General features: G+C 39.5%; 2 protein-coding genes, 1 long non-coding RNA gene and 1 pseudogene across 4 annotated transcripts; 1 reads left to right on the top strand and 3 right to left on the bottom strand.

The window, feature by feature from the left end:
* Positions 1-3,590: 3,590 nt before the first annotated feature.
* Positions 3,591-12,394, bottom strand: LOC311594027. The gene is made up of 3 exons (XR_014777910.1): positions 11,966-12,394; positions 8,875-9,076; positions 3,591-4,149 (listed from the first exon to the last, which is right to left on the bottom strand). It is a non-coding gene; the product is annotated as an uncharacterized lncRNA (long non-coding RNA).
* A 124-nt stretch (positions 12,395-12,518) lies between these two features.
* Positions 12,519-29,171, top strand: LOC311595023 (uncharacterized protein). Its single transcript, XM_084777346.1, has 4 exons — positions 12,519-12,644; positions 23,616-23,742; positions 23,945-24,005; positions 25,099-29,171. The coding sequence occupies exons 1-4, from the start codon at positions 12,642-12,644 to the stop codon at positions 26,747-26,749; spliced, it is 1,842 nt and encodes a 613-aa protein (XP_084633472.1). The 5' UTR covers positions 12,519-12,641; the 3' UTR covers positions 26,750-29,171.
* LOC311593216 (large ribosomal subunit protein uL4-like) lies at positions 15,015-20,727 on the bottom strand (annotated as a pseudogene). The gene is made up of 3 exons: positions 20,715-20,727; positions 19,508-19,568; positions 15,015-16,166 (listed from the first exon to the last, which is right to left on the bottom strand). The product of its transcript is annotated as a large ribosomal subunit protein uL4-like (transcript).
* Positions 29,172-47,362: 18,191 nt separating the features above from the next.
* On the bottom strand, positions 47,363-48,313 carry LOC311593780 (olfactory receptor 4A15-like; the record flags this gene model as incomplete). Its single annotated transcript, XM_084775201.1, has 1 exon — positions 47,363-48,313. The coding sequence occupies one exon, from the start codon at positions 48,311-48,313 to the stop codon at positions 47,363-47,365; it is 951 nt and encodes a 316-aa protein (XP_084631327.1).
* Between the last annotated feature and the right edge of the window lie 14,102 nt (positions 48,314-62,415).

Raw genomic sequence — 62,415 nt, 5'->3', positions numbered from 1 at the left:
TGTACACATACTCTTCCTGGTGAGCACAAACTCACCAACTCCTGGCACTCCCACCCCGCCCTGGGCCTCTCCAGCAGGAAGTAGCCAGATCTGAGCCTTATACCCAAAGAGACAGGAATGTTAGGCTGGAACTCCAGCTCATCCCAGCATAAGCTTGGAAGTCTCATCTGCCCTCTTCCCTCAACCTGGCTGGCACAGAAAAAACCAAACCAAACCAAACCAAACCAAATCAAACCAAACCAAACCAAAACCAAAACCAAACCACCACCACCAAACCCAAAAAACAACCTCCCCCACCTGCTTGGAGCTAATGTGTCATCACTCCTTGTTTCTGCATTTCCAGCAAGCCACTCAAGAGTGCCTGCCCAGGGGCTCAGTTTCCGACGATGATGTATGGACACAATCCCAGCTCCTAGCTGACACATCATCACTTCTCACCTAAGTGAGTTCACTGACCTCCACCTGTTCACTAGAGAGCTGCCTCCTAATAAACCTGTCTGTGTCTACTTTTGATCTGGTTTTATATGGCCTAAATCTGCATCACCCAGGAAGAGAAGATAAAAAGCCTATCATAGACAGCAAGATTAGATAATTAGATAGACAATTAAAAAAAACTCTAATGAAAAAGAAAAATTCATTACAAGACTCCCAACTTAAAAAACAAACAAACAAACAATAAAAAACAAACAACCAAAAAACAACAACCCAGGGCTGGGTGGTTTTAGTGCAGAATTCAACCAGACTTTCAAAGAAGACTTAACACCAATACTGCTCAAATTATGGTACAAAATAGAAATGGAAGGAACATTATCCAGTTTATTTTAGGAAGCCACAGTTAACCAGATACCCAAATCACCTAAAGGCTGAACAATGAAAGATAACTACAGACCAATTTCCCTTATGAGCACAGATGCAAAATCACTCTATATAATACTTGCAAACTGAATCAAGGAACAGATCAAAAAAGTCAACCACAATGTTCAAGGAGGCTTCATCCCAGAGATGCAGAGATGGTTCAACATATGAAAATCAGTAAATGGGACCCAGCATATAAATGAACTGGAAGAACAAAAGGAAAACTCACAGGATCATCTCATTAGGGACCTACCAAGCCTTTGACGAAATCTAACAACTATGAATGATAAAAGTCTTGGAGATATTAGGAATACAAGGCACGCACAGAAACTTAGAAAAGGAAATGTACAACAAGCCTACAGCCAACACCAAATTAAGTGCAGGGAAACTCAAAACAGTTTCACTAAAATCAGGACCAAGCCACGGCTGCCCACTCCCACCGTATCTATTTAGCATAGTACTTGAAGTTCTATCTAGAGCAAAAAGACAACTAAAGGAGATCAAGGGGATACAGAATGAAGAGTGAGAACTCCAGGTATCCTGAGTGGCGGATGATACAATAGCACACATAGTGGTCCCCAACAAGTCCACTACCAAACTCCTACAGCTCATAAATACTTTCAGGAAAATGGCTCGATTCAAGATTAACTCAAAAAGAAAAAAAAATCATTAGCCCTCCAATACATCGCTCATATAGAAATGACAAATGGACTGAGAAAGAAATCGGGGAAACAACAACATTCACAAAACCCTCAAATAATATGAAATATGCTGGTCTTGTATGAGAACTTCAAGTCCTTGAAGAAAGAAATTGAAGAATATGTCAGAAGATGTAAAAATCTCTCATGTTCATATATCGGTAGGATTAGTACAGTAAAAATGGCTGTCCTACCAAAACCAATCTACAGATTCAACATAGTCACCATCAGAATTTCAACAAAATTGCTTACAGATATTGAAAGAACAAATCCCAGTCTATATGGAATAACAAAAATGCAGGATAACAAAAACAATATGGAACAACAACAAAACAGCAAAACAAGCAAAAAAACCCTGCATGACATTGGCATAAAAACAGACCGGTTGATCAATGGAATTGAATTGGAGACCATGGAAATCAATATTGTGGTTCCTCAGAAAACAGAATCAGTTTATCTCAAGACCCAGGCATACATTCTACGGCACATATCCAAAAGACACTCCATCCTATCACAAGGACACTTGCTCAAGTACCTTCATACCGGCTTTACTAATACTGGACAAAAACTGGAAACAAGCTCAGATAAAGGAAATGTGGAATATTACTCAGCTGTTAAAAATGACAACATGAAGCTTACAGGAAAATAGAGGCAACTAGCAAAAACTCACCATAAGGGAGGTAACCAAGACCTTGTTGATGCATGACTCTCCCTGGAAAGGGATCTGTGGGTAGACTAGGGGTGACCGGAGACAGGAGCAGAAGGGATCAGTTGTGGGTGGGTGGGGAGGGAGAGAGTGCAGTGCAGGGAGGAACAGCTAGAATTAGGGGGCACTTGGGGTTAGGGTAGAAACCTAGTGTGCTCATAACTTCCTGGAATCTACGAGGAAGACCTTAGTGATTCTCCCAGTAATGGAGAGTCTGAGATGGCCGTCCTTCATTGACAGGCGGGGCTCCTGTGGTGGAACCGGGTTATATTCGGTTGAGTTGCTGGCCAAGGAGGTCCCATGTAGATTCCTAAACAATCCAGGCTGATGCTAGGACAGACGGTTGCTCTCTAAAACCTGACAGCAGGGCCACATTGTGTGGGGGAAACTTCCACACAGCTTCATGAATGTAGAGAGGGTGAGCAGGTGCAGGCTTGGAGGCTTCACCCCTGCGTTCTAGTCTCTTTGGGGGAGAAGGTACTTTGCGTGCTACAGGAAGAGAATCCTGGACACCAACCAAACTAAAATCCTGGCTCTGCCAAGCATGTTCCTGGGATCGAGGAGGAGCTATTTCATTCTCCGTCCAGGAGGGCCTCAGGGAAAAGCCTCTCATCAGGCAGCCCTTCAACATGGCTGTGTTTTTCCCTTTCAAAGAGCTGTCACCTGGTGTAGTCTTGCCCCTGTGGCAAAACTATGCTTTTTCTCAAGAAGAAAGCTGGCCCTTTATGGCACACCAGGCCTTGGTGTTGGTTGTGACCCTGTAATGCCCCCTTGAGCAGCATGTTAAAGAGCTGCTCTTTGATATGGGGATGGTTCTAGCGGCTGGTTGTAAATCAGGGATGTCTCGTTTGTGATGGTTTGGAGCCACGTTTCTGGACAATCCTGGTGAAGAAACACGTCCTAGCATCTTATATTGGGATCTGGTGCCCTCTTCTGGCATTCAGGCACACATGCAGGCAGAGCATCTATCTATCTATCTATCTATCTATCTATCTATCTATCTATCTATCTATCATTCAATAAAATGTTTTAGGAAACAAGATTTTTGTTTTGTGCCCTCATGCTGGGTTCAGGTAAACCGCAGCTACTTTTCACCAGAGAGGGTTGAGACAAGCCTGGGAGAAAAGCAGGAAACGGATGACAAACACGGTGGAGAGGCTGTTGTTAGCCAGCACATCTGCCTCAGTGGGGATGTGACAAACAAACAAACACACACAGCTGCATTGGTAAAGGATCTCACATGAGCAGACGTGATTGAACGAATCTCTCGGTGCTTGTAGAAAGCAGATTTATCAGGCTGTCTCACAGGCTGTGGTCCAACCAGCCCAGCAATGGCTGATTTCCAACGGAAAGTTAAAGAACCCAGTAGTGGTTCAGTCCATGTGGCTGGACGTCTCAGCTGGTCTTCAGTACACACCAGAATTCCAAAAAAGTAGACTCTGATGCAATTAAAAAAATGAACTTGCTAGCCAGAGTAAGGCAAGCGGGCAAAGCTACCACCTTCAGTGTCCTTTATGCATGTAGGCTGCCACCAGAAGCTGTGGCCTAGATTAAAGCTGGATCTTATCACCTCAACAGATCCAGATCAGGAAGGGTTTTCTTGCATGAAAATCTATAATTAAGGAAAAAAAATCCCCCACAGTATTGAGGTGGTTGGGTTTTAGATAACTCCAGATGTAGTCAGTGTGACTACCAAGAGTAGCCATACAGCAGCCAAGACAGAAGATCTGAGGATTTCTTTCCTGGGGCAGGCAAGGAGAGCAAGGCAGTCCTTTCTAAAGCAATGATTTCCTTCGACAAAGGAAGCACTGCCGTTTCACTCAGGAAGTCTGGAGATATTCACGTATACTCTTAAGCATGTTCAGTTACATCCTCTTCTGAACGTGGTCACTGTGATACAGAGACATACAAGGGCGTTCTTAGCTCAGAGTCATGCAGAAACAGATGTAACTTATAAATATGATGCACAGAAATGCCTCTGGAATATTCATCCCACGCCAAAAGGCCTTAGCTGAAAGTCAAGTAAATGACACTGTGAAAGTAGATTGCTCAGGAGCCAATGCTACCTGTCAATCATGATGTGTCATGTGACAGATAGATGTATCAGTGCCGCAGTTCTCACACACACAGCAGACAGAGGACACAAATTCAGAAACATCAAGGGAACGAAGCTTCTCAGCTCATGGAGTCCCATTTGTTAGCTGTTGATTTTAGTGCCTGCACTGTTGAAGGTTGTCTCCTGTGTCAGTACATTTAGGGCTGCTCCCCACTTTCTCTTCTATCAGTGTAGTGTGTCTGGTTTTTATTTTGAGGTCTTTGATCCACTTGGACTTGAGTTTTGTGCAGGGTGATGAATGTGGATCTACTTGCAATTCTTTTTTTTTAAAGATTTATTTATTATTTATATAGTGTTCTGCTTGTATGTACACCTGCTCACCAGAAAAGGGCACCAGATCTCATTATAGATGGCTGTGAGCCACCATGTGGTTGCTGGGAATTGAACTCGGGACCTTTGGAAGAGCAGACAGTGCCCTTAACCTCTGAGCCATCTCTCCAGCCCCTATTTGCAGTTCTTCTACATGCAGCCAGCCTGTCTAACCAGCACCGCTTGTTGAAGGGACTGTCTGTTTTCCATTGTGCGTTTCTGGACTCCCTGTTAAAAATCAGGTGTCCATATGAGGGTAGACTGACATCTGGGTATTCAATCTCGTTCCAGTGATCAATGTGTGTGCTTTTATACCAATACCATGCAGCACTTTTACTGTTCAGGCTTGTTTAGTTACCCTGAGTTTATCATATGAGGTGGGAATTTTCTTGCATGACGTGTAAACAATTTTGTTGAACTGTGATAGGGACTAAATTGAATCTGTAGATTGGTTTTGGTAGGATGGCTGTTTTTACTGTGTTAATCCTACTGATCCATGAACATGAGAGATTTTTACATTTTCTGATATATTCTTCAGGTTTTTTTTTTCCTTCAAAGACTTGAAGTTTTCATCACACAAGTCTTTTACTTGATTTTTCAAGAGTTACTCCAGCATGGTTTATATTATTTGAGTGTACTCTGAAGGGTGCTGTCTGCCTGACTTCTTTCTCAGTCCATTTGTCATTTTTTAAACAGGAGGGTTACAGAGTTTTTGTTTTTTAGTTAATCTTGTATCCAGCCACTTTCCTGGAAGTGTTTATCACCTGTAGGAGTTTGATAGTGGAAGTTTCGGAGTCATGTATGTATGCCAGCATGGCATTGGCCAATTAGCATATGGTGAGTTGTTTCTTTCCAAATTACATCTGCCTGATCTCTTCCCATTGTCTTATTGCTCTAGCTAGAGCTCCGAATACAGTATTCAGTAGCTATGGAGAGAGTGGACAGGCTTGTCTTGTTCCTGGTTTTAGTGGAATTGTTTTGAGTTTTTCTCCATTTACTCTGATGTTGGCTATTGGTTTGCGGTAAATTTCCTTTATTATGTTTAGGTATGTCCCTTGTATCCCTAATCTCTCTAAGACTTTTTATCATGAATTGGTGTTGGATTTTGTTAAAGGTGTCTAATGAGATGATTCTCTGTGTGTGTGTGTGTGTGGGGGGTTCTGTCAGTTTATTTATATGGTGAATTACATTTACTTATTTTTGTATGTTGAACCATCCCTGCATTTCTGGGATGAAGCCTGCTTGAACATTGTGTGTGATCTTTTTTAAAAATCTGTTTTTAATTAAGTTTGCAAATATTTTATTGAGTACTTTAACATCTACGTTCATGAGGGAAATTGGTCTGTAATATTCTTTGTTTGTTGAGTATTTAAGTGCTTTGGGTATCATAGATGTGGCTTCATAAAATGAATTGTGTAATGTTCCTTCTGTTTCTATTTTATAGAACACTTTGAGAAGTATTGGTGGTAACGTCATCTTTGAAATTCTGATTGAACTCTGCACTAAAATCATCCAGCTCTGGATTTTGTTTTTTTGTTTTTTTGTTTTGTTTGAGAATCTTGTAATGAGTTCTTCTACTTCACTAAGGGTTATAGGTTTACTTAAATTGTCTGATCTTGATTTAACTTTGTTAAGTGACAGCTCTCAATTAAATTGTCTATTTCTTTTAGATTTTTCTATTTGGTATGTCCTTATGATTCTTGGGATTTCCCCATTGTCTGTTTTTAGGTCCCTTTTTTTTTTCTGATTTAAAAAATTGGCATATTCTTTGTTTTTTAGTTTGGATAAGAGTTTGCCTATTTTGTTGATTTTTGCAAAGAATCAACCCTGTTTCATATTATTCTCTTTTGTTATCTATTTTAGATTTTTGACACTCAGTTCAATAGTTTCTTGCTGTCTACTCCTTTTAGATATGCTTACTTTTTTTTTTTTAACTTATTATAGAATATTCAGCTTGCATGTAAGCCAACAGGCCAGAAGAGGGCACCAGAGCTCACTATAGATGGCTGCTGGGGCTTGAACTCAGGACCTTTGGAAGAACAGCCTCTGAGTCATCTCTCTACCTCAGAGGTGCTTACTTCTTTTTGCTCTAGAGCTTCCAGGTGTTCTGTTAAGCTGCTAGTAAGAGGTTTCTCAATTTTTTTTTTTCCGTGCATGCACTTGGTGCTATCAACTGTCCTCTTATCACCACTTTCATTGTGTCCCATAAGTTCTGATAAGGTTGTATACAGTGAAATGGAGGAAGTCCTTAATTATTTTTCTTTATTTCAGTATTGACCATTGTTTAGTTAGTAGAGAGTTTTTCAGTTTCCATCAGATTTTTTCTTTTTCATTTTAAAAATTAATTTATTCACATTGCATCTCAATTGTTAGCCCTTCCCCTGTTTCCTCCCATTCTTCCCTCCCTCCCACTTCCCCCCTTCTCCCCTCCCCTATGTCTGTGATTGAGGGAGACCTCCTCCCCCTATATGTGCTCTTAGAATATCGATTCTCTTCTTGGTAACTTGCTATCCCTACTCTGAGTGCCGTCAGGCCTCCCCATCCAGGGGACGTGGTCAGAAAAGGGGCACCAGAGTTCGTATGAGAGTCAGATCTCACTCTCCACTCAACGGTGGAGAATACCATGTTCATCAGCTAGGTCTGGGTAGGGGTTCGAAGTTTACTGCCTATATTCTCCTTGGCTGGTGCCATAGTTTGAGGAGGACCCCAGGACCCAGATCTGCCTGTCATAAAGTTCTTTTTGTAGGTTTCCAGGACCCTGTGGATCCTTCTATTTCCCCATTCTTCCATGCTACTCTCACCTAAAGTCTCAATAGGATGCCCTCTCCTCTGACCCACTTTCCTGGTAAGTAAAGTTTTTCATGGGATGTATCCCTTGGACTAGTGTCTCGATATCAGTGAGTATATACCATTTATCTCTTTTTGCTTCTGGGTGAACTCACTCATTATGATCATTTCTAGTTCAATCTATTTGTCCACAAATTTTGGGAATTCCTTGTTTTTAATAGCTGAGTAGTATTCCATAGTGTAAATGTACCACAGTTTCTTAGTCCATTCTTCTACTGAGGGACACTTAGGCTGTTTCCATGTTCTGGCTATTATGAATAAAGCAGCTATGAACATGGTTGAGCATATGTTCCTATTGTGTGGTAGGGTATTTTCCGGGTATATTCCAAGGAGTGGGATAGCTGGGTCTTGAGGAAGCCCTATTCCCATTTTTCTGAGAAAGCGCCAGATAGCTTTCCAAAGTGGTTGTACTAGTTTGCATTCCCACCAGCAATGAAGGAGTGTTCCTCTCTCTCCACATCCTCGCCAACATGTAGTGTCACTTGAGTTTTTGATCTTAGCCATTCTGATGGGTGTAAGATGGAATCTCAGTGTCGTTTCGATTTGCATTTCTCTGATGACTAACGAGGACGAGCATTTCTTTAAGTGTTTCTCAGCCATTTGATAATCCTCTGTTGAGAATTCTCTGTTTAGTTCTGAGCCCCATTTCACAATTAGGTTGTTTGGTTTTGTGGTGTTTAATTTCTTGAGTTTCAGTTTCCATCAGTTTTTAAGCTTCTGGTTGATGGGCAGCTTTAATCCATAGGGTCTGACAGGACGCAGAGGATTTCTCAATTTCCTTGTGTCTGTGGAGACTTGCACTGTGTGCGAGCATATTGTCAATTTTGGAGAAAGTTCCATGAGTTGCTGAGAAGAGGGTATAGTGTATTGTGCTTAGGTGGAATGTTCTGTAAATATCAGTTGGCTTCATTTCATTTATTATGTCAGTTAGCTGGAGCATTTCTCCATCTAGTTTTTGTCTGGAGGACCTGTCCATTGGTGAGAGTGAGATACCGACGCCTCTTACTATCTGTGCTTGAGGGTCAAAGTGTGATTTGCTGCAGAAATGTTTCTTTTACAATCGTGAGTACGCTTCTGTTTGGGGCATAGCTGTTAAGAATTGAAATGTTGCCAGAACGGTGGCATACACCTGTACTCCCAGCACTTGGGAGGCAGAGGCAGGTGGATCGTTGTGAGTTCGAGGCCAGCCTGGTCTACAAAGCGAGTCCAGGACAGCCAGGGCTAAACAGAAAAACCTTGTCTTGAAAAACCAAAAAATAAAACAAAAACCTAAACAAAAACCCCCCAAAAACAACAACAACAACAACAAAAAACCCCCCCAATATATAAGATACATTAAGTACCTCATATGTGTATCCAAAGCAGCATTTCCATCAATCTGGTAGAGATATGATGAAGTAGGATAATCAGCAATCAACTGTTTATCTCACAACATAGCTCGAATGGTATGGATATGTATATATTATTTGATGTTCCATGCTTCCTCACGTTCCATTAGTCACCATTTGTCACTTCATCTTGAAGTGTGTCTTCTAAGGGAAGTCTCTAGAGATGCAAGATAATGTAACATCAATGAGATTTATTTTTTAAAAATCCTTCTGTATGTGTACTGTAATTTTGGGCTTTTAGGCCATGACAGATATGTGGAGCCTGAAAGACAATTTTGTGGCACCTACTTTTGGCCATCTTTATATGGTTTGAAGGTCAGGTTGCCATATTTGTACACCACAGACATTTCCTGCTGATCCATCTCACTGATGCTCACATGTGATTAGTTGAAACATTAAATCAGTAAAATATTGTCTTCTTTTCAGATTGTGAACATATTGTCATCTAAGGATGGTGTAAAACAGGACGATTTGAATAATAAACTATATTTGCAAATGAAAATGGTACCCTGCCATCTTTTTTTTCATGTGTTAGTTTATCTGTAGCACTAGAGATTTGATCTTATACTTTCTCACAACCACAGGTGATGCCAGAGAATTGTCTCAGAGGGTGAAGTTGGTCACTGCTGAGCCTGATGACCTGAGTTCCATCTCCGGGAGACCCAGATCACTCCTACACATTTATCTCTAATTTCTACACGTGGGCTGTGGCATATGCACACTCACACACCAGCACATAAATAAAAAGTTTGTAAACCCAAGGAAAGGCCAACGAGGTCACTGGAACCAAACATTCCCTGGAGTTCATCTCTAGAGCTCACATAGGGGAAGTAGATAACAGACAGCAATATAGTGTCCTCTCATTGCCCCCCCCTCCCCCCACGGCACAGGTGTATACATATAAACACACTTCAAACATCTTTAAATGCATGGAATTAACAAATCAAAGAAAATAATTCAATTATGGAGATCATATGAAATGACTTTGCAGTTTAAATTATTGTAGAATTTCAATAAGTATTACTATTCATAAAAAATTGATGGTTCCCTTCTAAATTTTATGTTATTCCTTCATTCTCTGATCCAAAGATAGATCACTTTAAAAACATATCTCAGTTGGAATTTAGGGTGCATCCTTGTAATCCCAGCACCTGGGAGATAACGGTAAGCCAACTTTCTGAGTTTGAGGCCAGCTTGGTCCAACATAGCAAGTTTTTTTTTTTTTTTTTTTTTTGCGTTTGGAGACAGGGTCTCTTTGGGTAGCCTTGGCTGTCCTGGACTCGCTTTGTAGACCAGGCTGGCCTTGAACTCACAGCAATCTGCCTGCCTCTGCTTCCCAAGTGCTGGGATTAAAGGCGTGCGCCACCGCGCCCGGCTGATCACATAGCAAGTTCTAAGATAGCCACGGCTATGTATGTAGAGGTACTCTGTCTCAAAAGACTCCTAAAACAAAAGAGTATATCTCAAATTATGGAGACTTTCCTAATATAATCTGACTGGTTTCAACCAAACCTGTTGTTATTTTTACTCACACTAAGACAACTATGTTAACAATGAAAAATAGGAAGCAATTTGGAGAGTCCATTCACAGAGGGATAGAAATCCAGTGAACCCTTCAACAACCACCTAGCGGGGACTTCATCACCTTCAAGTGATGGGAGACAGGATGAGTAAGGGAGCACCTTCATCCATTTCATTACGATGATGTATTGGGCGCTGGAATGCTTCTCTTGTGTGCCCAAATTTGGTTCCTAGTGTGAACATCAGATGACTCAGAACTACCTCTGTTTCCAGGTTAGGATATCTGATGCATTTTTCCTGCCTCCTGGGACGCCAGATATGCAAATGGTGAAAAGACACATACCTAAGTGATTCCCTATTGTAAAAAGGTTTTCTTCATGTATGTTATTTAATTTTTTCTTTTTTTACTAAAATGGATTTAATTTAGGTGCATAAGCTTTGCCACTGTGTACACCAAGTGCATGGCAGGTATCCGTGGCGACGGGAAGAGAGTGCCTAACCGTGCATGATGTGATTGGAGCTACAGACATTTGTGAGCTGTCTCCTGGGTATTGGGAATCAAAGTTAGTCCTATGGATGAGCAGCCAGCGCTCTTAGGGGCTGAGCCATCCATCCAGCCCCACGAACACCATTAACAGCAGTAAGGTGTGAATGGTTCATCCTAAGTTTATCCTTTCTGTTTGTTTTGAGTTTTTGAGACAGGGTTTCTCTGTGTAGCCTTGGCTGTCCTGCACTCATTTGTAGAGCAGGCTGGCCTCGAACTCACAGCAATCCACCTCCTTCTTCCTTCCTGTGTTGGGATTAAAGGCGTGCGCCACCATGCCCCAGATCTATATTTATCTTTACCTCAGTCCAATGACCCAGAAGAAATATAAAATTGATAGCATCAGAAACTAACTTAGACAAGGTGCTTAAAGAAGTTTCCCAGCCTAAATTTCAACAAAATTAGGGAAGAATAAAAACAAACACACAACAACAACAACAACTGATCGGGAGAGTAACTGACAACAACAACAACAACAACAACAACAACAACAACAACAACAGATCAGGAGAGAAACTGACAATACAAGTCTTGACAAAGTGGTTGAACACTTGACCAAATCTACAAGGCTGAGTTTATCTCCCATGTGGTATATCGGCAGCAATGGGAGCCCACAAGGACACACGTCAGGTATACCCCTGCTGAGGTTTATGCCTACTGTAAGGAGAGAAAAAGAACTTGCAGGCATGAACACTGACTTGTCTGACCTTAACTCTAACCACTACTGGAGTCTTCAACTTTCCATTGGTAGACAGCCATTGCTGGACTAGGTGGACCACAGCCCATGATACATCTTAATAAGTCCTCTTTCTTCAAACACAGAGAGATTTATTCTATCAGGTCTGTTCATCTAGAGAACCTTTACACAGCTCCCCTGCCCCGCCTCTTCCTACGGAGGAAGATGTGCTGGCTACCAACAGTACTCCATAGTGTTTGTCATCTGTTTCCCCCGCTTTTCTCCCAGGGTGGCATCACACTTACCAGGTGAAAAGTAGCTGCAGTTTGCCCGAACCCAGCATGAAGCCACAAAACAAAAATCTTGTTTCCTAAAAATCTCCCTTTAATTGTTAATATCCTGGGCACCGTTCCACTTGTGGGACAGATTGATAACCACTGCAGGTTGCATGCAGGTTGCATGGACTCTAATGGACTATGCAAACTATCCGACTTGATTCTAGCGGGTAGTAGGGGAAGAACCCGCTGAGTGCTGTAAGCAGAGCTCAGACACCCTCCCAAGTCGCTACTTAGTGAGCTCAGGAGCACTGCTCACAAAAGGGAGAGGACGGCTGAGCAGCGGGAGCTGGAGTGGTGGGTCCTTCCTGGGGCTGGGTGGGCAGACAGCAAGGCGGGCTACTGGAGGACAGGACAGGCACAAGTGCCAGTGCAGTGGAAATCTCTGCACATTTGCAAGAGGTCTGGGCATGGACTGGAAGCCTGGGCAAAGAACTCGGTGCTGTGTCCCTTCAGCACACTCTAACGCTATGGGTGGTGTTCATGTCACTCAAGACTCACTGGCCAATCAGGACCTTCAGGCAGACCTGCCAGTCAAAAAAGGAGGCGGGTTCTTCCGGGAGCCAAGTTGCGGGTGCCGTGTAACTGTGCAGTGTGCGGAGCTGGTTTCTGTGAAGGTAGTTCCCGCGAGCTTCGAAGTTGAGACATGGTGAGCACAGGGGTCACTTCGCACTACGGGGAGTAGCAGGCGGTCCACCCTGGAGCTGGGTGGTAAGTGGCGGCCACCTGTGAGGTGTCTTTTAGTCCTAGTCACTCCCTGGATCTCGCAGGGGGCTCTGAATAACTTCATCAAAGTGGCTGCAGCTGTGCAAAGCATTTGCAGTACGGGCTCGTGTGTAGAAACATCCTTTGCAGGATGCCACACTTGTAGAGTGTTGGGATTGTGCAGCGCCGCTATGTGATGGACACACAAGTCACACCATTCTTCAGGCCCATATGAGAGGTTTTACTGGGAAAGGAAGTTACAGAGACTGTCCCTGGGGAGAAGGAAGGAGCGGGGCGGAGGGGACGAGTCCCATTATACCGCGCGACCCCAGCGCATGCACAGAAGAGCGCACCTGGTGTAGGGAACTTTCCAATTTAGGCAGCTGGTGATGGCACCTTCTGCTGTTGCTGAGTCTCTGGGGATGGCCTCTAGATGCCTGTTGCTCCATTGTAAGTCCCTTGCAGTTGGCCACAGAGATGCCTGATGTTAACATTCCTCACTTTGGGTTATTAGTAAAAAACAAAACCCCAAAAACCTCGAGGAGCCAGGCGTGGTGGCGCACACCTTTAATCCCAGCAGTTCAGAGACAGAGGCAGCTGGATCACTGTGAGTTCGAGTCCAGGACATCCAAGGCGACACAGAGAAACTCTGTATCGAAAAACAACAACAGCAACAGCATCTGCAGCAGCAGCAGCAGCAGCAGTAACAGTAACACACACACACAAAAAAAAAAAAAAAGAAAGAAAGAAAAGAGGAACTGGGAAGGGGTGATGGTGAACAGAGGGGACATGGGTGAAGTTCATGCTCATCAGGCTGTTTCCTGCCGTTTAGGGACATTGTCTCTCTCAGGGTGTCGCTCTGTTCACCACGAGGGCATAGTGAATAATTGTTAGCATCTGGTTCTGTGGCCAGGGGCTGATAATCCCACAAAAATAACTGACTAATGGTTTGGTTAAACATCTTTTGGGTTCGGTGTTTTAAGAATGTAGAGAGGAAGTTAATAAAGCAGGGTGCCAATAGTAAAGGGGGGATAAGAAAGTGAGCAGGAGAGGGGTCAGGAGAGGTGGAATCCATTTCCGTAGGAGATTATCAAAGGCCCAGGGTTATAGGGATTGCATAGTTCCCTTCGCTTTGGAGGTCAGCTTGAAGCTGTTGAATCTTATCTTTTACTGTATCTGACTGGGTGACATAAAAGCAGCATTCTTCTTGGAGGAAGAGGCAAAGGCCACCTTTTTTTTTTTTAAGCTGTAAGGGGGTCTAGCTCTTGTTGATTTTGGAGTACCACAGCTGCCAAAGAATCAATTTGCCCCTGAAGAGTTGGTATTGGTTACCATTCGTAACTATAAGGTTAACGAAGTGGCCAGTCCTGCTGTCCCAGTTCCGATACCTACAGTGATTTCTGCAGTAGCCAGAAGAAGCAAGATTTCAATTACCCATAAGATGGGCAGCTGCTGAGTCCACAACTGGGATTGTTAAGGGCTCTTCTGCATGTTTTACCCCCAGCTCGGGGAAGAGAAGCACCAGTGTGCAAACTCCTGACCAACCAGCAGGTAGACGATGGTAACCTGAGCACCACAAAGAATCAAGGCGTTAGAAGCAGTCATGCACTGGGGCTGAGATGAAGTCTCAGGGACTATAGTTTTGTTGCTGTCTAGGGAAAGTAGCGTTCCTACAGAACGTGTCCCAGATGCTTGAAACAGTTTGCCATGCCAAAGATATGAAAATGGTGGGGGGGTTGTACAATGCCAGAGTTAGGGCAGTTGATGAATGGTGAGGTGAGATTAAAAGGCATTGGCCACCATGCCCGACAAGGTCAGAGTTTGAAGCAAGAGACAAAAATGAAGGTTAGTATTGTTTAGAAGGGGGGAATGTTAGAGAGGCAATGACCCTGGAGGAGTGTTTAATCACTTTCTCTGCAGATCTGGAAAAGGTCTGGGACAGGACCCACTATGCTGTGTCCCTTTCAGCACACCCTAATATTCTGGGAGGTGTTCATGTCACTCAAGACTCACTGGCCAATCAGGGCCTCCAGGTGGACCTGTCGGTCATGTGCAGAGGTGGGTTCTTCCTGGTGAGGTGCTGCAGGTTCCCTGTAGCTGAGCCTGCTTGAATGCTTGCTGTGTGGTACTCTAAATGCTGCAGCTGGGTGCTGTGAGGGGAGTTGAGGCAAGCTCTGACGACTCGACATAGTGAGTTCAGGGTCACTGCCCACAACCGGGAGTAGCAGGCAGCCCACCCTGGAGCTGGGTGGTAAGTGGTGGCCACATAAGGCCACCTGTGAGGTCTCATTTAGTCCTTGTCGCTCCGTGGACCCGGCAGTGAGCTCTGAATAACGTCACTGTGGGGCCTGCATCTGTGCTCGTGTGTTGAGTAGCGCTCCAATGTTAAGCTGTGATGTGAAAGAGTAGAACTGATGATGTAAATGACTTACCAATGCTTAGGGAACACGAAGTGACACCAAGTAGACTTTAGCTGAGGGCGGACTGCCTCTAAAATACCCAACAGATAAGCAGCGTGCTAGCCAGGCCTGTTAGAGATTAGGCTTTTATTCAAATAGACTTGACTCTATTTGCCACATGGAATCAAACACACGTTAAGAGCTGATGCAGCTGGCTTTTTCTTTGTGGTCGGCTTCTTCTTTGCTGGGTTCTACTCGGCTGCTGGTTTCATGGAAGGGGCAACCTTCTCTTCTGTAGAGTTTCCAGCTTCATGACATCTCTAGGCCTCTTTTCTTGCTTGCCTACTGCAGGCTGCTTGTCTGCAGTCCCCTTTTCTGCAGAATCTCCTCCGACTTGGCTGCCCGTGCTGCTGCTGCTGCTGGTGCCAGTTTCCCCACGTGGAGTTTGTGGTTTCTGGCCTGGTGAAGAGTGGTATATCCCTGTGTGCAGTCTTTGCCTAAGGGTTCAGCTTCAACGTGACTCTCAGGTTCTCCAGTGGATTCCTCCTCAAGACTCTACGCTGAATCTTCTTGCGTGGTTCTCGGAGAGCTCTTTAGCTCTCTGGACTTTTGAAGGTTCTGCTAAGGTCTCTGCTCATCATCTTGTGCGAGGGAAGGTTAGAGTTACCCTTGAGGGAAGCAGCCTTAGGCCAAGTGCTCTATGACTCATCTAATTTCTGGAAAGCACTTTCAGTCCAAATGCAGAAACGCCCCGCATGCCCACCAGGAGCCATGTTTCAAAATGTTCAGCTTGCTTCCATTAAGCAGAGTAATACCAGGGATGCTCCTGGAGGCCTTGGTGGTACCAGTATCTTCATCATGGGTGATGCAGGGTCCCTGCACTGGATATGCTGTCAGTTTCTCAATTTTCCCTTGCCTGCTCTCATTCGTTGAGCGGCATAGACATTTTTGATGTCATTCTAACTTTTAAGTTTCTTAAGCAGCTGAATGCCTCCTTGATCTTCTTGTAACCTTCAACCCTGTCTTCAATCACCAAAGGCAGCTCCAAACTTCCCCAATAGGATGACCTTTAGACATTACCAAAAACTAGGTGGTGCTGGAGCATGTCTTTAATCCCAGCACTCAGGAGGCAGAGGCAGGCATATCTCTGTGAGTTCAAGGCCAGCCTACTCTACAGAGAGAGTCCAGGACAGCCAAGGCTACAAAGAGAAACAAAACAAAACAAAACAACAAACAAACAAACAAACAAAAACCCCAACAACAACAACAAAAAAAGAAAAATAGACATTACCAAAGCTGGTAAGGCTGAGGCCACCAGAGCAGAACAGATGGCATGTCATTTTTGGGTTGTGTTCATTATGCAGTGCCAATGATGCCAGATTTTAGTTGGTACAAACATGTGGCCCCACGGCACATATTTCCTGGCCAGAATGATGGGTCCCACTACCTTGAATTCGAGCCACGGCTCTGCCAGTACCCGAAGACTCAGCACTGGTCTAATGGCCTGCTAATTCACTGGCAGCATAGGACTGTCTTTTGTTTTTCCTCAAGTTGGTGTGAACAAAGTTCATGAGATCTTGCAGAATAGAGCTTTGAACACAGCTGGCAATGTGACATTCTTGCCAGATGCCTCCCCCTTTCAGAGTACAGCAATATGAGGGGACGGGCACAAGCCATGACAGGGACAGGAGAGCTGTGTTCCTCTCAACCTGGCTGCTCCCACAGGAGAAGGAAAGACTTGAGAATTCTCTATTTAGATCTGTACCCTATTTATAATTCAATTTTTTGTTCCTTATACATTTTGTATATTAGATGTCTATTGGTTGTAGAGTTGGTAAACATCTTTTCCCGTTCCTTAGGCTGTCTCCTTGTGCACTTGACTGTATTTTTTGCCTGACAGAAGCGTTTCAGCTTCATGGAGTCCCATTTGTTAGCTGTTGATTTTAGTGCCTGCACTATTGAAGGTTGTCTCCTGTGTCAGTACATTCAGGGCTGCTCCCCACTTTCTCTTCTATCAGTGTAGTGTGTCTGGTTTTTATTTTGAGGTCTTTGATCCACTTGGACTTGAGTTTTGTGCAGGGTGATGAATGTGGATCTATTTGCAGAGATAGTTTAGCCAGCATCATTTGTTGAAGGCACTGTCTGTTTTCCATCGTGTATTTCTGGACTCCTTATCAAAAATCAGGTGTCCATATGTGGGTGAAATTATGTCTGGGTATAAGTACGATTCCATTGATCAATGTGTGTGTTTTTATACCAACATCATGTAGTTCTTTTATTGGTCAGGGTTGTTTTAGTTAACCTAAGTTTACCTTATGAGGTGGGAATTTTATTTCATGGTGTGTAAACAATTTTGTTGGAATTTTGATGGGGACTATGTTAAATCTATAGATTGGTTTTGGTAGGATGGCTGTTTTTACTGTGTTTCTACTGAGCCATGAGCATAAGAGATTTTACATCTTCTAATATATTTTTCAAGTTTTTCCTTCAAAGATGAGGGTTTTAAAAAAATCTATTTATTTATGTGTATATAAACACTATTGCATGTATGCCTGTATGGCAGAAGAGAGCATCAGATAGAATAGGGCATCAGATTCCATTACAGATGGTTGTGAGCCACAACATGGATGCTGGGAATTGAACTCAGGACCTTTGGATGAGCAGCCTATACTCTTAACCGCTGAGCCATCTCTCCAGCCCCAAGACTTGAAGTCTTTATCATACAAGTCTTTCATTTGCTTCTTTAGACTTAATCCAACATATTTTATATTATTTGAGTATATTGTGAAGGGTTTTGTCTGCCCAGTTGCTTTCTCAGTCTCTTTGTCATTTTTATATAGGAGAGCTACTGATTTTTTTTTTTAAAGTTAATCTTGGATCCAGTGGCCTTCCTGAAAGTGCTTATTAGCTGTAGAAATTTGATAGTGGCATTTTGTATGCTATCATGCCATCTACCAATTAGCACATATTGATTTCATTCTTTCCAAGTTATATCCCCTTGATATTTTTCAGTTGTCTTATTGCTCTAGCTAGAGCTCCGAATACAGTATTGAGTAGATACGGAGAGAGTGGACAGGCTTGTCTTGTTCCTGGTTTTAGTGGAATTGTTTTGAGTTTTTCTCCATTTACTCTGATGTTGGCTATTGGCTTGCTGTAAATTTCCTTTATTATATTTAGGTATGTCCCTTGTATCCCTAATCCTTCCAAGACTTCCATGAATTGGTGTTGGATTTTGTTAAAGGCTTGGTATGTGTCTAATGAGATGATCCTGTGTATTTTCCTTTTTTTTCCTGTCAGTTTATTTATATGGTGAATTACATTTACTGATTTTTGTAAGTTGAACCGTCCATCCCTGCATCTCTGGGATGGTGCCTACTCAAACATTGTGTGTGATATTTTTAATCTGTTCTTTGATTAAGTTTGCAAATATCTTATTGAGTATTTTAACATCTATGTTCATGAGGGAATATTCTTTTTTGTTGAGTATTTATATTCTTTGAGTATCAAGGGAACTGTGGCTTCATTAAATGAACTGGGTTATGTTCTTTCTGTTTCTATTTTGTAGAATACTTTGAGCAGTATTGGTGTTAAGTCTTCTGCATTTCTGCATTAAAACCATCTAGCCCTGGGGTTTTTTGTTTGGGAGTCCTTTAATGACGTCTTCTATTTCACTAGTGATTATAGGTCTACTTAAATTGTTTATCCAATATTGATTTAACTTTGGTAAGTGGTACCTCTCAATTAAATTATCCATTTCTTTTAGATTTTCCAATTTGGTAGAGTACAGGTTTTTATTTTTAATGTAATCATTTTATTTATTTTTTGGTTTTTCGAGACAGAGTTTCTCTGTGTAGCCCTGGCTGTCCTGGAGCTCACTGTGTAATCCAGGCTGGCCTCAAACTCACACAGATCACCTGCCTCTGCTTCCTGAATGCTGGGATTAAAGGCATGCACCACACCTGTCTGGCTTAATTTTTTATTTATTTTTGTCCTGACCATTTTTAGTCAGTAAAGAGTTGTGCAGTTTCCATGAGTTTTAAAGCTTTCTGTTGCTGATGATGTGCAGCTTTAATCCACAGTGGTCTGATTGGATGCAGGGATTATGTCCATTTTCTGTTGAGGCTTGTACTGCGTTCAAGTATGTCATCAATTCTGAAGAAAGTTCCGTGAGTTGTTGAGAAGAGGGCATAGTGTATTGTGCTTGGGTGGAATGTTCTGTAAATATCAGTTGGCTTCATTTCATTTATTATGTCAGTTAGCTGGAACATTTCTCTGTTTAGTTTTTGAAATGTTGCTGGGCGCAGTGGCACACGCCTGTAATCCCAGTCATCTGAGGGCGCCTCAATTGAGGGTGTGCTCTCTTTAGAATGGCTGGTTGCTATGTCTGTTAGAGATTGTGCTGACTGACGGTTGACTTGAGAAGGCTCGTCCACTGAGGGTGGTGATGTCCCTGAGCAAGTGGGCCTGGGCTGGATAAGAGATGAGCATGAGACAGTGACCAAGCAGGAGAGCAAGCCAGGCAACAGTGTTTGTCCATGGGCTTTTCCTCATTTTCTAAGCTCCCAAAATGATGAAACTGTGATCTGACAGAACCATCCAAAACTCCCATTTGCTACCTGAGATGCTCTTGATTGGAGGATTTAACCACAGCAGCACCCAAGCAAGTTAAAACTAAACAAACAAACAAAACATGGTATGCAAAAAGCGATTTTGCTGCTGGACAAAACCTAGGAAGTTCTCTTTTGGAGGAATGTGGAAAATATCAGCAAGTGAGATGGCAGAAGGCACAGAAAGCTGTCCACAGAGCTGAGTCGGCTGTTCAGGCAGGACCTGGAAGGTCATGGTGTTAAGAGTAGGTAGCTTACAAAGGAAGTCAGGGCCACAGGAGTTCAGCAGGAAATAGACTTTGTGGAAAATTTAGTTGGAGGTCATTTGTGTGGTGTTTCCCCAAATCCAAAATCTTTTTTACTCTGCTCATGCCCTGAGAAATTAAGTAAGGCAGAATTAAAAAAAAAAAATAATGGGCTGGTTTCATAGATGGAGTATTGAATCCTTTGAATGGTTATTACAGGCGACTCACTCAGGACTACAGGGAAGAAAAGCAACAACACGGGCAGAAATAAACGCAAAGAGCGTGGTTTGTAGAGAAAAGCAGCAGTAGGTAGTTTCGGATGGCACTCAAATGCTGAAGTAGAGGCAGGGGTTTCTGCCCTCCCCCTGCCAGACAGGGTTTCTTTGTGTAACAGCCCTGCCTGTCCTGGACTCACTCTGTCTCCTAGAGTGCTGGGATTAAAGGCCTGCACTACCAGGCCTAACAAGGGGCCCTAAGGGTAACACTCCCTTCTGCTGAGCCTCACGTTAATGGAAAGAGTATGCAAAGTGATTCCTGGTTCCCAGGAAGGAACTCCATACAAAACCTGCTACAACCATGGCCCAAATGTGGCGGGATCCATCCCAATTTATAAGCCGAACTGACAGGATCACCCATATTGTGGTGATTATGGAAACAAGAAAGATGCAAAATTCAAGGTCACAGGTTCTTCCTCTGAGGTTTCAGTTCAGCACTGGTCCAAGCCATCTATGTTTGGTAGAGTCAGAACTCCAAGTGAGGATACTGTGAGAGTTCATTGCGTCGAAGTTGTGAGGATGAAGCCTGAGTTGCATTTTGAGACTGAAAGATGTTGTGATACCTTTGCATTTTGAGACCGCAAGATGTTGTGATACCTAAGCCATTGAGAAATCTGCCGTGGAGAGATGCGTGCAGGGAGTGGAAGTAACCACACTGAAGGATGTGTGAGAAGTTGCAGGAATGGGGCCATCTAAGCCCTTTGAAACTGAAGCCCCATGTTGTCTGAGGCAGAGCTGCTGCATTTGGTGTTTGCTGTGCTGGGTTTCTTGCCTTGGTCTAAATTTCCCTCACAGTGTACACATTCCTGTTTACTGGAATGAGAAGGGGTATTTTTTTTTTTTTTTTTTTGGTTTTTCGAGACAGGGTTCCTCTGTGTTAGCCTTGGCTATCCTGGACTTGCTTTGTAGACCAGGCTGGCCTTGAACTCACAGCAATCCACCTGCCTCTGCCTCCCAAGTGCTGGGATTAAAGGCGTGCGCCACCACCGCTCTGCTCGAGAAGGGGTATTCTGTGTCACTGTATGTTGGAAAGATATGTTATATTCTGACTTTACAAGATTCTGATTTTACAAGATCTGGCAGTCAAGAGATTGTCTTGAGTGTCAAAAATAGTCTTTGGACATTTGAACAGTGTACGGGCTGTCACAGACTATTAGGGTCATTGATTTTAGAGTAAATAGATTTTCATCATGGGATGACCAGGAACCTATAGTGACCAGAGTCAGAAAATAGTTGATTGAATAAAAAAAGCTCAGCCGGCTGTGGTGGCGCACACCTTTAATCCCAGCACTTGGTAGGCAGAGGCAGGCGGGTCACTGTGAGTTCGAGGCCAGCCTGGTCTACAAAGTGAGTTCAGGACAGCCAAGGCTGCACAGAGGAACTATGTCTTGGAAAACCTAAAAAACCTCCTAGATAGAATGCTGTCTTTGAACACGTGTTTCTCTTTTGTGGCTTTTTAAAAAAGGGAGTTTATGGAAGCTTTTGTGGGAGGAGTCTTTCTAGATTCCTTATTGGGGGATGGGACTTGAGTGTCTATGGACTCAACCTTTTCATGTTCTTTGCGTTTACTGTGTTGTTGCTGAAACTGCTCAGTCAGCTTCCTTCTCAGGTTGTCTTCACCATTATCGATTATCCCTAACTCAAGTGAGATACGGTAGAAGGAATTGCTGTTCGACGCTAAACTCTTTTGGTAGCCCGATGTCTTTATGTTTTTTAATTTTGTTGCTTTTGGTTTGTGTTTTTTAAGACAAAGTTTCTCTGTCTAGCCCTGGCTGTCCTCCAAGTAGGTATGTACACCAGGATGGGTTTGAACTTAGAGATCTACCTGACTCTGGCTCCAGACTGCTGGGATTAGATGTGGGCCAACGTGCCTGGCTTTTTTGTTTTTACATTATTGGCTGATGGGCCTGGAATGTCAGTTTTTGTACATGGCATACATATGCTGTTGTGCTGATCTTCATCCACATCTTCAATTTTGAAATTTTGCAGAGACTATATTCTATTTCTCATGATTTCATGTATTCATAATATTAGTAGCCTCTGAGCCTTCTGGGGCCATAGATTGCAGGGGTGTGACATTCTTCCCACCTGTTGTGTTTGTTTTTAATTATTTGTTGAATGAATATGTGTATTTTGCCTGTATGCAGGCGTATGTTTGTCATGTGTGCATGGTCTTCACAATAGCCAGAAGATGGCCTCAGAACTCCTGAACTTGGAATAATGAATAGTTGTGAGCTCCCATTTAAGTACTGGCAATTGAGCCCAATTACTTGCAAGACTATCAAGAGCTCTTAACTGGTAAGGCATCTCTCCTGCCCTGTGTTGCTTATTTAAGATAGACATTTACATTGCTGATATTTCCATCTGTCCATTTGTAACTGTTTAAACATGCATTCCCCGTAAGTAAGGTCTTATTGATGGGGGCTGGAGGGATGGCTCAGTGGTTAAGAGCATTGTCTGCTCTGCCAGAGCTCCTGTGTTCAATTCCCAGCAACTACATCGTGGCTCACAACCATCAATACTGAGATTTGAAGCCTTCTTCTTGCATCTAAGTGTACATGTAGATAGAGCACCTATACAAAAAATAAATAAGTAAGCCTTAAAAAGAGAAAGATCTTACTGATGTTTCAGTTTAAAATGGGGGCACTTCAGGTTTCTTGAAGATGAATACAGAACTCAGGAATATATAATCCTTTGTAGGAACTTCAGTAAAGACCTCTGAGCTCTTTCTTTTTTGTTTGAGTTACTGATTTTTGCAAGGGAGTCACGGTCTTAATATGTACCTCTGGCTGTCCTGGAACTCACTGTATAGACCAGGCTGGCATCCAGCCCAATGAGGTACACCTGCCTCTGCCTCCTGAGTGCTGGGATTAAAGGCATGAGCCAATACAACCAGCTTGCCATCTTTCTTTCTTTCTTTCTTTCTTTCTTTCTTTCTTTCTGTCTTCCTTCCTTCCTTTCATTCATTTATTCATTCATTCATTCTTTCTTTCTTTCTGTGGTTAGTAATTGTTCATGCAATTTCTCTGAAGTGTACGCAGTACTGTTTATTTCTTTCTCCCTCTCACTCTCATCTCTCTGTCTCTCTGTTTCTATCTCTGTCTCTCTGTCTCTCTGTTTCTATCTCTGTCTCTCTGTCTCTGTATATCTCTGTATGTTGATTCTGTTAACTGGCACTTTACTTGCAAAGCTGTATCCTGTTCAATGGGCTCACAAATGACAGAGGTGAACCTCATTATTCAGTTTCCTAAAATGACTTGGTGATTACATTAGAACTACTGTGACAGTAAATAAGTGGAAGAAACACCAGAATTATATGTCAGTGAAACATACATTTGCACTGTTGTCAGTATCCTGCTTTCTGTTGTACCATGTATGGGATATTTTAGGATGCAGTGACCTATGATGATGTTCATGTGAACTTCACTCGGGAAGAGTGGGCTTTGCTGAATTCTTCCCAGAAGAGTCTCTACAAAGATGTGATGCTGGAGACCTACCGGAACCTCACTGTTGTAGGTAAGACTGAATTTTCTTTCAGTTTTTAAAATAAGGGGACAAATGTTTCTTTGTTATTGATGCTTTTCTGGAATTCCAACTGGGAACAAGGAAGAATGAGGTGAATAAATGAGGCATGGTTCTAAGATTCACTGAAGATAGTAACTTAAGTTTTGCCCAATTTCCAATAATATATCATACATTTTTTGGTACTGTATTTTAGGTTACATTTGGGAAGACCACACTATTGAAGAACATTATCAAAGATGGAGAAGACATAGAAGGTAATTTTCATGTGCAAGCTGATAGGAATATGCCTCTGAAGAAATTTTAATGTGTCCTGGAAGTTTTAAAGAAAAGCAACAGTGTAAGAATAGCACTTCTTTAAGTATCCTGATGATTGATAAATTCTCACAAAACCATGGGCTTCAATGTCAGGTATATGATTTTTTGTTTACAAGGCATTCCTTTAAGAAGACAAGGAAACAATGCCTTGACATATATTACCAATTGAATCATAGCCCCATTAAAACTATGCTGTGGAACCACCTGTTTAGTCTCATACCACTTTGCTATTGCAAAAGGAATACACACTGAATAGGTGATAAGTATGTGTCCAAAGCCTTCTAATACTCAAGTAGTCCATAGTAAAACTGGTAGTAACATTACTAAGTTTAGAGTGGTGTTGTAGAGAAACCTTTCTCTAGACCACATGTCTGTGAGGAACAAAGTATCGAACTGTATGAATGCAAAGTGGAGCCCTTTCATTTGTTATTCTTCTTTTAATAGATATATCATATGCCGCAATGGATACAAGCCATGTGAGCATAGGGATATTGAAAGCAACATACCCGTCTCCCTCTTCCAGAACAATTAGAAGACATGTAGCAATCTCCACTTTGAGTAGACTTTCTGAATGTGACAAAAGCTTACATTTAATTGGTTTTCCAACTTCTTTGGGAACATTCACAAATTCACACTTCTGGAAAGCCCTATGCGTACTAGGAATGTGGAAATTCTTCTGCTTGTCCTGGTTCACTTTGCAAATATAGTATAGTATAACTCACAGTATAGAGAAATTTATGAATGCAATCAGTGTGGTAAAGCTCTGAGTTCTCCCAGTTCTTTTCAAATATGTGAAAAACTTCTTACAGAAAAAGGATGCAGTAAATGTGAACCATGTGATCAATGCTTTTAGCATCACAGGTCTCTTCAGAGATGCAAAACAATCCATAATGAAGATGAATGCAATGAATGTAAATGAAGTGATAATATCTTAAGATCTGATTGCCCTTTGCCATTGGACCAAACTGTAAAATTGATTCATACAGATAAAATGATTCATCAGGGTAATGAATGTGCCAATTATCTTTGCAGGCATGAAACAAGTCATACTGGAGAGAAATCCTCTGAATATACTCAATGTGGTAAAGCCTTCACATATCAGAGCCATCCTCAAAGACTGAAAAGAAGTAATACTGGAGAGAAATCCTCTGAATATACTCAATGTGGTAAAGCCTTCACATATCAGAGGCATCCTCGAAGGCTGGAAAGAAATCATACTGGAGAGAAACCTTATGAAAGTATTCAGTATGGCGAAGCCTTTGCACATCACAGTAGTCACCAAAAATATAAAAGAATAGATACTGGAGAGAAACCCCATGAGTGTCATCAATGTGGTAAAGCTTTTGCATATAACAGTGATCTTCAAAAGCATAAAAGAACACATACTGGAGAAAAACCCTATGAATGTAACCAATGTGGTAAAGCCTTTGCATATAACAGTGATCTTCAAAAGCATAAAAGAATACATACTGGAGAGAAACCCTATGAATGTAACCAATGTGGTAAAGCCTTTGCATATAACAGTGATCTTCAAAAGCATAAAAGAACACATACTGGAGAGAAACCCTATGAATGTAACCAATGTGGTAAAATCTTTTCAAGTCACAATGGTCTCCAATATCATAAAAGAACACATACTGGAGAAAAACCCTATGAGTGTAATCAATGTGGTAAAGCCTTTAGATGCTATGGTCATCTTAATAGTCACAAAAGAAGTCATACAGGAGAGAAACCCTATAAATGTAATCAGTGTGGTAAAGCCTTTGGAAATCACAGTCATCTTTATAGGCATGAAAGAATTCATACAAGTGAGACACCTTATAAATGTAACCTTTGTGTTAAAGCCTTTGCATGTCATACTACTCTGAGAATACATAAAAGAACACATGCTGGAGAGAAACCCTATGAATGTAACCAGTGTGGCAAAGCCTTTGCATGTAATAGGGATCTTCAAAACCATGAAAGAACACATACTGGAGAGAAACCCTATGAATGTAAAGAGTGTGGTAAAGCCTTTGCAAATCACAGTAATCTCATAATACATAAAAGAACACATACTGGAGAGAAACCCTATGAATGTAACCAGTGTGGTAAAGCCTTTGCATATAATAGTGATCTTCAAAAGCATGAAAGAACACATACGGGAGAGAAACCCTATGAATGTAACCAGTGTGGTAAATACTTTGCACAGCACAGTAGTCTTAGAATACATAAAAGAACACATACTGGAGAGAAACCCTATGAGTGTAACCAGTGTGGTAAATCCTTTGCACAGCATGGTAACCTCAGTGTACATAAAAGAACACATACTGGAGAGAAGCCCTATGAATGTGACCAATGTGGTAAAACCTTTACACAATACAGTAGTCTCCAAATACATAAAATAACACATGCTGGAGAGAAACCCTATGAATGTAACCAATGTGGTAAAGTCTTTGCATATAACAGTAGTCTCAGAATACATAAAAGAACACATACTGGAGAGAAACCCTATGAATGTAACCAATGTGGTAAAGCCTTTGCACAGCATGGTAACCTCAGAATACATAAAAGAACACATGCTGGAGAGAGGCCCTATAAATGTGACCAATGTGGTAAAATCTTTACACAATACAGTAGTCTCCAAATACATAAAATAACACATACTGGAGAGAAACCCTATGAATGTGATCCAATGTGGTAAAGCCTTTGCACAGCAGCCATCTTCAAAGGCATAAGAGAAAACATACTGGAGAGAAACCTTATGAATGTAATGAATGTGGTAAGGCCTTTGTATGTCACAGTCACTTTCAAAGGCATGAAAGAATTCATACTGGAGAGAAACCCTATGAGTGCATTTAATATGGTGAAGCCATCGTCATGAAAGGAGTCATACTGGAGAGAAATTCTATGAATGAAAGAGTGCGGTAAAGCCCTTGTGTTGTGGGGTCTACTAAAGTCCAACACAGCTCAAACGCCAGGTCAATGAAAATGACAAGAACTTATTGTAATCAAGCCACTTCTGATTGATCAGGGTCTCAGAACACACCCAGGAGCTGAACTGCGGCACATCTCCACCCTGATTCAGAATGTTCCCGTGCTTGTAAGCTTGACAACTACGAACATATGTACTGTAACTTATAACGGCTGCATTTCCCCATCAATCAGGATTTAAGAGCAGGGGCTTTCCTTATGTAGTTCACCTATGTCAACTGATACAAAAATGTAAGGTTTATAGTCTAACCAACCATATCCATTTGGTCTTTTGTGCTTAGAACAGGCATTATGTTTGAGGAGCAAAAGATGAATAAGAGAAGTGTGGTCAGGGACAGTCAATATGTTTTCGGGGACGAAAGATGAATAACAGAAGCTGGTGAGCTATTGGGAAGTCGCCAGCTCCCCTAGGGCCTGGGAACTTGAACTTAGTTTCAAACGATGATGAAATGGAGGCTGTATTGGTTGGTTTCGTGTGTCCGCTTGACACAAGCTAGAGTCGTGAGAGAGGAAGAAGCCTCAGTTGAGAAAATGCTTCCATGAGGTCCAGCTGTAAGTCATTTTCTTAATTAGTGACCAATGAAGGGAGGCCCAGCCCACTGTGGGTGGGGCCATCCCTGGTCTGGTAGTCTATAAGAGAGCAAGCTGAGCAACCCATGGGAAGCAAGCCAGCAAGCAGCACCCTTCCACGGCCTCTGCATCAGCTCCTGCCTCCAGGTTCCTGCCCTACATGAGTTCCTGTCCTGACTTCCCCAGTGATGGACTATGATGTGGAAATGTAAGCTGAATAAACCCTTTCCTCCCAACTTGCCTTTTGGTCATGTTATTTCATTGCACCAATAGAAACTCTTAAGACAGAGACTGATAACAAAAAGGCAGTACGTAAGACAAGTTTTGTTTTGTTGGTTGTTTTCTTGTTTTTTTTTTTCTTGTTCCCAATATTTGCATGTCACAGTCATCTTTGAATACATGAGAGAACGCATATTGGAGAGAAACTCTACAGATGTAATCAATGCGATAAAGCCTGGAGGTGGGTTTCTGTTTTCGTATTTTCACAAGTTATGGTGAGATGTTGTTACCCAGCCTGGCTCGGATGTCAGTAATTAGTCAAGGCTACATTTGAGTTATTTATTCTCGTGTGTCATCCTCCTGAGCACAAGTGCAAACACAGAAGATGGGCCCCTAATGTGTGCCCTGTTTTGTCAATGCATTTTAACAATGTTAATGTTAAAATGCTTAATAAAAGAGAGTATAAGAAACATTAAACCCCTAACATCATATGTGTATTCAGAGCAGTATTTTCATCTCTCTGGTAGAGATGTAATGAAGTAAGATAGCAAACAGTCAGCTGTGCATCTCACAACATAGCTGATTGGTATGGATATGTATAATTATTTATTGTTTCATGCTTCTTCATGTTCCAATTAGTATTTTGGTGCTTCATTTTTTTTTCAGGAGATGTGATAATATTTTATTTTTATTAAATTTCTTTTTTACATATACATTTATATTATTACACATAAATAAAATACACTACACACATCAAGAAGAACCACAAAACAATCAAGGAATCATATAAATGTTACGTTTATAGTGTTTTGGCTGTTTGTATTTAGCAATCTTGGAAAAAAATCTTTCCTATCTTGATACATCTAAAATTTTGAGTGTAAATCAATATCTATCATATCTTGTTTCTATCAACTTACAACATCTATTTAGACCTAAAACATCTTAACCCCTAAATAACTAATCTTAATTGTAAGACTAAACTATGTGGTCTTTAACCCCATCAGAGACTCGAGAAGGAATACAACCTAATTACCTGATTAAACTGGAAGTGCAGATTAGCAGCTTCCAAAATGAAAAAAATGACAGTTTGCTGCCTGAACATTCACCCAAAACTATACCATTGGAGCATCTTCAGCCTTCTGGCCCAATATATCTGACAGACGTATCTGTGATGCGGGAAATATTGAGGACCTGCTTACCCTGTCTTGGCAGAGTTTGGATGTTGACTTTGCCTGCCTCCAAGCTAGTCATTTTTTAGGCAGAATTTGGTGCTTCATCTTGAAGTATCTCTTCTAAGGGAATTATCTAGAGATATTAGATAGTGTAACAGCAATGAGATTTTAAAAAAAGCCCAGGGCCAGATGGTTTCAGCGCAGAATTCTACCAGTCCTTCAAAGAGGAGCTAATACCGATACTATTCAAGCTATTCCGAAAGATAGAAATGGACGGAATATTACCAAACTCCTTCTATGAGGCCACAGTCACATTGATACCTAAACCCCACAAAGACCCAACAAAAAAAGAGAATTTCAGACCAATTTCTCTTATGAACATTGATGCAAAAATACTCAACAAAATACTCGCAAAGCGAATACAACAGCATATCAAAGACATCATTCACCATGACCAGGTAGGCTTCATTCCAGGAATGCAGGGATGGTTTAACATACGGAAATCCATCAATGTAATCCACCATATAAACAAACTGAAAGAGAAAAACCATATGATCATCTCTTTAGATGCAGAAAAAGTGTTTGACAAAATCCAACACCCATTTATGTTTAAAGTTCTGGAGAGATCGGGAATACAAGGCACTTTTCTAAACACAATAAAGGCTATATACAGCAAACCAATAGCCAACATTAAATTAAATGGAGAGATACTCAAGGAAATCCCTCTAAAATCAGGGACCAGACAAGGCTGCCCACTTTCCCCATATCTCTTTAATATAGTTCTTGAAGTTCTAGCCAGAGCAATAAGACATCAAAAGGAGATCAAGGGGATCCAAATGGGAAAGGAAGAAGTAAAATTATCCCTATTTGCAGATGATATGATAGTGTATATAAGTGACCCCCAGAATTCCACCAGAGAACTCATACAGCTGATAAACACCTTCAGCAAATTGGCAGGATACAAAATAAACTCAAAAAAGTCAGTAGCTTTCCTATATACAAATGACAAACAGGCAGAGGAAGAAATTAGAAAAATTACTCCCTTCACGATAGCCACAAGCAATATAAAATATCTAGGAATAACCCTAACCAAGCAAGTGAAGGATTTATTTGAAAAAAACTTTAAACCTCTGAAGAAAGAGATTGAAAATGACATCAGAAGATGGCGGGATCTACCTTGTTCGTGGATTGGAAGAATCAACATAGTAAAAATGGCCATCTTACCAAAAGCAATTTACAGATTCAATGCAATCCCTATCAGAATACCTACTAAATATTTTGAAGATATTGAAAGAACAATTCTCAACTTCATATGGAGAAACAAAAAGCCCAGAATAGCAAAAACAATCCTATACAATAAAAGATCCGCTGGAGGAATTTCCATACCTGATCTCAAGTTGTACTATAGAGCAACAGTAATTAAAACAGCATGGTACTGGCACAGCAATAGGCTAGTGGATCAATGGAATCGAACTGAAGACCCAGAGATGAATCCACACACATTTGCTCACCTGATTTTCGACAAAGAAGCCAAATCCATTCAATGGAAAAACGACAGCATCTTCAACAAATGGTGCTGGTCTAACTGGATGTCTACATGTAGAAAAATGAAATTAGACCCCTATTTGTCACCATGCACAAAACTCAAGTCCAAGTGGATTAAAGACCTCAACCTAAAACCACAGACATTAACCCAGTTAGAAGAAAAAGTGGGGAAGAGTCTGGAACTCATAGGCACAGGAGACAACTTCCTGAACAGAACACCAACAGCCCAGGCCTTAACATCAACAATTAATAAATGGGACCTCATGAGGCTGAGAAGCTTCTGTAAGGCTGGTGACACTGTCAAGAGAACAAAGCGACAGCCTACAGACTGGGAAAAGATCATCACCGACTCTTCATCTGATAAAGGTCTAATATCCAAAATATATAAAGAACTTAAGAAATTAAACACCACCAAACCAAATAACCCAATTGAGAAATGGGGCGCAGAGCTAAACAGAGAATTCTCAACAGAGGAATATCAAATGGCTGAGAAACACTTAAAGAAATGCTCGACCTCCTTAGTCATCAGAGAAATGCAAATCAAAACGACACTGAGATTCCATCTTACACCCATCAGAATGGCTAAGATCAATAACTCAACTGATGCCTCATGCTGGCGAGGGTGTGGAGAAAGAGGATCACTCCTGCATTGCTGGTGGGAATGCAAACTAGTACAACCACTTTGGAAAGCTATCTGGTGCTTTCTCAGAAAAATGGGAATAGGGCTTCCTCAAGACCCAGCTATTCCACTCCTTGGAATATACCCAGAGGATGTACTACCACAGAACAGGGACATATGCTCAACCATGTTCATAGCTGCCTTATTCATAATAGCCAGAACTTGGAAACAACCCACGTGTCCCTCAATAGAAGAATGGATAAAGAAACTCTGGTACATTTACACTATGGAATACTACTCAGCTATTAAAAACAAGGAATTTCCAAAATTTGTGGACAAATGGATTGAACTAGAAATTGTCATAATGAGTGAGTTCACACAGAAGCAAAAAGAGCTAAATGGTATATACTCACTTATATCGAGACACTAGTCCAAGGTGTACGTCCCCATGAAAAACTGTACCTACCAGAATAGTGGGTAAGAGGGGAGGACATCCTATTGAAACTTTAGGTGTGAGAAGCCTGGGAGAAAGAGGAAATGGAAGGATCCAGTGGGTCCTGGAAAACTATAGGCGAGTCTGGGCCCTGGGGTCCTCTGCAAACTGTGGCGACAGCCAAGGAAAAAATAGGCAGTAAAAACCTTGAACCCCTACCCGGACTAGCCGATGGACATTCTCCACTGTTGAGTGGAGAAGGAGATCTAACTTTCACACAAACTCTGGTGCCCCATATTTGAACATGTCCCTTGGACGGAGATGCCTGGTGGCACTCAGAGGAAAGATAATAGGTCACCAAGGAGAGACTTGATACCATATGAGCATATTCAGGGGGAGGAGGTCCCCCTCAGACACAGACTTAGGGGAGGGAAGGGGAGTAGTAGGGGGGAAGTGGGAGGAAGGGAGGAATGGGAGGATACATGGGATGGGCTAACAACTGAGATGTAATATGTATAAATTAATAAAAATGTATTAAAAAAATTCTGTTGTGTGTGTGTAATGGCATAGGTTTTTAGGCCATGACAGATACCTGGAGAGTAGAAGACAATTTTGTGGCACCTACTTTTGGCCATCTTTATATGGTTATGAAGGTCAGGTTGCTAGATTTGCACACCACAGACATTTCCTACTGATGCTTAAATATGATTGGTTGAAACATTTCATTAGTAGAATATTTTCTTCTTTTCAGATTGTGAACATATTGTCATCTAAGGATGGCATAAAACAGGATGATTTGAATAATAAACTGTATTTGCAAATGAAAATGGTACCCTGCCATCTTTTTTTTCATGTGTAGCTTATCTGTAGCACTAGAGATTTGATCTTATACTTTCTCAGAACCACAGGTGATGCCAGAGAATTGTCTCAGAGGGTAAAGTTAGTCACTGCTGAGCCTGATGACCTGAGTTCCATCTCGGGGAGACCCAGATCACTCCTACACATTTATCTCTAATTTCTACACGTGGGCTGTGGCATATGCACACTCACACACCAGCACATATATCAGTAATTTTTAAACTCAAATGTGGGCCATTGAAGTCGCTTGAACCAAACATTCCCTGGGTTTCATCTCTAGAACTCACATAGGGGAAGTAGATAACAGACAGCAATACTTTGGCCTTTCACTGCCGCATACACACATGGCACACAAACACAGTTCAAACATTTGTAAATGGATTGAATTAACAAAGCAAAATAACTCAGCTATTGAGAACATATGAAATGATTTGACAGTTTAAATTACTGTATTTCTTCTTAAAATTTTATTTTATCCTTTCATTCGCTCATCCAAAAACAGATCATTTATTTTATGTTCCCCCCACCCCCAAAACAGGGTTTCTTTGTGTTCCCTTGGCTATCCTGGACTCACTTTGTAGACCAGGCTGGCCTCGAACTCACTGAGATCTGTTTGCCTCTGCCTTCCAAGTGCTGGGATTAAAGGCTTGCACTACCACGACCTGGCTTAAAGATAGGTCATTTAAAAACATATCTCAGCTGGAATTTGGGTGTATCCTGTAATTTGAGCACCTGGGAGACAGTGTCAGGCTAATCTCTCTTGAGCTTGAGGCCAGCTTGGTCTACATAGCAAGTTCTAAGATAGTCATGTCTACATAGAGATACCTTGTCTCAAAAAGATTCCAAAAACAAAGAGTATATCTCAAGTTATATTTCCCTAATATACTCTGACTGGTTTCAACCAAACCTTTTGTTATCTTTACTCACATTAAGACAACTGTGTTAACAATGAAAAGAAGAAACAATTTGGAGAGTCCATTCACAGAGGGATAGAAATCCAGTGAACCCTTCAACAACCACCTAGCGGGGACTTCATCACCTTCAAGTGATGGGAGACAGGATGAGTAAGGGAGCACCTTCATCCATTTCATTACGATGATGTATTGGGCGCTGGAATGCTTCTCTTGTGTGCCCAAATTTGGTTCCTAGTGCGATTCCAGGTTAGGATATCTGATGCATTTTTTCCTGCCTCCTGGGATGCCAGATATGCAAATGGTGAAAAGACACATACATAAGTGATTCCCTATTGTAAAAAAGGTTTTCTTCATGCATGTAATTTTTTTAAAACTAAAATTGATTTAATTTAGGTGCATAAGTGTTGTTTTTAAGTATCTGTATTATCAGTATGCCGAGCTAGCAATCAATCAAGACACAGACACTTGTTATATTTTATAATAGCCTTAGTTAACCTGGAGCAGGGCAGATATCAATCCTCTAAACTACTTCCCATAGTGAGGCAGGTATCTCATACCTGCCCCAATCCCGTGCCATCTGCTTCTAATAACTTCTATCAAGCTACCTCCCATCCATAATCCCAAATATTTGCTAATATTCTTCATCTGGGCCAAATCCCCATCCACACTGGCCATGTGCTTCTCTTCCATCTAATCCATGGCAGGCTTTTTTTCTCCTCTTCTCGGGTCTTTCTTCTTCTTCTTCTTCCAAGCCCAGGAACCTTAGTCACACCTATCTCATCTGCCCTGCCCAGGTGTGATGGCTTTTTATTAATTAGCATCGAAATACATCAGACCAAACTCCCAACACATAAGTTTTGCCACTGGGCACACCAGGTGCATGGCAGGTATCAGTGGAGGCCAGAAGACAGCGCCCAAGCATGCATGATGTGATTAGAGTTACAGACATTTGTGAGCTGCCTCTTGTGTATTGGTAATCACAATGGTCAGGGTCAGGTTCAGGGTCAGGGGTTAGGGTTAGGGTTAGGGTTATGTTCCAGGTTAGGCTTAGTGTTAGGTTTCGTTTCTAACAAATGTGAAGCCATGTGATGCTCTTGTTACTAAATTGCTTCTTTAGTTTGAAAACTTGTAGAAACACTCATTTCTGAAAGCACAGCAGTTGTAAGGGTCAGAGTCAGGTTCAGGGTCAGGGTTTGGTTTAGGGATAGGGTCAGGGTCAGGCTTAGAGTTAGCATTAGGGTTAGAGTTAGGTTCTGTTTCTAATGAAAGTCAGGGTTAGGGTTACTGTTAGGGTCAGGGTTAGGATTAGGTTTCATTTTATAAGGAAAGTCAGGCTTAGGGTTAGGGTTAGGGTTAGGTTCATTTCTAATGAAAGGATACACATATAACACTCACATCAGTAATTTGCTCCTTTAGTTTGAAAACTTGTAGAAACACTCATTTCTGAAATCACAGTACTTATATTAATGTGCTTGTTTTGGGAGGAAACACTATAACGCATCTTTCTTAAAGCAAAGTAACCACGTCTAAGGAAAACTTAATATACTAAACAAACACATGTGTAGGCTTCTCTCACTAAATCTAAGCTTGTTCTGCTAAAAAGTATGAGAAACGTTAATTCCACTAAGCACAGTCACTTACTCTGAACCTGTACAATTACTTTGGTTGGCAAAAGCTGTGCAATCTAAGACAACATTCCTTAGGAAAGAAACCCCCTTTCTAATGAATGGGAACACATGCAACACTGACATCAGTAGGTTGCTTCTTTAATTTATAATCTTGTAGAAACACTCATTTCTGAAAGCACAGTTCTTTTTTTGGGTTAGGGTTAGGGTTAGGGTCAGTGTCATGTTCATGATTAGGGTCAGGTTTAGGGATATGGTTGGGGTCAGGGGTAGTGTTTGGGTTACGGGCAGTGTCAGGGTTTGGGTTAAGGTTAGGGTTAGGGACCGGGTCTGGGTTAGGATTTGGGATAGGGTTAGGGTCTGTGTTAGGGTTATGGACAGGGTTATGTTTCGTTTCCTGTGAAATTTAACACATGCAACACTCACATTAGAAAGTTGCTTTTTAGTTTAACCACTGGTAAAAAGACTCAGTTTTGAAAGTAAAATTCTTCTTAAGGTTAGGGTTAGGGTTAGGGTCAGGGTCAAGTTTAGCTTTAGAGTTAGGTTCAGGGTTAAGGTCCTTGTTAGGGTTAGGGTTAGTTTTCATTTCTAACTAAAGTCAGGGTTGGGGCTAGGGTTAGGATTAGGATCAGGGTCAGATTTAGGGTTAGTGTTAGTGCTAAGGATTGCGTCAGTCTGAGAGTTAGGGTTAGGGTTAGGGTCAGGGTCAGGGTTAGGATTAGGGTCAGGGTTAGGGTTAAGGTTAGGGTCAGTGTTACAGTCTGGGTTAGAGTTAGGGTTAGCTGTTGTTTCTAATGGAAGTGAACACAAGCAACACTCATATTAGTAAGTTGCTGTTTAGTTTGAAAACTAGTAGAAACCCCCATTTTTGAAGACACAGTTCTTATTAAGGTTAGGGTTAGAGTTACGGTTTGGGTTAGGGTTAAGGTCAGTGTTTGGGTTAGTGTTAGGTTTAGGGTTGAGGTGAGGGTTAGGGTCAGGCTTAGGGTTAGCGTTAGGTTTTATTTCTAATGAAAGTGAACCCATGCAACATTCATGTTAGTAAGTTGCTTCTTTAGTTTGAAAACTTGTAGAAACACTCATTTCTGAAAGCACAGTTCTTGTTAGGGTTAGGGTTAGGGTTAGGGTTAGGGTTAGGGTTAGGGTTAGGGTTAGGTTTCATTTCTAAGGAAAGTGAACACATGCAACATTCACATTAGGAAGTTGCTTTTTAGTTTGAAAACTTGGAGAAACACTCATTTCTGAAAGCACAGTACTTCTACAAATTTTTTTTTTCAAGAAGAGGCACACTGTAATCCTTCTTTATTAAAGCAACTAACTGTTTCTAAGGAAATCTGAATACACTGAACAAACACATGTGTATGCCTCTTTGAACTACTAAACAAACACATGTGTAGGCTTCTCTCACTAAATCTAAGCTTGCTTCTCTGAGAAAAGTGTGAGAAACGTTGATTTCACTAAGCACAGTCACTCACACAGAACCTGTATAACTGTGTTGGTTGGCAAAAGCTGTGCACTCTAAGTCACCATTCCTTAGGGGGAAAAACCCATTTCTAATGAAAGTGAACACGTGCAACACCCACGTTAGTAAATTTCTTCTTTAGTTTGAAAACCTGTAGAATCACTCATTTCTGAAAGCAGAGTACTTGGACAAATGTGTTTTTTTCAGGAAGAAACACCCTGTAACACATCTGCCTTAAAGCAAAGAAACCGTTTTTAAGGAAAACTGAATACACTAAACAAACACATGTGTAGGCTTCTCTTACTAAATCTAAGCTTGTTTCTCTTTAAAAAAATGTGAGAAACACTGATTTCACTAAGCATAGTCACTTACTTTGAACCTTACAACTACTTTGGTCAACAAAATCTGTGCACTGTAAGACATCAATACTTAGGAAAAAAACCTCGTTTCTGATGAAAATGAACAAATGCAACACTCACATTAGTAAGTTTCTTCTTTAGTTTGAAAACTTGTAGAATCACTCATTTCTGGAAGCACAGTACTTGTACAAACCTGTTCCTTTCAGATGGAAACACACGGTAATGCATCTGTCTTAAAACAAAGAAACCGATTCTAAGGAAACTGAATGCACTAAACAAACACACGTGTAGGCTTCTCTCACTAAATCTAAGCTTGCTTCACTTAGAAAAGTGTGAGAAACTTTGACTGCCCTAAGCACAGTCACTTACACAGAACCTGTACAACTGTGTTGGTTGGCAAAAGCTGTGCAATCTAAGACATCATTTCTTAGGAAAAAAAACCTTTCTAAGGAACATGAACACATGCAGCACTCATGTCAGTAAGTTGCTTTTTAGTTTGAAAACTTGTAGAAACACTCATTTTTTGAAAGCAGAGTTCTTGTTCAGGTTAGGGTTAGGGTTAGGGTTTGGGTTAGAGTTAGGGTCAGTGTCAGTGTCAGGTTCAGGGATAAGACTAAGGTTAGGGTTAGGATCAAGGTCAATGTCAGGGTCAGGGTCATGTTCAGGGATAAGGTTAAGGTTAGGATTAGGGTCAATATCAGGGTCAGGGTCAGGGTCAGGATTAGGGTTAGGGTTAGGGTTAAATTTAGGGTTACAGATTATTTAGACTTTTGTCAAGAAGGAAGGTCTTGAATTTGGCTCCTCGTTAGACACAAATCAGAAAGCTGCAGCTTTGACCAGTCATTTTGCTCACCTCCCAAACAGCCACATGCATAGAACCACCTCAACACTTTCCCAAGGGCAGCCTTTCCAATAGGAAATAAATTCCATGTGTATAAAGAAGGGAGGGTCACATTTAACAAACACCTAAGAGTACAAAGGCCAGGTCATCAAATTCACTTTTCAGAAAGTCATCCCTTTCCTCCTTCTGGAACTAAGAACTCAAAATCTTTTAGTTGATAGACATGGCCCACTGCTATATTATTAAACTTCTATATATTTGGAAGGAAAATGTAATTGTGTAGATTTTACATAAAAACGTGAAAAATAAATACACTGAGGAAACATGGCTAAATTATTGCCTCTACTTAATGTTTTCTTTAATATTTTATTACCACGTAAGAAAGGCATTTTTGGAGAAATTACAATGCCTTTCTGAATGCTCTATTATTCCTTTCTCATCTCTTATATTCCTTTGTGTGAACACAAAATATGTTCTTGGAAGTTTAAGAGCTAAAGAAATTTAGCCCACTTGCCTTTATAAACAATATCAACAGCCAATAGGAAACATTAAGCATGGAGTGATTCAGTCTTGCCCTCCAGCACAAAGATTTACCAAAGAGCAAATCTAAAGACATAAATCCAAGTCTCTCTAGTCTACATCTTGTTCTTAACTTGGCTCCACAGAACCTCCTAAATACCAACCCACCTAAACAGCCAGCATTAACCTTTCCTAACACCACTTTTCAAATAAGCCCTTAAGGACAATGCTTGTGAATCTGATTCATGGTGTTGGGAAAAATATGATTTCAGGAGCACTTGGGAATTTGAAGTATCTCAGATTCCTCTGAGAATATCTCACTTCTACTATCAGGAGAATTAAACACAAGCTTATTTATTTTGTTAAATTGGTTAAAAACATACTATTAAAGGAAAATGTATTCTGAGATTTATGCTTTATATATCTAAGTGACTTTAATATTAAGTATAATAATATAAACCCATAGTATAATTACAATATTTGCAGCTGTAGTAAGATTGATTTCACTTACTCAGGAACGTGTAAAGTAAGTTGGAGAGTTGTATTCCATTTTCTTCTCTTTCAATGTACTGTGGGACCTGTCTACTTTTTGTTTCTTAAATTAATTAATATTTATTTACTTAATGTCCCAATTGCAGCTTCCCCTCCTTCTTCTCCTCCAAGTTCTTCCTTCCCACCTCCGGCCTTCTCCTCAGAAGAGGGGAAGGCTCCCATGACTATCAATGCACCTTGGTATATTGAGTTGCAGGAAGACTAGGGCATCTTCTCCTATTGAGGCTAAACAAGGCAGCCCAGTTAGGGGAAAGGGATCCAAAGGAAGGCAGCAGAGTCAGAGACAGCCCCTGGTCCTGATGCTAGGAATCTCACATCAGGATCAGGCTGTACAACTGCGACTTGTATGAAGAGTGCATAGGTCCATCCCATGCTTGCTCTCTGGTTGGTGGTTTAGTCTCTTTGAGCCTCTATGGGCCCAGGTTTATTGATTTGGAAGGTTTTCTGGTGGTGTCCTTGACCCTTTGCCTCCTTTAATCTTTTCTCCCCCTCTTCCATGAATTCCCCAAGCTCCACCAAATATTTGGTTGTGGGTCTCTACATCTGTTTCCTCAGTTGTTGGGTGAAGCCTCTCAGATGGCAGTTATGCTAGGTTCCTGTCTTCAAGTATAGCAGAGTCTCATTAATACTGTCAGGGCTGGGCTCTCTCATGCCGTGGATCTCAAGCTGGGCCAGCTGTTGGTTGGCCAGTCCCTCAGTTTTGGCACTATCTTTACCCATGCACGAATTTTGTACGTAGGACCATCTGTGGGTCAAAGGCTAGGCTAGTGTCCCAGTCCTTCTGCTGGAAGTCTTTCCTGGTTAAAGGGGATAGCTACATCAGGTTGCATATCCCCCTTTGCTAGAATTCTTAGCTAGGGTCACCCTCATAGATGATTGGGAGTTTCCATGGTCCTAGGTTTGATAGCCCTCCCCAGAGGTGCACCCGCCCATGTCTCCAGTTGTCTCAGTACTCTTCCTCCATCTTTCCCCAACTTGAACCCTCCTGTTCCAATCCCCTCCCTTCCCACACCCAGTACATTTTTTTGTGGCTAATATCCACTTAGAAGTGAGTATATATCATGCATTTGGTGTGTGTGTGTGTGTGTGTGTGGGTTACCTCACTCAGGATGAGCTTTTCTAGTTTCATCCATTTGCCTGCAACTTTCATAATGCCATTGTTTTTTAACAACTGATTAATATTCCCTGGTGTAAATGCACCACATGTTCTTTATCCAGTCTTTGGTTGAGGGACATCTAGGTTGTTTCCAGATTCTGGCTACTACAAATAAAGCTGCTATGGACATAGGTGAACAAATGTCCTGTGGTATGGTGGGACATTTTTTTGGGTATATGCTCAGGAGTGGTATACCCGAGTCCTGAGGTAAAGCTATTCCATATTTTCCGAGAAACTGCCAAATTGCTCTCCAAAGGATTGTACAAGTTTTCTCTTCCACCAGCAATAGAAAGGTGTTCTTGCTATACATCCTCACAAGCATGAGCTTGAATTTTTGATCTTAGCCATTCTGGTAGGTGTAAGATGGAACCTCAGTCATTTTGATTTGCATTTTCTTGATGACTAAAGATGTTCAACATTTATTTAAGTGCTTCTTGGCCATTAGAGATTTTACTGTCAAGATTTTCCTGTTTAGATCTGTACCCCACTTTAAATTGGGTTATTTGGTTAGCTGATGTCTTACTTCTTTGGTTCTTTATATATTTTTGATATTAATCCTTTGTGAGATGTAGGATTAGTGAAGATCTTTCCAACTCTGTAGGCTGCTGTTTTGGTTTTTTTTTGATGGTGTCCTTTGCCTTACAGAAGCTTTTCAGTTTCATGACCTCCAATTTATTAATTGTTAATCTTAGTGGCTGAGCTGTTGGTTTTCTGTCCAGGAAGTTGTCTCCTGTGTCAATGTATTCAAGGCTCTTCCCCATTTTCTCTTCTATCAGGTTTAGTGTATCTGGTCTTATGTTAAGGTCTTTGATCTACTTGGACTTGAGTTTTGTGCAGGGTAATAGATATGGACCAATTTGCATGTTTCTACATGGAAACACCCAGTTAGACCAGCACCATTTGTTAAAGATGCTTCCCTAACCTCCATTGTATGGTTTGGGCTTCCTTGTCAAAAATCACATATCCATAGGTGTGTGGGTTTACTTTTGGGTCTTGGATTTGATTCCATTGATCAACCTGTCTGTTTTTATTCCAATACCATGCAGGTTTTATTGCCATTTCCTTGTAGTACAGCTTGAAATCTGGGATGGAGATACCGCTAGAAGTTCTTTATTGTACAAGATTGTTTTAGATATTCTGAAATTTTTGTTTATCCCTATGAAATTGAGTATTTCTCTTACAAAGTCTGTAAAGAAATGTGTTGGAATTTTAATGGAAATTGTGTTGAACGTGTATATTGCCTTTGGTAAGATGGCCATTTTTACTCTGTTAATTGTACAGCTGGCTGGTTCAATTCAGGTATTCCAGCCTAAACTCCTCTCCATGCTAACAGATTCAAACTTGCTTCTCTTGACTTCTGACTGAATTGTTCTGCCTGGCCTCAAATTAATTCTGGAACATGTTTAATCTTCTGGTTCTTTGTCATTCTCTGGCCCATTCTGTCTTTACATCTGTCTAACTTGGTCCCCCTGCAACCTATCTCTGTAAAACTCTCCAGGTAAGAAAATGTTTGTTAAAAGACAAATCAAAGCAAGCAAGCAAGCAAACAAACAAACAAAAACCCACTTTTTTTCTCTCTCCACGTGCTCTTTTCTGGCCTAGTCTCATGAGAGTTGTGCATATCCCATCTCCAATTCTGTCCGATCCTTCTCTGATTCATCATGTTGTCTGCCCATTAATTAGACGTCATTTTCAAACACGACTGCTTCTTTATATATACTGATCTTACCTTCATTGCTTAGGGTTAAAGATTTGTACTAAGGAGGTGTCTGTATTCTGTGGAAATATAGGTAAAATCTCTTCTACAATGTAAAACATTCCCTGACTTCCAGTCTGATGTTAAAACATCTTTAATCTTTAATATTGATTAAAGATATTAATTAATATTAATTAATATTAATTACATATTATAATTATATATTAATTATATATTATATTAATTAATATTAGTTAAAGATATTAATATTTAATAATCTTTAATATTGATCTGATTCAATAATTTTTCTCTATAATCCAGTGTCTTTCAGCAGTGATTGTTCTTGCCTCATTGGCATTCAAAAAATTTAAAGTTAATAAAGCATCATTCAGTCTATTTCTGGGAGTTCTTATTTCCCATTTCTATTTATTGATCAGCCCTTTAAGGTACAATTATATCATTCTATAAACCGCTTGACCTGTTGGGTCATATGGTATACCTGTAATACGTTTTATGTTATAATACACGGAAGTTTTTATTTTAATGGAAACATATATGGGTCATTATACATCTTAATCTGTCAGAGTACCCTCGTGTTAGGCATCACTTCCATTAAACGTGCAATTACAGAATCAGTCTTGTCAGAAATCAAAGAAGAAGACAATTGAAACCCTGAATGTTTATCATTGGTTTGATGTTCACATTTTAGTTTCCAAAATTCTGCAAAGTGAAATACATTCATCTTTCAAATTCCATTGTTTGGGGTTCCTGTGGGGGTTTTTCCAGTAGGCAGAAGAATTTGATTGTACAAAGAACAAATAGGACTTCTTTTTTTTTTTTTTTTTTTTTTTTTTACAATTTATTTAGCTTGTTGCCAAGTAATGGAAAATTTTCTCTTTAAACCTTTGCTATTAACATGATGTTTTTATGAAATTCCAAGGTCTCTAGCAAATTTCCTAGTAATAAGTAATCAATCTTTTCATTTCCTGTGTCAATCTGAGATCAAATATAGGTCATATATAATGGATAATTTCTGTTTTGAATTGTCTGTTTCAGTTGTATAAATAATAATATTAACTCTGAATTTTCAGGAATAAGCTCAGCAGTTTCAGTATGCAACACAACCCTCTCTGCATATTGTGAGTCATTCATTATATTGATAGGTTCAGAAAAATCTCATAAAAGCATAAAAATTGCATATAACTCTGATTTTTGAACCGAAGCATGCGGGCTTTGAATTACTTTAGTTGTATTTCCTGACTTGTAACCTACCATTGCTGATTTATTTGCGTTGGTAAAAAATGAAATTGGTGTCCCTTTACTGTATGGGGAGAGAAGTCCATTAATTTTTTTTATTAAGTGGAATTACTTACTTTGGGGATATTTATTATTAGTTTCTTCCAAATAATTGCTACAGTCTCTTTGTCAATATTCATTAATTACTCATAATGAGGTATTTTCAGCATTCGTATAATGCAGTATGATTTTTGCTATGTCTGTTTGTGGTTTGAAAACAGTCCAAAGGACATGGTGCCGTTTACTGCTGTAGGATGTGCTTTCAGGGGAGTTGCCCGGCAAGGACTTAGGGTGGAGTCTTCTCTAGTGACCCTAGTGCTCGTTGGCCTCCAGTAAAGCGGGCAGAGTTTTTGGGTGGGAAATAGAGTGTAAGGTATGAAATGCAGTTTACCGCGGTTGGGTTGTGATCTAATTTAAGAACTCTGCAAAATGCAAAACCTCTGGAAATTGCTGGACCATATTTCACCTCTTAGGCTTTGTTTTTGTTTATTTCTTTGGTTATTACCTTCTGGCTTCATCCAAGTAGATTAAATGTAGGATTAAGCCACCACACTGGATTCATGCCTGAGATTTAAATTACGTTATAATGGATTATCCAAGAATTGAAGCACATGGCAATCAATTTCTGTAAACAAACCATCAAATAATAAAATATAAAATTGTGGCTATTGATTAAGTGAGGTTTGTCAGATTATCCAATTTATTCCTTTTGTTTCACATGTAAAGAATTCAAGACCAAAGAAAAGAACATTCCCAAAATAAAACATTAATACAATACTAGAATTAGAGCCTAAATTTGCCTTGATCACCAAGTTTTATGGGGTCCTAGTACCCAGATTTCACATTACTTTGCCATCAGATTTCTGAAAATTTTAGCACATGGAGGCCTGAGTTTAATCTATGAATAAAAAATAAAAAATATAAAAAATTACCAATTGAAAACTGAGCGAATATTTTGAACGTTATCTAATTCATACTTTTCATATCTCATAAAAGAAACAAAAACCTAAAAGGGAAAGAATAGTCCCTAATATAATCTTAAGCTGGGCACACTGGTTGGGCATTTTCTTGGCTGATGATGCTAGAGAACCCAAACCACTGTTCTTCTATTTCCCTAAAATAGGTGTATTGGTACTCACTGTCCATTTCTAGTTGTATTCCACTGTCACTGGACGAAAAGTAAAGAAGTACTTCAATATTCTTGTGTTTACCAAAACTTGTTATGTGTCCCACAATAAGGCATATTTAGATACTGTTCCAAAGGATGTTAAGGAAAATGTTTGTTAGCTGCGTTGACTATTTCAGAAACGTGTGTTAAATACATCCAGTCTAAAACATAATTCAAGTTCCATATTTATTCAAGTTTGTCTGTATTAGTTGTCTAAGACTTGGAGTGAGATACTGACGTCACCACTATTGTTTTGTAGAAGTCAGTCAGTACGTTCATAACCGCTGGTGTTTGTTTTATGTCCTTCCACACATTTAGAGAATATGTATTTAATAATTCCAAACTATTCCCCTTTGGTATAGAGCTAAAGAACACTATCAAAATCACTTTATGACACCAGTATTATTCTGACATCAAATTTTTAATAAAGATACAACATAAAAACTAGAAGCTAGGCTTCTGATGAAGATAAGTATAAATGTATGTGATGAAACATTTACTAGCAAAATTAAAAGGCACAAATATACTCATTAATATCAAGTTGGCTTAGTTCGAATGCTACATGAGTGGCTCAACATGAATAAGTCAAAAAAAATGTAATACAGCAAGGACTCAGATATATAAATAGTGTTTTTATGTAGATTCACTTCATGATAAAAAACATGAAGATAATAATAATAGAAGGTATAAGCATAGCAAGCATAGCCAGGCGTGGTGGCGCATGTCTGTAATCCCAGCACTTGGGAGGCAGAGGCAGAGGCAGGCAGATCTCTGTGAGCTTGTGGCTAGCTTTGCCTGCAAAGTGAGTCCAGGCCAGCCAAGGCTGCACGAAAAAAAACCATGGCTTGAAAAACAAAATACAAAAAACAAAAAGAAAAAGGTAAGAATCACCATAATATAAGCTATGAAAATCAGGGATAAGACGAATGTATTTAATTTCTCCATTTTTTTTACATGTTTCTTTTGAGAATTTTATACATGAATACTATATTTACATAATTTTAGCTACTTTCTCCTTCTCCAACTGCTTTGTTCTCTCTCTCTCTCTCTCTCTCTCTCTCTCTCTCTCTCTCATATAAGACCTCTTCTTTAATTATTATTGTTAAATCAATGTAATTGTGTGTGTGTGTGTGTGTGTGTGTGTGTGTGTGTGTGTAAAACCTGTTGAATCAATTTAGTATTGCTCATAAGTATGTGTGTTTAGGGCTGACCACTCAGGATTGGATGACACATAAAAAGGGTCACTACTGGAGAAGACTTATTTGAGTGATTTTTTTTTTCTGTTTTTCAGTAGCCATTAATTGCAGGTAGCTCTTTGTCTGTGGTGGGACCTGTGAAAGTCTCTTCATTCATGTTGGAATGTCAACTGTGTTGTCATTGTAAGGTCTTGTTTAGGCAACAATACTGTTCAGATTTCATAGGTAAAACTCTCTGTCATATATAGATGACACCATCTTACAGCAACATCCTGGTCCTGAGAATCTTGCAATCTTATTCAGTACAGCTCTTCCTGTCTTAGTGAGATTTTTAAAAAGCCAAAGGAATGATAAAGCAATACAAATAAGAATGAAGAAAAAAATGTCTTTATTTTTAGATAATATGATCATATACATGTCACCTTAAAAACTTTGCCAGAAAATAATAAATAATTTCAGCACAGGATCAAGATAGAAAATCAACATATACAAATCAATTGCTTTCATATATGGCAAAAACGAATATTCAGAGAAAAAAAATCAAGACTATATTCTTATTTGCAACTACCTAAAGCTTGATTTTTGACAAAGATGTCCAAAATAGACACTGGAAAAAATTCAGCCTCTTCAACAAAAGGTGCTGGAAAACTGGACTCCCACATGTAAATTGATGGTACTTAGACCTCTCTAACTCTTTACAAATACCATTCCAAATGAATTGAAAATTGTAGTGTAAGACCAAAAATTCTGGGACACTTTAAGTGAAATGATCTTAAAGTGTGAATAAGATGTCTATAAAGGGCCATTATTACTAAAAAACAATGCAGAATTGACAAAAGACTGTATGGAATTAAAAAGTTACTGAAAAACAAAGAAAGTAATTGAGAGAAGAAACAAATAAGTTACTAAACAAAATAAAATTTTTGTGAACCACATGCGTACAGGAGCTAAATCAACGCTACATACCAAGAAATCAAACATCCCAATCGTTCAATGGTTAGCTGAACTGAACAGCTTTCAAAATATAAAGAAAATGACCAAAACGATATATGGAATCATGATGAACATCAGGAAAATACAATAAAAAATATATTCAGATTTCATATTACCATAATAATAATGCCCACTAATTAAAAAGCAACTAAGAAATACTGAGAAGTATTGATGCAGACAAAGGAGACCCTTTCTATACTGCGGATAGGTATGTAAGTTAATCCAACCACTGTTGAAGTCAGTATGAGGAAGTTGCTCAGAAATATCTAAATAGGTTTTGCCATATGAGCCATATATAGCTCCTAAGTGTTTATCCAAAATGTTTTATGCCAGTCAATATATCACAGATGTGTTTGTGCAGCAGTGTTTATCCAGAATCATTCATAAGGGCTAAATAGTATCACCAGCAGCTAAGCCATGGAATTGGCCTAGATGTCTATCAACAGAGAAATGACTAAGGAAAACCTGTAATACAAATACATAGATAATTATATTAAGCCATTTAAAGATCAAAACTATGTATTTTGAAGGAAAACTGATCCAGATAGAGATTATAATATTAAATAAAAAGCCAAAATCATAGGAGAAATAATTCAAGCATTTAATCATATGTTGATTAAATAATTTATTTAGATACTTTAGAATAAACAATGTTTTTGAACCTCAACTTAGAAGTTTATTGTACCAGCTCCTTGGACTAAGGAGAATTAACTCTCAAAGATATATATTGTGTTTAAATATATATCAGTACATAAAGATAAATATATATTTCTATTTTGGAAATAGAAAACACATAAAAAGATGAGGAGAAAATATCATTTAGCTTCATCAAAACTTTTTATAATACATGTTAAGATCAAAATATCATTTTCATTTATAAATATACTCAAAAAATTTTTTAGAAATGCATTTTAAGTCCACAAAATAAATTTAAAAGTAAAAAATGTTTAAAAAACATAAAAATTCTTGTCAATCAAAAAACTTACAGTAGTGGGTACTAAGACTGTAGAACTTAAGCATTAATTAAGATCACTGTTTCAGAACAAATAAGATCAATAAGAAAAGAGAATAACAATTAAAGTGGAAGTGCTACAGGACAGATATTCCCTGCTTTCATCAATGAATGGATGTCATACTCTACAGGAAGAACACAGTTCTCCTATGAAAGCAACTTTACTGTTCCAAAGTCTCCTCATGGCATTTTTCATTTCTGCATTCCTCAAGGTGTAGATCAAAGGGTTCAGCATCGGAGTTATGAGAGTTAAGACCACAGTCACAGACTTATCAATGGGAAATGTGGAAGTAGGCCTTGCAAACAAGAACATGCACGGGACAAAGAATAAAATGACCACAGCAATGTGGGAAGCACATGTGTACAAAGCCTTGCGCTTCCCTTCCAGACTGTGTGCCTTGAGGGAGTGTAAAATGATGCCATAGGAAACTAGGAGAATTAAAAAGGTGACGGTACAAATTGCCCCTCCATTAGCGATCATACAAAGCCCAATGAGGTAAGTATTCGTGCAGGCTAGTTTTAGCAAAGGATAAATGTCACACAGAAAGTTGTCAATGATGTTTGGGCCACAGAAAGGAAGCTGATAAATGAAGATGAACTGAATTAAAGAGTGAATAAAGCCCCCAATCCAGGCCCCCAACAACATGAGAACACACACCCGCCGGTTCATGATGGTCAAATAATGAAGAGGTTTACAGATGGCCACATAACGGTCGTAGGCCATCACTACCAGGAGAATGACCTCAGCTCCAGCAAATAAATGATCGATAAAAACTTGAGTCATACAAGCCCGGAAGGAAATGGTCTTTGTTTCATAGAGCAAGTCCACGATCATTTTGGGAGCAATGGCGGTAGAATAAACAGTATCTATAAACGACAAATAAGCCAGGAAAAAGTACATAGGGGATCCCAGGGTTTGGCTGGCCGTGATGGTCGCCATGATGAGCAGATTGCCCATTACGGTCACAACGTAGATGAGCAAGAATATGACAAACAGAACCTTTTGGCCCTCTGGGTTCTGAGTGAGACCCAAGAGGATAAATTCAGTCACATTGTTCCTCTTTTCCATTTGTTCTTCTGAGGGTTTTTAATTCACTCAGGTGTCAGAGGCTGAGGACAAAAGGCAGATGCTGAAATTGAAGTAATCCTAAGTCCCGTGACCAAAAAAAAATCTACGGCTGGCTTTTGCTTACATGGCATAGTAACCAATCGTCTCATGGATTTTTATCTTTATATCCGTATGTTAGTGCATATTCAACCCCCTTCTCACAAGGCTCAAGGTTTGTTGCAGAAAAGGAGACAAGAAATTATAAGAGTCAGAGGTAGTGGAAATCTGCAGTGAAATAATATTTGTCAGACATGGTAGGGACACTACACACGTGAACTCACAGTTGGTATGTCTGTATACACCACGACTATATTAAACCAGCCAGTTAAATCACAGAATGGACATGAAACGGGCTCAGAAGTTCCCACACCCTACTGAGAAAGACCAAGGAGCCTTTCTTAGCCTTTGCACGCTGCTTACACCTGAAGCCCCTCGGAGAGTCAGTGTTTGGATTAGCTTCTCACTGTCCCTCATCCCCTCTTCACAAACTTCAGGTTGAAAGAGTCTCCTGATTTCCCCACGTAGCTTTCTTTCGACAAAGCTCTCACAAAGACTGCAAGTTGAGATTTATGTATACTTTTTTTCTTTTCTCAAGTTATGCCTTTTCTTGATCAATATTATCCTTTTTTAAATAAAGAAACATCTTACAAACATTTAGGAAACCTAAGTACTCAACATAATTATTAATAAATGCTTTAAATATGTGAATGTGATTAATGACAAATAAAATAAATAGAAGATATTTGCACAATCCAGTTCCATAAGGAAAACAAACAAACAAACAGACAAACAAACTACATACAATGTGAGAAGATAAAATACTAGGAAATATTTTCAAACTGTTGTTTTCTGCAAGTATAAATGACGAAATTTAAATTTTAATCCAGACGCTTTGAAAATACATAAGGAAAGTCTTTGCTTGTATATTTCTAATTAAATCTTTCTACAAGGATGAGAGTTACATCCTTTGAAAATAACAGTTCTCAAGTATAGGACAATAATTATGGAATATATGTCTAAGACATAAGCTCCAATTAAAAATTCAGTGAGATCACTGAGCTTCTCATCTTAGATATGAATTCTTTAGACATCATGTGCTTCCTTATTCAGTTTCTTTGAAGTAAAGAAAAAGTGCCATCTATAAAATCTTTAAGCAACTGAATGAACTTGGTGAAAAAATTAAATAAGTGGTGGTCAAAGAACGTGAGTTTTCTGTGTCCTCCACGATTGTTGACAACTTCGTTTTGCCTTTCTGGGAAAGAGCACCTGGAACTGCCGAGATGCTCAGCTCCAAGGTCTGCTTTGGATTATCAACCTTCATAACCTATTTTGAATAATTGTGTGACCCTGGGTGAATCACACAATACTATGTATATTATGCAAACTGCAAAAACATGTAGCATGTAGCGAGTGTCAAAGTTTAAATGCAAATATAGTTTGAAGAGAGTTACCTGGCATACAAACTCTGAATAAATTCACAGTACTATTTATTGTTACTAGTTTCTGTGTATAATTTTAAATGCCATGACTTTATAAAAGAGATCTACAGTAATTCTCTAGAGCCGTCACCTCTAATGACCCAAAGGGGAATTCCTACTGGATGATTGGATGGATTATATCTTTATTGTGTACACTTATGAAAGCTGCCTCTTTCCACTCACATTACTAGCAGGACATTCATTGTTTCTTTTTCTGTGCATTCATTACTGGATTTGAAACTTATTATAATTAAATTTAGTGTTTTAATCTATGTGATCAGCTGAGCGCAGAAGCATTTAATGCAAAAGAGATGAAATCTATAAAACAGGCATAAGTGGATTATGGCATTTTCTTTAAGATTTCTGCAGATTTTATACTTAAACCTTGATCAAAATCTTTATCCATTCTAACAAGCGAAAGTATCTCCATAGATACTTAAATAAAAATTTCTGAGCATGAGTTCAATACTTCATAATTTCTTAGTAATTTCTGCAACAAAATGTTATTTTTGCAAATAGATAAAATAATGAAGAAATATGCCATAGTAAATACTTAGCTGATGTTGAAAGTAGAATTACTCACATAGTGAAAAATTAGTAAAATCTCACTTGTTCATCAGCAGACAAATGACTAAAACACTGTGTACCACACATGCACAACTTTGACACCAAAGCAGTCTTCAAGGGCAGTCCTCTCCTCAGGCGAGTCCTTATGCCTGTGCCAGGAGCGTAAAATGGGAATACTACATAAGCAATACAGTCCATTTCAATAAGGAGTGTAATTAATAGGTGAAACAAAGAATTATGTCAAATTATTAAATCAGAACAGCACAAAGGAACAGGTATCTTATTACTTTGACTACTCATGTTCATAAAAATACTACAACAGTAGTTTAGGAGATGGAAAGGAAAAAGATGGGAGTTATTGTTCGGTAAGGAGCCTAAGGGTGAGATGGATTGTGGTGATGCAACACTTAAACTATCTGAATTTATTTCACCAGGGAAAAGTGGCCTCTACTAGTTTTATTGTTGTAATATATATCTTTGGGGATTTAGGGATATATGTATCCCTATTATTTCTGGGCTGTTAATATACTTAAATACAACTTGTTTAGTCAACCAAAGACACAGAGGCCACGGATTTGAGGGCTGTGCATTGAGAGAGTCGGAGGAAGGAAAGAGAGGGCAGAACGTGGCCATTATATTTTAACTTGAAAAATAAAAATATTTTTTAAAAAAAATGGAAATATATGCAGGGAAACAGAGCATTTAAAATCCCATAAGGAAATGACAACTTGTAATAGTAACAGTCTCACTCTCTAAATTGTATAAAATATCTGAAAAACACATTACTGTGAAGATAAACCCTGTACATGTTAGTTTGTTCATGCTTTGCAACATGCTCTCACTTCTGTCATATGCATTTAAACAAGATTATAAAGTTTCTGGAGATCACTCTATTTGTGAAACACACAATTGAACTAAGCTTCTTTGACCTCACTACAGAAATACTGGAAAGATTTCATTAATGTATTACCTGGATTTTCTGTTTATCCAAACTTATTCCAAATTCAGGCTTTCTGCAGTTTTATTTTCAAGCCTAAAAATATCTCTTACTTTGATAAGTCAAAATTGTAAGCATATTTGTGCAGGCATATCTTCAAAGAAATGCACACTCAGCCACTGAAGAAAGACTTCCTTTGTCACATAGATAACAGCTTTTTAGGCTCATATGTAGAGCATTGCAAACACGGTCCGTTCTTCAAAGAGAGCTGTACTGTTTAGATTACAGATTTATGCACAATTGGACTGCAGCATAAACAGCTGAGATATAAGATGAATCATGAGATTTGAAAATTGTTTTGGTCACATTTATCAATTTATTTTGATTTTCATTCACATGCTTACTATTAAATAAATTAAACAAGGCTGTTAGCACTTTGTCAGTTGTGCCCAGTGCAAGATAATCACACAATACAGGCTTTGTTTTATATTATCAATCACTGAGAAAACTACGTTGGTATGGTTTATATGCACCATGTTATTGGCTTTTTGTTTTATAACCTATAGTAACATCAAATCCCCACGAGAATTCTTCTATGAGGCAAGGGAAAATATTTCCAAGAACTTTATAATGAATTATGAAATATTTTACTGAGCTCTTCAAATTGCCCCCCAATGTGCTAGCTTCAAATTAAATTCTCTAAACAATTAAACTCCAGAGAACTGATACCTCCTATGTGCCCCTTCTGCCTCTACACTGACCTCTTCTGCTCTAATAGATTGAAAATCACAGTAGTTGTGTGTGTGACTGGCTTCATTACTCTGCAGAAATCTACTTGCAAAGGATTTTTGTTATTTAAAATATTTTTGTCTTGCTAGGTTTTTTTTTTTGTTTTGTTTTGACTTTCATTTCTGCGTTTTTATGTTACTTTTTAAAAAGAGGGAGATGGCAGGCTAAAGAAAGAATCTAAGGTTGGGTGTGTTGGGAGGCAGAGAAGATCTGGGAGAAGCTGGGAGAGGGGAAATGATGAGAATATATTATATGGAAAAGCTTAAAGAAAAAAGAAAAACATCTAGACTTTAGCTGCTGAGCTGGAAGGGTCTGTTTCAGAATATTCTAAGTTGTTCCTTCCTCTAAAGTGTTTCCTGAGCTTTTCTGCTAATAGTTTCAGAATTTTCCCATCATGACTAGAGCCGACAATCCTGCTGCTTCAGCTTCCCAAGTGCTTTATTTACAGTCATAGGCCAACATCCTGGTAATTCTAATGATTTAAGCCAAATATAATATTTTCTGACATCTAAGATTCATAATCTGAACATGAATAAATTACCCAAAGTTGAAAAAAAAAATCTCTAAGTGAAATATCCAATCCAGAGTTGGAAATTTGTCACGCTGATAAATTTGAAAAAATAACATCTTGTGGGAAAAATTCACATGCATTTTTTCCAAATTTAATTCTTATTAAAAAGAGCTGTAACAATTTTTCAAAACTGATTTTTTAAGACAAGATTTCAATTTTTTTCTATTTCTAGAAATGCACATTCTTCTTAGTTTCACTCTAATATAAATTGAACAAAAATTGAACAAATTATTCAGAAGTGTCACCACAACTGGCATGTTTTCCAATGTTGTTGCAATGCACCTTGGTCCACTATTGGCAACAGCAGTAATATCATGAAGCATGTGCCACAAGTTTCAGTAAAAAGGATACATGCCATAAAAGAAGTGATTGAACCCACAGATAGGAAGGTTACAAACCAATAACTTAGGCTGCCAAGTAAAACCTTCAGTCCCAGTTGTGGGTTACAATGTTGTTGTATCATTATTGAAAGGGGCCCCACTGAAACCCCCAAACATCCGATTATTGTTAATGCTATGAATGCTCCCTACAACCTGATGGTAAGGCCCTGTTGCTGAAGTCAACACAGACATGTCATGGGACATGAGGATGGCAAGCTGGTGCCTAACTAGAGCTTCTGCCCCTACTGACTAGCATTCATGGTGCTGTGAGGCACTCCACATCAACAGTGGCCTGCCTGAAACAGATACTGTTGCCATAGTGGCACAAATGCTATGGTAACAACTATCTACTTTCTGATTGGAAATAGGCCCCACTCGTGAGATAAAACCCACACTTAACACTAAAGTGGCCAAGAACCTGGGACTAGATAGGTCATGTGGTTAGAGGAAAGCCATTATTCTGCCAAAAGAATATAGTAATAAAATGACTCCTAATGATATTCTGCTATATCCATAGATCGGTGCCTCTCTGAGTCTTCATCATAAAAACATCTCTTTGTAATAGATGGGAACTAATAAAGAGACCTATAACTGGATAATACATAGGGAGTTAGAGACTTTGAAGCTTTCAGTCCTAAATGAGATGAATTCATCAAATGTCTCCTGTCAAGGCTGAGGGACATATGCAGAAAATGGTTCAAAAGACTGTAAGAGGAAGAGGTGATTGATGAGTCCAATCAACAGTTACGCCTTTATAGCCAAATTTTATACTGATTAAGAGAATATCCCTTTTAGGCCAGTTTTCCTGTGGGAGCCCTACTTTCTTTCTTTTTAAAAATTTTATTTTATTAATTTATTCTTATTATATCTCAATGGTTATCCCATCCCTTGTATCCTCCCATTCCTCCCTCCCTCCCATTTTCCCCTTACTCCCCTCCCCTATGACTGTGACTGTGGGGGACCTCCTCCCACTGTATATGCTCATAGGGTATCAAGTCTCCTCTTGATAGCCTGTTATCCTTCCTCTGAGTGCCCCCAGGTCTCCCCATCCAGGGGACGTGGCCAAATATGAGGCACCAGAGTTCATGTGAAAGTCAGACCCCACTCTCCACTCAACTGCAGAGAATGTCCTGTCCATTGGCTAGATCTGGGTAGAGCCCTACTTTCTTAACCTCTGAGCCATCTCTCCAGTCCAGGAGCTCCACTTTCTAAGAAGACTGACTGGCCGTTTAGGGCAGTGTGACATCTTCTTTCCTTACATAAACCTAAGATTGATGTGTATCCATCTTCTAGATCAGTAAGAACATATAATCCATTATTAAAAAAAAGAAAGGGTGACATGGTAACTTTAAGGAAAAATTGCATCATTTGAATCCTAGACTTGAGTGTAGCTGGGTGCTGATGGGATGTAGCTTACTGACCTGTGCTGATAATAGTAGGTGACTTTAATTTCAACAACCTATGCTGATGGCAGCAGGTGATTTAAACTGACCACCTTTTTCTCCAGTAGTAGCAGGGGCTGAGGAAAGCAGCATTATCTTATCAGCAGGGGGTTCCTGCCATGACTTCATCCTGCAAACCAGGCTGATTCAGAACTCAGAGAACTGCCTGTCCCTTACTCTTTCATGTTGGGGTTAAAGGTGTGTGCTATCATCGTCTTGTTCAATTTTTTTCGTCTAAAATCCACTCCAAATCTTTAAAAAAATCTCATGTTTTTAGCAATGTCAAACAACAAACATATCCTATCTCCCAGTCTAGGGAAAGACAAAAACTTTCAGGCAAAAATCAAGCAAAGAAACAAGAAAAAATTAAGTCTGGGGCCAGTTTTCTGATAATTGAATAGGGCAGCAGCACAGAGGTGGCAATCACCATCAAAAGGAAGGCTTCAGCCCAACCTGAGAAGTGTGCTAATAAGATCTGCCCCAAGAAAGCTGGAAATCAAGTAATCTTTTTCATCACCTAGTAATTATAAAATTCATTTGAGTGAAAAGGCATAAACAACATTCAGAAAGAAATACATTGGAAAACCCAAGGAGGTGCTTGTAATCACTGTCCCACAATAAGCAAGCTGTCAACAATTGTCACACTGTACATAAGTAAAAACATGACAATACTTTTTGTCCAGTAGGATCCTGATTGATGCCCAGAAAGACAAATTCATTCATTCATTCATTCTTTTTTTCTTCCTTCTTTCTTTGTTCCATTTACTTTTCTATACAGCTTATTTTTCAGAAGAAAGTTCAGAAAAACAGGGCCTTCTACGAAACTGTGAAGAGGAACAGTATTTTATTGGGATATGAAACCCATCTTCATTTTTATCACCTACATAGAAATACATGCAGAAAAACTTTGAATGAGAATCTACTGAAGTCCCTGTCCAAAGACCACAAGAGATCTTTCCACAGCAATTCTGTTTCATCAAGTGACTTCTTTTGAGACCTCCAGGTTCATAGCTTCATCTCTACATGTTAATTGACACTCTACAGAGAATAATAGCAAAACTCTGTCAGTTATTTTATTGACTCTGTGTTTTGTGTATGGTATAAACTGTCACAGAGTAAGCAATGGTAAACAGGAAAGGGTTTCTGCAACCAACTCATGTACGTTCTATTGTGGTGGTTACCTAGGAATATAGAAATATTCAAAGCAAGTTTTTTTTGAGATGATAGATTTATAGGTATAACTTCACAATGTATTTATGTAGTGTTAAGCTTATCACCCTTCCTGAAACATATCATTGAATACAATTTCATCCTACTACATATTAGACAGTCTGTCAACTTATCTCAAAATTGACAGTCTTCATTAATCACTCATTAAATCCCAAGGTACTAGCCTCTATAAAATAACTGAAAATATATTTCCCATACTGTTACCTGGAATAATTGCCTCATATGCCTCATACCTCAGGCTGTCTGATTTTTCAAAAGTTAAAATCCTGTTCATTGTTTGATTTTCTCACCTGAGTTCATAGCATAATTGTATTTATTATATTGGTTTTCAGAAAATTTTATTTAGAAAAGGTAAGAAATTCACAACTATGAACAATGGCTAGGCTAGGTTAGAAACAAAAATTTCTCCTGAAAAATTGTAAGCTATATAGTAAGAGTAGAGGAAATAGAAACTGGGAACAAAGGTAATTATAGACCTCATTTTAAACATGAGATTTAAAGAAATGTCATTGTTTTATCCTCAATTTCTTCAAAAGGAAAAAACCAAACCAACCAAACAAATAATAACAACAACAAATCTGCTAGTTTTAAAGTCTCTGTACAATTGAATAGTTTTTGTGGAAAAATACTGAAAAGTAGCAATCAGAAAGTGTGGGTCTCCTATGCCAAAAGCAGTTTTGTTTTGTTTTGTAAATCTTACATTGAGAAACAAGGGTGTCTGAATTATTGGAGCTTTAGAGCTGTAGGCATCAGATTCTGATTTGGAATATGATCCTCAGAATCTATTTTGAACAACTGTGTGAATTTTAATAAACCATTCAACATCATGTGTAATGAGGATTGTAAAATATTTTACTTGTAGGAAGTATCAAGGATTAAACACAAAGAAAGGTCAAAATCTTACCTGCATATGTGTGTGTGTGTGTGTGTGTGTGTGTGTATAAATTCAAGATATTGTTTGCTATTATCTGTTTCTTCATGTAGTCTTAAAAGTCAGAATTTAGTAAACAGAGTTATAGAATAGTTCCTAGGGCCCTCTCTACATCCTAATTACACCCCCCCCCCATCCTATTAGATGGATGGTAGATTTTATCTTCATTGTGTTCAGTGGTAGAAGGTGTTTCATTTACTATAGGCAATTTCATTGTCTTTGTCTATAACTCACTCAGGTATTTGAAATTCATCAATAACATAATTTACTATCATGTAAATTATGAAGCCAACCAAGTGCAAACTGTATTGTACTTAGCTGTATCCACTATGTGTTAGTTTTATTGTCCTAAAGAGAAATATTTTTCATTATAGAATTTTTCAAGTGAAATTTTGGTAGCTCTTTCCCCTTTCCTTCCCCATGCCTTTTTCTTCCCTTGATCCTTTTCACCCTCTAGTAGCAGATTTTCCACTTCATGTCCCATGTGACCTTTCACTTTATCCTTCATCAATACCTCTTGTTTTGTTGCAAGGATCTCTTCAGAGTAAGCAATCTGACATGAATGAGAGAGGAAGAGAGATTTCATTGGCAGACCAGAGTCAGGATAGTTCCTGAAACGTCTCTGTCTCAGGTTGAGTTTGCTTTTTTTTTTTCAAAACAGAGTTTCTCTGTGTATCCCTGGCTGTCCTGGAGCTCACTCTATAGACCAGGCTGGCCTTGATATCACATACTTTAAAACCACAAGATAGGGCAGCAGGTAAGGGTAATTTTATTTTATATTTTTAGTGTTCTTTTTTATTTTAATCTATTATAATTTATTCAGGTTACGTAACATATAGCAACAGTCAGCAGGTGTCAAGAGCGACTGCCCATTGTTTCAGCTGTTTCTCCAGCTCATTCTCTTCTAGGTAGTGAGTGAAGTCATGCTTGACAAATTGGCAGCACAAGAAGTGCTCTAAGTAAATCACTAAATAAATCAACAAACTGGTCCTTTTTACGCTGGTCTACCTCAGTTTTTTCTTCACATGGTCTCCTATCTAGTTTTTCCCTACACCTGTTTTGCATGCATATGTACAAACATTAAAGAGAAAGATCATATTAGGCAAGATCGCTCAGTTTCAGAAACACAAATTTCACATCTTCTTTGTCATTTGCCAACCTTAATCTTTTAAAATAAAATTTGAGTTTTTAATAATTTTCTACTTTGATTTTTGAGAATTTCACGTAACGTGTTTTCGTCATATCCACCCCTGCCTCTCTCCCATCTCCATCCAGATCCATCCTCTCTATCCTTACCCAATGCTGTGTTTTCTTTTTGTTTTAAACCCATCTAATCTAACTTGTGCTCCTCATATATTCTTTTTTAAAAAGTTAAATAACTACCAAAGTTATGTTTATTTAGGATGAAATTAAATAGCATGGGAGAATACTCAATAGGAAATGTTAAACAAAGAAGCAGGATTCAAATTATGTATTTGGATAATATAAATACCTATTTTGTATGTGTGTGTATTGAAAAATGCATCATAATGTTGAATATTATTTTGAGTTATTTTCAGGCTCAAGGGGGGGGTGTCTCAATTCCTCCAAAAGTAGTGATAGCCACAAAATGACAGTCTTGGCTCCGCTCAAGCTGAACTATAGAAGGACTGACAGCAGAGAGCAAAGCCTTATTTATGGTGGGGGAAACAGTGGGCTCAACCTCAGGTCACCCAGCTAATCCTGGGAAAAGACTCCCAGTTATGCTGAGTGGTCTCAGCCTCCGGCAATCTATAAACTCTCACCTTCCAGATACCAAGGGACACAAATCTAGTCTTGGGCCCCCAGATACCTGGGATCCATGGAGACAGGCACAGCTGCTGTTCCAAAGAGCAAACCCATCCCCCAAAGGAGAGCAACCAGACATATGAGCTCACTGGTTCTCCAAGATGGTGGCGCCCAGCGAGCAGTGTCTGGGCAGTAGGAGCTTGTTCATCTCGGAGCAAGAGAGCCAGTGCAGGGGTGACTGGCTCCAGGATTTCCTCTGAGAGGAGGGACCCTAGTCTCCAGAGGAGCCCAATTGGTTCTGAGGGTCACACATCTGAGGAGCCACCACAGGCAATTCCTTTAGAGCCAACTGCCAATCAGAGACCATATCCAACAACCCAAGGACAGCTCTTGCTGGAATATCCAGCTTCCTGCCCAGGTCTGTGCCCAATGAGCACAGTGCCTAAGCATAGTGTCTGGGCAGTGGGAGCTCATTGATCTTGGAACGAGAGCCAGTGGTGGGTCAGGTGACTCCAGAACTTCCCCTGGCTAGATGAGGGCCCCTAGACTCCTGAAGAGCCCAGTCAGTCCTGAGGATCATACATCAGAGGAGAGCTGTAGGCAATTCCCTGAGAACTAAACACCAGAGACCATATTCACAAATCTAAAGAGGGCTCCTACAAGAGCAGCCAGCTCCCTGCCCAGGGCTGTTCTCACCCCCACCCCTGAGAACTGCAGTGGGCACCAGGAACTACCAGTCAGAGACAACTAGATGTCTAAAGGCCATCATAAAAACACATTCAACAAAAGCAAGAACATCAGGGGAATCTCCAGAACAGTTATCCACCCGTAAGCAGCCCTGGATACCAAACACAACTGAAATACAAGAAAATGACATTAAAGCTATGCTAATGAAAATGATGATGGCCTTTAAATATGAAGCCCTTAAAAGAAATACAGGAAGTTACAGCCAGACAGATTGAGGCTTTAAAAGAGGAAAGGAATAAATCACTCAATGAAGTACAGGAAAATAAAAACAAACAGGTGAAGGAAATCAATAAAAGGATTCAAGATCTGAAGATGGACATGAAAACAATAAAAAAAGCACAAACCAAGAAAACCCTGAGGAGGGAGAACTTAGGGAAGAAACAGAAACTACAGAGGAATCATCTCCAACAGAATACAATAGGTAGAGGGAAGAATCTCAGGTGTAGAAGATACAATCAAGGAAATTGATGCATCTGTCAAAGAAAATGTTAAGTCTAAAAAAATGCCTGGTACAAAAAGTCCAAGAAATCAAGGGCACCATGAAAAGGCAAAACCTAAGGATAATAGGAATAAAAGAAGAGAAGACTCCCAGCTCCAAGGCTCAAAAATATCTTCAACAAAATCATAGAAGAAAATTTCCTCAATCTAAAGAAAGAAATACCTATAAGCATACAAGAGACCTCCAGAATACCAAATAGATTGGACAAGAAAAGGAAAATCCTCCTGACACATAACAACCAAAAAACTAAATGTACAGAACAAAGAAAAAATATTAAAAGCTGCAAGGGAAAATGGCCAAGTAACATATGACAGCAAACTTATCAGAATCACACCTGACTTCTCAACAGAGACTATAAAAGCTAGAATGGCCTGGGAAGATGTCTTGCAACCCCTAAGAGACAGCTGATGCCAATCCAAACTACTATACCCAGCAAAATTTTCAATCATAATAGATGGAGAAAACAAGATATTCCATAACAGAGCCAAACTTAAACAATAGCTAGACACAAACCCTGCCCTACAGAAGATACTAGATGGAAAATGCCAATCCAAAGAGATTATCCACCAAAAAACCTACAGGATATAAATAACGTTACTTCAGCAAAACCAAAAGAAGACAAAAACACAAACACACCACCACAACCAACATCAAAAGAAGAGAAACTAACAGTCACTGGTCATTAATATCTCTCAATATCAATGGACTCAACTCCCCAACATAAAAACACAGACTAACAGAATGGATTTGTAAACTGTTGAAGCTTACTCTTTGACATAGCTGCTGCCATTTCATGATATAAGGTGAAATTAATTTTAAAACTTTTCAACTTTGCTTACTAGAAGCAGTTATTTATAGCTGACACTAACATTCCCTGCCAGGGTGTCAAGTTAACCTACACTAGATGATTCAATTATGTACTTTGTTATCTATATACTTTACTATGCTCTGACTGCACTGTTTGAACTTTTGCTATCCACACACCTGGCTACACTCTGGATGGACTCTGAAAGACCCTAACTACTGCCTCGCTTACCTCACTTGGGAACAATCAGCTTAAAGGTTAGCTGATAATGCTTTGTCTAGTTAGCCAAAAATGTAATATTGCTTTGTACGGTTAGCCAAAATGTATTACTGCCTTCCTCCCTTTGTCTTCTACTCTTGGTTTTCTCATAAAAGACTGCCCTAAAACAGGTTGATGTCAAAGTTAGGCTCCTGAATTCTTTCTGAGTCCCTGGTCATGACAAGTCAATATAAGCCATTTATATTAACTGTGATTGGTGTGAGAGTGGTTTGTGTGGCCATAATTGTACTATAAAAAGGGAGACCCATCATTCTGCTGCATACAAGAGACATACCTCAGTAATAAAGATAGACATTACCTGAGAGTGAAGGCCTAGAAAAGGTTTTCCATGCAAAGGTACCCAAGAAACAACCTGAAATAGCCATTCTAATATCTAATAAAATAGAATTTCAGCCAAAATTAATCAAAAGAGATGAGGAAGGACACTTCATACTCATCAAAGGAGAAATCCACCAAGATGACATCTCATTTCTGAACACTATACCCTTAATGCATGGGCACCTACATTTGCATAAGAAACATTGATAAAGTTTAAACCACACATCTATCTCCACACATTAATAGTGGGATACTTCAACACCCCACTTCTGCCAAAGGACAGGTTAACAAAACAAACACTAAACAGAGAAACAATGACACTAACAGATTTTGTGAATCAAATGGACCTAGCAGATATCTACAGAACCTTTCACCTGAACACAAAAGAATATATCATCTCAGCACCTCACAGAGCCTTCTCCAAAACTGACCATATAGTTGGTCACCAGGCAATAGATATGAGATTTAAATAATCCATTGTATCTTATCAGACCACCATGGATTAAGCTGAACATCAACAACAACAGAAATAACAAAAACCCTACATACACGTGGAAACTGAACAACTCTACTCAGTGAAAACTGAGTAAGGGAAGAAGTAAAGAAAGAAATTAAAGATGTCCTAAATTAAATGAAAATGAAGGCACAACATACCCAAACCTATGGGACATCATGAAAGCAGTGCTAAGAGGAAAGTTCATAGCACTAAGTGCTTTCATACAGAAATTGGAGACATTGCACACAAGCAACTTAACAGCACATCTGAATGCCCTAGAAAAAATGAAACAAACATACCCAAAAGGAGTAGAGGAAAGAAACAATCAAACTCAGGGTTGAAAGAAACAAATTAGAAACAAAAAGAACAATTTAAAGAATCAGCTAAACTACCAGCTGGTTCTTTGAGAAAATCAATGAGCTAGACAAACTCTTAAACAAACTAACCAAAAGGCAGAAAGACACAATTGAAACCAAGAAAATCAGAAATGAAGAGGGAGACATAACAACAGACACACACACACACAAATCAAAATAATCACTAAGTATTACTTTAAAAACTATATGCCACAAAATTTGAAAATCTAAGTGAAATGAAAAATTTTCTTGATCGATTCCATTTAACAAAGTTGAATCAAGATCAGGTAAACAAATTAAATAGTCCTGTATCCCCTAAGGAAATAGAAGCAGTCATCAAAAGTCTCCTAATGCACCCCCCCAAAAGCCTGATGCCAGATGGTTTTAGAGCAGAATCCTACTGGACACTCACAGATCTAATACTAATACTCCTCAAACTATTCAACAAAAGAGAAATAGAAGGAACATTGC

This window comes from Acomys minous, assembly GCF_964271855.1.
Source record: "Acomys minous genome assembly, chromosome: 3".
In the NCBI taxonomy this organism is placed as follows: Eukaryota; Metazoa; Chordata; class Mammalia; order Rodentia; family Muridae; genus Acomys; species Acomys minous.
Note: the sequence above shows the minus strand (reverse complement) of the source record. Positions and strands in the feature narration are given on the sequence as shown.

Excerpts from the sequence above, each read along its gene's own strand:
- LOC311595023 (XM_084777346.1), top strand. Across the intron at positions 23,743-23,944 it reads CCGGAACCTCACTGTTGTAG|GTTACATTTGGGAAGACCAC; the intron begins GTAAGACTGAAT and ends ACTGTATTTTAG. Across the intron at positions 24,006-25,098 it reads AGATGGAGAAGACATAGAAG|GCATGAAACAAGTCATACTG; the intron begins GTAATTTTCATG and ends TTATCTTTGCAG.